Below are 72,089 nucleotides of genomic sequence, written 5' to 3' on the forward strand. Positions count from 1 at the left end.
AAAATAGACCAGACACCGAAGTTATCGCTGCAGATTGCAGGCTGGCTGTGGTGCATCCTGTCTGAACAGACCAATTGGTTAGCACAGGCGCAAATGCACAGTGAAGGAGTTATTGCTTGCTGTAATGATTCCTCTTGTCCATAATGGCCATGAAATCATCTCTTCAGACACAAAATTGTCCGTCTGGGTTCTGTGCAAAAATACTTTTTCTTGAGGTTCTCTGATGGGTCAACAATCTAAGTCAATTTAAGCTTGTATTTTCAAAAGTTAGCATCTTTTTAGTATGAAAGTCATTACTTTTTCCACTCTGTTTCTTTGCTGACCTGCTGTGGAGAGACTTTTCTACTAAATTTGGGAGATAACCATCGCTTTTAAATTTTTGTAAAGCAGTTTTTCTTTTAAAAGATATTTCTTCGGGCATTTTTGCCTTTAATTGATAGGATAGTGAAGTGTGAAAGGGGGAGAGAGAGAGAGGGGGAGAGACATGCAGCAAAGGGCCACAGGCTGGAGTCGAACCCGGGCCGCTGTGGCAACAGCCTTGTACATGGGGCGCCTGCTCTATCCACTAAGCCACCGACGCCCCGTAAAGCAATTTTACACAGAACTAAGACTGTGGATTTTTTCCTCCTCTTTAACATTGGAATAACACATAGCAAGGAAGGGATCCCAGAATGATCTGTATGAACAAGAGAAGTGAGTTCAGCCACCAAGAACTCTTGTATTGATGAATAATGAAAAATCTGAACTTGTCCTCCTTGGAAATTTTCCATTTTGTTCTTGTCATACTCTTTTGGTATCTTTTTATCCCTAATTAAAAGTACTAAAAAAAAAGTACCGTGAAAGTTCCGCACTTTTATATACCTATCCACTTCACACATGAAAGGTCAAAGGTTTACATTTCATGTTATTACGTCTCTTCACAGATGTCTCCCCAGATCATCCCTGTAGTCATAATCTTATGAAACCACATCAGTAACAGCAGTTTGGCATCGGACACCACTATCACTTGACATATTGGCGTACAGCTTTATGTTTTGGTCCTGGCTTCGGTGTGTTATCAGATGACCAGACAGATATTTCCTGCCGGTGATTTCATCTATGAGGACATTAGAGACCCTTTCGTCTGGCCAGGGGCTGAGAGAGGCAGGAAACTGAGGTGTTGGAAAGAGTTACAGTCTGTAGACAGAGATGGAAAACCTGAACTGAAGATGACAACAGTCTCTAAATGACACCCAGAATAATCTGTGTGGACAGGTAGGGGCCTAAACTGGCTCATCCAGGGTCAGGTGATGTTTCGTCCCCAAGGTTGCTGTGTTAAAATAGAAACTTTAGGGAATGTGTTTGTTTCAGTTGCACGCAAGGGTTGAATACCATACAATGCAATCAGGAGAAGCTGCTGGCCCAATCCAGTTTGTGACTTTTTTGCTTTTGATCAGTTTGACTGGTCAATGATCAGCTTTTGTTTTGTAGCCACATTAGTGGTGTGGCTGTATGGATGCCAAGGCAAGTTTGAAAGGCTGAAATATCTCAACAGTTTGAACATTTCATGGTGATGGATTTCCATGAACTTTAGACTGGATATTTTTGGTCCCCTCACAAAGGGTTGACATTTTTTTGTCCTTGTGCCAGCAACAGCATTTTGTCTTTTGGTTGTCCTTCCATTCATATACATCTGTCCAATTCTTGTGAATGTCACATCTTAGGAACACATTGAAGGAATTTCCTCAAATTTCGCACAAATATCCTCTTAGACTTAGGAATGAGCTGATTTTGGTGGTCAAAGGTCACTGTGACCTCCCCAGACACATTTTTGGCCACAACTGAAGAATTTATATGCTAATTGTGAGAAATTTCACACAAATATTCAATAACATTAGTGATAAAGACATTTTACATCCAAAAGGTCAAAGCTTACCTTCACTGTGACATCAAAATGTTCTCTAAAAGCACTTTTCTGGTCATTATTCAACGTCATAATAACTCGGGAACAAAAGGGGAGACATTTGGTCAGACACTGAATTGGTGACACTAATCTTTGGTGCTCTCCTTGACCCTGTGCTGATTGTATTGATCCTTTGTGCTGCTGGATTGAAGAGTTTGAAGCATTGTCTGCTGTCTTGACTGCAAACTAGTCTGGACAGACATGGATGTAAACTACAACTTGACTGGTTGGTGGAGGCATGCGATCGCAAGGCGGTAATTCTATTTTTGGTTTTCAGAGAAAAATCTCTAATTATTGGATAGATTGCTGTTAGGGCCTGGTGATATGTCCTGAAAATTATATCATGATATTTTCCGACTATATCTCGACACACAATACATATCGATATTTTTAAATCTCCTCAAAAACATTTAATTAACGCAAGGACTTGGAGACAAAGTCGAACATTAGAGTATTTTTGACCAAATACATTCTCTATTGCGACAAAGTTGTAGGGATGACTATTGTAGTTGTAGATGAATCATTAATAATGTGGATATAACAACAAAGTGGGTTAAGGCATGCGTTTAAACAAATAGAAAAGTCTGGTAAGTCGATAAATTGACATCACTTTACTGTAATGCAGCCTTTAAAATGTGGGGAAAAATACCATTTTAGCCCTATCACGATACAACGGTATCCAAAATCGAAGATGATATGTAATCTTATATCGAGATAACGATATAACATCATCATTTTGCCCAGCCTTAATTTCTGTGAAATTTGAGAAATACATTTATGTGCTGCTCAGTGTGGATTTTAATATCTTGGTTATTGCTTAACTTTTTATCTAGCACCATCATCACTTTGGTTTATGACTAAATACTTCAAAATTGACGACATTCCCATTAGCCTCAGCTGTACTTTGTGTTAAATGCAAATTAAAAATGTTAGCATGATAACATCCAAACCATGATGTTGTCCATTGTAAATATTTACTGTTCACGTGCTGACTACTGCACAAGGCGCAAGAGAAAGGAGAGAAAGATTTCATTGCATATTTTAGTTGTCTCTCTCGACTAACTGTTGGCTACTTGTTGCATCTGCCCTCGAGAGTTCTTTGTACTGCTCTGTTGATTGAACGGAAACTAACAAGAAACAAGAACTTTTTGTGGTTCTTTACCTTGCACCGTACAGTCCGACAGCATTCATTTCTGGGTTCCACTGCCACCTGGTGGAGATCCTTGTGCACTACCAAGCGGTCAAACTCAACAGCTGCTATAACAAAACAAAAAAAGATCGGTATCGACCGTCTACAGGCCGAAATGGCTCATAGACAATCAGCATTCTGTGTCTGCACCCAAAAAAAAGGAGATTGCGGCATTCCAAGTAAAGTTACAAAAATTAATAGCTGTAAATATTTGGTGAAATTTTGAATTAAAAAAACTCATAATGTGTGTAATAAAACGTAAAATATCCTAATGTTTTTTCTCAATGTCTTTCAGCTCTACACACACCTCAGATTAAATGTTGCTGAGCTCAGTCCTTTGAAATAAACTTCACACATTTCTGTGCTTGAATGTGTTGTCATCATTCCAGCGTATGAAAGCAAAGCAGGGAGATACATTGACATCATATTGACGTCATGAAATGAAACTAGATATCCTCATGTGTCCTAATCATCATCCTTTCCAGTCTTCAAGGCTGCGCTACCGTAAAGTGATTCAAGCTTAGATCATCAAAGAAAATGTGTATCATATCAGTGACCGTAACTCCCCCACACAGTTTAAACCAAATATTTTACGAAGGCAGCAATACTTATTATTACTTAAAATATCAATTTATACTTAAAAACCTATAATGATTTTTGTTTGTGTTGGTGAGTGAGTGGCTACTGCAGTGGCAACTCTGGCTCGCTAACAGCCCTATCGTTAACTAGTACATTAACAGATTCCCTAACAAATACACACACGGCACACACCAGCACACCCATGTGAGACATTTACGTGACCGATGTCCAGTATGCTGTGTGGCTAGGTGCCATTTTGGCGCCTTTGTCTCTATGCTAGGGTGAGCAGCTTTCGTAAGTTGACACCTACTTCTTCATATGACATGTCATGTGGAGGAGGTCTTTTTGCATGTTTGTGGATATCAGTGCTGCTCTGTTAACGCCAGTCTGGCAGCAGAAAGTAACACGAGGCCACAAGGAGCTGATGCAGTGTGTAAATTAAACGGGTCCTCGGGTTGCTGCACTTTTTTTTTTTTTCTCCCTTGGATGGTTTAACTAGTAAAAGTGAAAGTGTTATTGTGCATTGTTTACTATATGGGTATTACCAAAGAGGCAGTGTGGTTGTAGTTTTTGGTGGGGCTGCAGTCTCAGACAGCTGGTTGTAAAAAGGCTGACATCTAACCTTGCTACCGTGCAGCCAGGATCAGGGGGCTTTGGAGCCACACCACCCTCTTTAGATGGATGGGTTAACAGCAGCTCTTGGCCCAGTAGTGTCCTGTGAGGGTCAGTGCCAAGACCACTTCAAATGTGCAAACCATAATCCCCCTCTGACATTAATATTTTCAGATGGAGGCAAGCAGGGAGCATGGTGGGGGGTGGCAATGTAAGCAAGGTCTTTCTGGCTGGCCTTGTTTCATGCTGGCAGTGGTGATAGACACTAAAGCCATTACTCATGGTGCAGGCATGTCCAGAATGTATTCTTAGCCCCTGTCTTCCTATCAGTCACTACAGAAAGGTTGGAGGGTCAAAAAATAAAGAGGTAACCAGTCTACAGGGCTGTCTGCACCACTGCTGTTTACCAGGGAGGGGGTGATATTTTAAACCTGGGAGAGCTCACATATTTACCCCACTGAGCCTGCCTGACTTGCCATTTGGTGTGGCAAAGACGCTGGAGACCACTGACAGAAGAGAGAGGAGGCAAAGAGAAGCTCTGTAGCTACTGTTTGTACAGCAAGTAGCTTGCAGCTTTTACACATAGAAAACAAACCAGAGAAGAAGAGGAAGAGGATCAAAACAGAAGAAGACTGAGGTGAACTGAAGGTTTGAGGATAAAGGCGAGAATAGAGGGGGAACCACTCGGGGGAGGCGAGAGGTAGCCAGGCTGAGCTGACTTCCCCCCCAGAGGAGGAGTTGCAGTTGCCGGCCAGGGCAGGTCCCAGGGCTGGCAGGGCTGGCCCTACTGCTTCTCCACCTCCATTCCTTCCTCCTCTTACTCCTCCTTCTCCTCCCTTTTACCATCAACCAAGCTGCTGTGCAGTGATGAACTTACAGGCAGAGCCCGTGAGCAACACAGGAATGCTTAGAAAATCCTGCCAAATGAACTTCTCTGCCTCAAGTGAGGGAAACTCCAGAGGTTGAGCCTTCCATAAGAGGACCTCCCTTGCAGTGTAGACTGTCACCCCTCTGTCCTCTCATCCGTTTTTTGTTGCACTCACTGGTTGAGTGCACTGAGAGACTGAGGGCGTTTTTTATACACTTTTTTTCTCAGTTTTTGCTTTTGTAAACCGGAACCGTGGCAACCTTTTCAGTAGCACGGTGCAAGGACCAGCTCCACTCACCCAAGATGAGCCGCTGGCTGAAATGCACCTCCATGCACTTTGTAGGTATTCACTGGTAGTGATTCAGTTTGTCACCATTAGCTGTTTTTGTGGTTACTGTTTGTTCTGTTCGTATGCTTTTGTCTGCAAATTGAATTTCCTGAAAGATGTGTTTTAAAATAGTGGTAATGCACTGAAGGGGTTCTTCTTGAGGCGAATTGGGACAGTTACTGTTGGCAGATCAATTTAGTGACTCATTTATCGCTTCTCATCCACTGTCAAAGTGATGTATGTGTGATATAATTATTTTTGATTGTTGAATTTAAGTGCATTGCTGCTGTGAATGTACAAATTGCTTGTGTTTGGATCTCCGTGAAGGTTATAATTTGTGCTTGTGTGTCCTCTGTTCATTTATTATCTCAGTATAAAGCACCACTCTTCACTGTGCTTCCCAGAAGCCTTAAAACTACTCTGTTCCCATGCTTTGCAGCCATCACTCATGGGGGGTGGGAGATTTAGTGAAAGTGCAGCACATTCTTGGCACATTCTGCATTTACTAGTCTATTATTGTACCACAAAAGAACAAATTACATGACCAATATTTCTGTCGTTGTTTTTGTGTCAGAAATGAGTTTGTGCTTCCCTTGCTTATGTCACTGCTGCATTAATTAGTCAGCTTAAAGAACTGGAAACCAAATTACAGGCATAACTCTCTACTTTTAAACTAAGTAGGTAAAATACTTAATGATTTGGTTTGAGAAATACATAACATACTGTATGTCTGACTCATTCTCATCTTTGTCAGAACACAGACTGGAACAAGTATGATGATCGGCTGATGAAGGCGGTGGAACGCAGCGAGGTGGACAAGGTCGCTGCTGTTCTCAGCAAGAAGGGCATCATCCCCACCAAGCTTGATGTGGAAGGACGCTCAGCGTGAGTAAACACACACACACACATCCACGTTCAGTGTGTTGACATATGAATGTTTTTTTCTCGGTTGTTACTATCTGCTGTGCCTCTGGAATATTTCCAGATCTAAAAATGCTGAGCGTCACAAATTCCAAACATTGTTGTGGTCTCCCCTCCACACACTCTGACATGTTTCCCAGATAAAGCATTTATAGATGGGAATTCCTTCACAATTAGGTCTTACTCAGAAATAGTTTACCTCTAGCCTCCAAGTCTCCCTCCATGACCCTAAAAAAAACCCCAAAAAAAACAATCCCGCCCCCTCCAAAATTTCCCGTGGCCATGGTGTTCCCTCTGCAGATATCAGCCTTAAACTTTCACCCAGCCGCCCTGCACATGAGAGGCATTGCAGTCGCATATTATCATGTGTCCATTTTTATATCCAGAAATTTCTCTTTTCGTGTCCATCTGACTGGAGGTCAGTGTGGGAGTCGCTACAAAGAATGTTTGCGGCCACTGAAGGCTTGACCACGCTGGCTGGAGGCTGTTTGTGTAGTTCACACAGGAAATGACTCCCTGCAAAGTCAGATCAGATCCACTGTGCTGCCTATAACACTGAGTAATGCATTTAGGCCCAGCTGCAGGCTATTATCTGGATAGGTTGACATCTTGAAGGACTGTGTTTTAGATGGTAGCTTTTTTCGGTGGGAGCCTCAGGATTTGGGTTGTTTGTGCTTTGCAAAGAGCTGTGTTTACGCCCTTCACAAGGTTTAATTAGAAGAGCAGAATATAAGCCAGGATGAAATGGAAGGTGCAGGAGAAAAGTAGGTCAACCTAACTGAACTATGTTCAAGGAATTCTCAGATGTTGCATCCCGATCAAACAAGACCTCAGATATTTCAGGTGTCACATACAGAGCTTTGTTTGGTCCTATTAAGGATCATAATGGCACAACCTTGGAAACAATGCATTGGGCTGTTTAAAAAAGCCTTGTTTCTTTGCTAAATGTAACCAGATTCCAACAGCAGCATTTTGGGAGGCCTGACGCCCTCGCTTTAATCCCAGATAAATGAAGAAGTCTCTGGTCTCTGGCCTGTGCTTCAAGTTTATTTTGATAAAGGCTTTGTTAAATCATAAAACTATGGAGCACCAGATCCCAGAAGCAAAGGTGCGGAGTATTTTCAGCAGTGTGTGAAATTCTCGTGGCTCCGTCGCACAGACCAACGATTATGTACATGCCTGCGTGTAAATAAACACGCTTTATACAATTATACGCACAACCTGATAAATGCCTGCTCTCATAATAAGGTGCTAGAATTTGTCAGAACTAAATCCAGTGACTGTAGGAGTTGTTGCGCACAAACACAGGCGTGTTCATCATTTAGTGTTCCCCCTGCAGGGCGGGCAGACCTCAACTAGTTAACCATAAAATCAACACATTGAACATTTATGGAAAGAGGTCATGGTTTTGCCAAGTCTGCCCAAAACAAAAGTGAACCACAACTGCAACTCAGCAAGTCTGCTTATAGTTCAGTGGGCCACACACAGACCAACACGTGTCTCCGGCCTTCTGGCCTCTGCATAAGCCAGCACAGGAATGTGAAATGGCGATTCCTTGTAATCATGGTCCTCTGTGGGGAAACTAATTACAAAGTGTTACCCCTGATATATAATTCAGTGTGTCCTGGATTAGCCTCACTGTGTTCAGCTAATTAATTCAGTTCTAACCGTCCTGTCGTGGCTTCCAGCTGGGTAAACAGTTTACATCTCTGCAAAGGCATTAGCTGTATCCCACTGAGGTAAACCCACCCCACCACACCTGCTCATTGTAGTGCGGTGCTGATAGCTCGCTGACGAGGGCTTAGCAGTGAAAGAAGTTCACATGACAGCACGCCACTCGAGACAGTCCCTCGCCAGGCCCTGCAGCATGAAACTGGCTCTAAGTAAAGATACTGCTGCGTGCCCGTTGTTTGTCAGGATTAGCAGAAATGAGTTTTGTGCTCAAGTGTCTTTTTAAGAAAAAGACGAGCAAACTGTGAGTTTCACAGTTGGATATGTGTGATGTTGAGCCTGATCTTATAATGGATTGAGAGCAGAATTTTAAGTTAACTGCAACTAATGCATTCACATGCTGTGGTTTAGAAAAACAACAAAGACAAAAGATCAGTAAACATGGACTTAATGAAAAGGATTATGGGGATTAATGTTTTCATCAGAGCTAACTTAATGAGCTATGGCCACTAGGGGACTGAAGAGCTTTAAAACAGGATGTTGCTAGGTATGCATCTTGTGTCTTGGACGCATTAAAATCCATAAGGATGCAGTTAACTTATTTTCAGGGTTCCTACGCAAGTATGGAAAGTATGGAAAAGTATGGAAATAAATTTGATCAATTTCCAGGTATTAAAAAGTATGGAAAATGAAAAATAAAGTATGGAAAAATATTTATGTTTCCAGACTATTACCACTGTTCTAAAATACTGTTTTCTAAAATAGAAAATTAGGTATTTCCAAAAATAATTTAATCAATCTGGATGGTGTTTTATGCCGGGCCAAGCACAGTATGTGGTAGTAGTTTGTGTGAGAGCAAACATACCGCCCCTTTTACCTGATTGACAAGTGGTATGTCCAGTCCGCTGCCCCATGACCCTCCTCCAGCCCCCCAGGTATCAAGTTTCACTCCCACACTGCACCTTCAACAAGAAGACGAGTTTCACGTGGTTCTCAGTGGGTAGATTCAAGTTTTTGGATGGATGGCTTGACAATACCTTATATAAATACTGTATGGCCAAGGATTCCCAATTCACACACAGAGCTAGATGCAACTTTGTGTGAAATCGTTTGACATCGCCAACATGGGGGAGAAGGCGATTCTGAGCCACATGAAAGGAAAAAAACACCGACGTCTCGTTACTGCATCGCTTGCACCCAGAGTCCCAACCTTTTTGCATCAGCCCAGACATTGAACTTACCTGAGCTTTTATTTGCATGCCATTATGGTACTTGGCTACAATCGCCTATTAAGAATAATTAAATATGATGTGAAATATGATACACTGATATATTTACTCAGATGGTGCATATTCTCTGAAAAAAAAGCTGAGAAGTCTGGAAATTAGGGTATGGAAAAGTATGGAATTTTAAAATTCCAAATCTGTAGGAACCCTGTATTTTTAACACGTCCTATTTGTTCCCTCGATAAGGCTACATTGCTAACGACAAATCCATGATGAAACCTTGCTGTCAAAGAAAAAAAAGCCACCATAACGTTATCGAATCCATGTAAAACAGGTTACTCTAATCTCCCCTCAATGGACTTCAGTCCTGATCTACATGATGATACGTGATGTAGCTGTAGCTAACGTTGGCCCAGCTGCTGGAAACAGATGTCCCAGTGACGAACACCGCTGTAGCTTAGACTCCGAACAGGGGAGTGTTACTATGACGGTTCATCACTTCTGTGTTAACTTTGTTGGAAGCACGTATAATTATAGTCCTGCTGTCTGAAAATCAGCTCCTGGCCTCCGTTAACTGAGCTGTTGCTTTTGTTTAGTATGCTAGTTTAGCATTAGCATAAGTCTCAGATAGCTATATCGCACAGCCACCAAACAACTCTGTGTAAGTTTCAAAACCGTATGCTTCAGAGTTTATCTTCACGACTGCCTCAGTGAGCAGAGCGAGGCACGCTGACACTTTTTTCCAGATTGGAGTGCAGGGAGATGGATTTGTTTTACAGTTTATGCGGCTCTTTCGGGCGGATACCAAGCACTCATGTAACTCAATCTCATAAATATGTAAGGGCCCCACCTAGTGGCGCATTCCGCATCTTACAGCAAATCTACACAACATTTTCTGACAGTTTAAATTACACATCCCATTGTCTTCTTATTGCTTCTAATTTTTAACGGCAATCAATCGACAATCACTGATATCCCCAAATCTAATTTAGTAAACTGTGTGAGAGACTAGAAGGAGAAGCATCAACATCAAACTTAAGTTTAACAGGACAATTAGTCAAAAACAAATTGTTTGGGATAACCATTCAAACGTCCACCTGTGGATTGTGGTGTACTCACTAAATTGAAAACCTGTCAACATCACTGCAATATTAAACATTCAGCATGTCTACAATCCTGGCAACCAGATAAATGTAAGTCCATTATTCTCTCTGGTATTAGCAGTGGTTTGTTTTCCACCAACTCCTGTGAAATACATACAGGTCTTTAGCTCCCTACAGGTCAAGCTTTCTTCACCAATTAGTCGCTGACCTTTATCTGCTGTTTGGTGTTGACGTAGCAACACACAGTAGGTTAATCAAAGGCTATTTTTGAAAGCAGTACCGCAGAATTGAGTGATAAGTCAGTATGGGTTCATCGTGAGTGACCGCTTTTGTAATACACATAGTCACAGAATTAGTGCAGCTTTAAAAGTTAGTCCGGTCACTAAGCAAGGAGGTCACTTTTCTGTTATGATATCATGGATCTCCAAGCTTCTCACTGGCATGTAAATGCATCAGAAGACTTGCAGACTTAATGTGCAGCTATGATTGAGAAAATATGTACATATACATTTCAAGTTGTAGATAGTGATAAAAAAGATGCTGATAGTGTAGTACATAGCTAACACATTTGATAAATACTTGTCAGGAAGGAATTATTTGAAGCTACGGTTGTATTTTGACATACACTGTCTATGTCTCAGCTACCAGCGTATACTCTCTGGTTTACTCTTCCCTGTCCACTCACTAAAAATAGCAGCCATATCCTGTAGAGTGTCAACCTGAAAGCCGCCCAAGGAGCAGGTGTGAAGATGAAATGACATAGCTCAATGTGCCTGTACTCTTAAATCCAGACCCATTAGTCTCCTATAATTCACCTCTAACCATTTTACTGAAGTGTCCAGCTGAGTACAGCTCCTCAGAGTCAGTCCTTTGTGTTTGGTCAGTGTCTGACACGCTGCTATTTGGTTGGTTTCTTTGTTAGTCTAGTCCTGTTATTAACTTTCTATGGAGGACTATTATAGTTGATTTAAGTGTCCTCAAATCAAATCTGTGTGTGTTTGATTTCTTGGAAATAGTCATGATGTTGTGGCAAATACATCATTTTCAGTCTAAAACGTCTTGGTAGCTGTTAGAGCCACTTACTGCCGTGTTGGCATACTTTACCCAAATTCAAGTTTGCAATTATGTTCAATGTTTGTGACTCTATTCAGAAGCATTCCTCCAGTTACCTTCTGGAAAATGCCGTGGCTCATGAACTTGGCAAGTCACATTGCTTCTATCCCCCTGACTTAGCTCTGGTCTGCTTCCTGTCTGCTGTTTGCCCCAGAGAGGTCAGGACCCTCCACTGCTCCCCAGAGAGCCAGCATCTCCTGGCCATCAACACGGCTTTTAATACCCGCAGCAGTGTTGAGGTGACAGCCTAGCTGTCTCCTTGGCAGATACCTCGGGGTTAGTGTATAAACAGGTTCATGTGACTTGATGGGTGACAGACTGAGATTGGTTTACACACAAGTGCTTTACAGACCTTCAGGGCTGGTGGCGGCGGCGGCAGTGCTGCTGTGGGTTAAATCAGAGAAGGGGAGCAGGAATGTTTCCAGTCAAAAGTGATGATTTAAGACATGTTGGCAAACAGTTGCAGTGGGAAACTGCATAACTGAGTGTGAAATGAACAAGGGAATATGGAGACTTTAAGGCAATTACACAAGAATAAAAGTTTGACGAATCAGTTGCATTTTAAGATTCATTTCGTAACTGTTCTGGGGCTTTAAATCGAACCACATGATCCTCATTAGCAGATGGAGTTCGAACAGTTGTCATGAAAACAGATATTCAAATGTCCTTTTTTACATGAGCCTTTTAAGGGCTTCTTGTCCTTGTTGATTTAAAAGTTGAGTTTCAAGTTCAAGAATAAACCAGAAATACTTATGAATAAAATAAATTGAGGTTGGTGACCTCGCTAATAACGTTTGTTACCATGCGCTACAGGCTATTAAGTATCATCACATTATGCAAACAAGACAGTGGACACAGAGGCAAAGCTCTCATGAATATAATCATTGTGTAATAGTGGCTTCACAGAAAAGTTGACTATCAAAACCACTAGTCTGCATTGTTGTAGACGAATCGTTCATCTGTGGTTTTATCATGGTGCAGTTATAAAGCAGTGGCATTGCATCCACAGCTGATAGGCAACTGGGGGACACTGTGTATAGTTATTGTTAACAAGTCATAGTTATGAGTTGAGATGGTCTTCTAACAACTGAAGGTGGATATAACTGGTTGTTGTTGAACATAGATTTGTACAATCATTTTCAATGCTATGCCATGTTAAATAAACAGAATTCAGGCTGTTTTGAGAAGGACACACTCCCACTACACCTAGTAGAAAGCAGTCGCTCCCTGTCAGTGCGCTGGTGCACCACTTAACGTGTAACAGTGAGGGCCAAGAAAACTGTTAAAAGGGAGTGTAATCTGTCAACCAGCGGCAGCTACAGCAATTGTCAGCTGACGTAAATAACGCTGGCCTACAGGACAAAAGCCATCGTAGCTTTCCTATAGGGTTGGGAACCGATACTGGTACAGATTCCTGCACCTGGAAATTAGTACACTGACAGTTAATTGCCTACATGGGCAGTAATGTTCACAATAGGTTTTTATGTAAGCCTTGTTTGTGTTTGTATGGACCACGTGCTCATGGAGATGTAGGATCCAGCGTATCTGCCGGCTACAAAAACTGGTGTGCAGACTCCACCTACCCAGGGCAGCAAATATGATGGCTTGGTAATGGTGCGGACCCAGTATCTCCTTCTCAGACAAGCCTGCTGGGGGTTTAATCTAATCAGATCACTGCTCATGTGTAAACAGCTTCTTAGACTCAGCCGAGGACTCTGCTATGTCACCTAATCCCAGGGAGGTTGGGCCCACTAGTTAACCTCTTACCGGTTGTATTTGAGAACATTTTGATATGAATTGATAATTGTTATCAGGAGAAAAAAAGACAGATATGTCTCCTGCAATTAATCAACTAGATGGCTACTTTTGGGGGCCATCAATGACTTTTTTGACAAGAATTGATTGCAACCATCCGAAACATCCCCCGTGTGCCAAGCATGTAGGAGAACTATGGTGTCTGATGCCAAAGAGCAGATGACCCTATCTAGAACCAGTGTTTGGTTTGTCCATTCTGGGCTACTGTAGAACAACATGGCGCACTCTGTGGAAGAGGGCCTGCGTCATATGTAGATATAGTGGCTCATGTAAGGTAATGAAAACACTACGATTCTTAGATCCAGGTGATTATAAACTAGTACACACATGATTATGAATACCATTTCTGCCAATATACCCCTTTAAATCTTACACACTGGACCTTTAACCTTTGATATCAACATGATATTGTGTGACTTTAAATAGGGTGGTGCTTTCACTGACAAAAAAGAATGGAGGACACAAAAAGTAAAACATGACAACCTTGTGCAACCTTTTCATTTGCTGGAAGTCTTTTTTTTAATCAATTTGATAGTGCTTATGTATACAGCAGTGAAGCTGATAGAGTCAGAAAACATTGTCTGTGTAGCTCTTGGTTGCCTTGGAGTCATGACAGACCCTGAGGTTTCTTGTTATTTGCTCCAAGAATGCTGATCTTGCTGATAGCAAGGAGCCAGGCGTCCGTTTGCAGTCCGTCTCTTGTCCTTAAGTTTCACCCTCACCCCCCTTCTCTTTACACCCTATCACTTTTTCACTTGCCCTCCTCTACTCCGCGCTGCCTGCTCTTTGCCGTCACTCTCCGTCTTATGCCCTGTCTGTTCTTAATTTTCCCTCGATCTCTCTTGTTGTTTTGCAGGTTTCATTTGGCTGCGACGCGAGGACACCTCGACTGTCTCAATCTCATCCTGGGACACCATGTTGATATCACTGCAACTGATGCCACTGGTGAGTTCAGGTTGGATTCAAGTAATGCCCTGGAGCAGTGTGATCATACCCCTATTATATCAACGAGAGTGGATGTAATACCAAAAACACTTTGCAGTATAACACACTGCAATCCAATGCCACAAAAATAAACCTAAAAATAAACCTCACTGTGCACCTTCAAAGTACTGTAGATGTGGTGTCATTTCCACATTACAAATCAAGGTGTGTTTTGGTTCTCATGCCAGACCACATGTCCTGTTTTTAGGAGGGAGAGGAGAATGTGTCAGGCAGAAAATTGGTCTTATTAGTGGTCTGTACAGCAGATTAACAGAGGCAAAGTGTTGCTCACTGCTGCCATCATAAATTGGGGTGTGATATTAGGCTGGATAATGAGCAAGAGACATGGACTGACCTCATCCCTGCCTTCAGAAGCAATGTAGACAAAAGGTTTAGGCAGCAAGGCAAAGATGGAGGCAATGAAATACTCTTGTTGAAGCCATGAAGCAACGTTTTGGTCTAATTTGGCTTGAAAAGAAAACGTTATTATACGATGTGTTTTCTGTAAAGTGTTGCACATTACCATATTTTAAATCTAACTTATTTCAGGGTGCAAATATTTGCAGGTTCTCCTCAAGCATGACCACATAGCCAAGGACAGAAAAAAAATCCAAATATGTCAATTAAAGTGAAGCTCTTCAACATCAGCATTCAGCCAGCATAGAAAGACTTAAAAATAAAGATTATTAAATTAAAAGAAATACTTACTTATTCCACCCTTTCAAATACAATATCCGAAATGTAACAGTGTGGCAGGGCTTCCAAGAAAAACTAAATCAGATTTATTTCCAGTTGAGAATCTGGTGAGGGCGCACATGGACTGTGCAAGGACATTTTCATTCAGAATTGGACAGATAAATGCCCTGCCATAAAAAGAAATGGACCCACTAATTGCCTCCTGATTGACTCATTAGTATCAAAACTCATGGCCCGAGACTTCCGGTTGCACCAGGGTGGAGATGGCTGCGTGAGAACTTTGCTCCTGACCGCACTGCCGCAAACCCCCATATAATACAGGAGATTTACCTTATAGGAGTTCAGTAATATAAACTAATGTTGGGGGGAGACGAACGTGGCCTCAGTATGTCGCTAAGAAGCAAAAAAAAGGAAGCTGATACGGAAAACGCAGGCTGTAGCGACGAGGTGGCTATGCTAGGTGCGGTCTCGTTAGCTTCCATCCGTAACGCCATAAATGAAGCCATGGCTAGTGCTACGTCTGAACTGGAGAACAATATCTCTAAACAGTTAACAGGCGTCCAGATCAACATTCAAGAGGATATCAAAAAACAACTTGGCGAAATGAGATCGGATATTAATCTGAAGATGGAGGAGACCGTGAAGAAAATTGAAGTGGTGTCACAGAGACTGGGGGAAGCAGAGCAACGGGTAGGAGAGGTGGAGACGTTCAGTATTGAAGTGCATGAAACTTTAAACCAGATGCAGAGGACGCAACTCGAACTGAAATCAAAACTAACCGAACTCGAAGGGCATTCCCGTCGCAACAACATAAGGATTTATGGCATAAAAGAAGGAGCCGAGGGCACCTCAATGATTTGCTTCGTGGAGAACCTTATTCAAACTGAACTGGGTGAGGGCACCGGCCCAAACGAACTTGGTATTGAATGTGCACACAGAGCTCTCGGTCCCAAACCAGCTGACAATGCCCCCCCAAGATCAACGATCGTTAAATTCCTGAAATATTCAACCAAAGAGCGGATCATCAGCGCGGCGTGGAAAAAAACCATCACGGTGGACGGGAATAGGGTTTTTTTCGACCATGACTACGCAACAGCTGTAATGGAAAAAAGGATGGAATACCTGCCGATTAAGAAAGTATTGAAAGAGAAGGGAATCAAGTTCCGCACACCGATGACAAAAATGCGTGTTTTCCTAGACTTGGGGACAGTTACATATGATAACGCGGATCAAGCCGGAGATGATCTACGAGCAAAGGGGTTCCCAGTTCCTCCGAGACCCGAGGGCAGATCGAGGGAAATGTCACGGCCCCACTTCAGCTGGGAACAGGTGAAAAGACCCCGGCGCACAGACAGCAGGGAATATCAGCAAAGGATCCGGGACAAGCTCCGCGAGTTTCATCGGGGGACCGACACAGAAGCTGAGGACTGTTAATTCATATCGCCCCATCATAACACCAGCTTTCTTGTACACCCGGTGACGTTTTCACCTCTATTATTTGTTATTGGACAGAGATGGTAGGCTACATCCCTCAGCCCTTTTGAATAGCTTTCACTCCGTTATCTGTTTAACAATACATATTAAAGCGCACGTATGCAATATTTTAAAGTCATAATTAAGGGCAGAGTAAGTTAGTTAAGTACACTATTGAGCACATTTCTTCTCAATGTGTGTAGGTTTTCCATTGAATGCCACTCTGATTATGTCAGTTATATGGTTAATCTGGACCTACATCACCAATTTAGTGTTTATTTTACATGCAGTGCGCCTTAACATAATACAGGAGACTTTTTCAATTTTCATAGGCCAATACTTCTGTATCACTTTAGTTTAAGAATTAGGCAGTTGGTCTGTAGTGTTTGAATGACAGCCACCCACCCAAACAACCTGAGGGGGCCCCGCAACTCAGCGGCTGAAACATCCCCCTATACAAGAGGTTCAGGGATTACCTCTTTCATGGAAGACCTTTTTTGTTTATTGTAACGTTTTACTATCTTGACTGTTCTGTTATTACTGTTCATGTTTCTTATTTGCTGTTCTCAGGGGAAGCGAGTGAGTGTCCAGGAGAATACCGGTTTATAGCTGAGTAACCAAGAATTTAAGGTTATCAGCCTAAATGTCAATGGTTTGTCAACTCCTGTCAAGAGAAGCAAAGCAATATCCAAAATAAAAAGGGAAAAGGCACAAATTATATTTTGGCAAGAAACCCATCTAACAGATCAGGAGCATGAAAAGATAAAGAGTATGGGTTTTAACGTAATTTTGAACCCAAAGTTGGATACAACTAATCAAAAAAGGAAAATCACTCCTACTGAAAGATGAATTAAAAGGAGAATTCAAGACCTGGGTTTGATAGACGTCTGGAGGGATTTCCACCATCAAGATAGGCAGTTTACTTTCTATTCAAATCGTCACAATGCATATTCAAGAATTGATCACCTAATTATGCATAACTCAGAGAGGCACAGGCTAAAGGAATGTGAGATAAACCAGAGAGATATATCAGATCATTCTAGTGTCCACTTGAAGTTACATCTAGATACTAGACCCAAAGTGACAACATGGAGATTAAATGTAAGCATGTTAAACAGCCCTGAGTTTAAAGGGAAAATAAAGAAAGAATTAAAAACATATTTGGAAGACAATGATGACGGTAATGTGAACCCAGTGATGTTGTGGGACGCTGCCAAAGCAGTCCTGCGGGGGAAAATTATATCAGAATCTGCATTCATAAAAAAAATGAAAACTCAAAAACTGTTAAACCTGCAGAAACAACTAAAAGAACTGGAACAACAACATAGTAAAAGTAAAGATCCACAATTACTTCTACAGATGAGACCACTCAAACAAGAAATAGATAAGATTTACTGTGATGAAGTAGAGAAAAATCTCAGGTTTACAAAACAGAGATACTACGAGGCAGGCTCGAAAGCATCCAAGCTGTTAGCCTGGAGGCTGCGAAAACAGCAATCAGAAAATACAGGGATCCTGATTAGGGATCCTGCCACTAAAAAAGTTACATATAAACTAGAGGGAATACAGAAAGCATTTCAGAAATTTTACCAGACCCTGTATACCCAACCCACACCATTCGAACCTGCTAAAGTAGAAGAGTTTCTGAGCCAATTGGATCTGCCCTCCTTTGGGAAATTGCAAAATGAAAAATTAACAAAAGAAATATCAGCTGAAGAAATCGACAAGGCGATCTCCTCCCTGAAGTCTTGTAAGTCTCCAGGGACAGACGGATTTCCAGGGGAATGGTATAAATCACTGAGGGAGCAATTAATACCAATATTACATAAAAGCTTCAATTACACCCTGAGGGAGGGAGTCCCCGCCGTCTTGGAGGGAGGCTACCTTCTCGGTGATTCCAAAAGAGGGCAAGGACCCGAAAGAATGCGGCTCTTACAGACCTATCAGTGTTTTAAATCAAGATTATAAATTATATGCAACTATTTTAACTAAAAGAATGGAGGAAGTGATCCCTTTTTTGATTGACGAAGATCAAACTGGATTTATTAAATGTAGACAAACACAGGACAACATAAGGAGATCCCTCCACACCATTGAACACATAAAAAAGGAAAAAATTGGAGCTATTTTACTTAGTATGGATGCGGAAAAGGCATTTGATTCGGTGGGGTGGGAATTTCTTTATACAGTCATGGAAAAATTTGGCTTCCATGAGAAGTTCATTAAAGGCATCAAAACACTATATACGTCCCCCGTAGCCAGAATTAAGGTAAACGGAGGCCTTTCAGAAACTATCCACCTGCAACGCAGCTGTCGCCAGGGCTGCCCAGCCAGCTTAGTGCTCTTTAACCTTTTCATTGAACCTCTCGCTCAGGTTGTAAGACAGAATCCTGACCTTGAGGGCATCACAATAAACGGTATAGAATACAAAATATGTCTTTATGCGGATGACGTGTTGGTCAGCCTAAAAAACCCAGAGTCAGGAATCCCAAGATTAATGGATTCCCTGCAGGTGTATGGACACCTGTCAGGCTACTCCCTTAACGTTGATAAAACACAAGCCCTGACGTTTAATTTTGTACCATCATTAGAACTTAAAAACAAGTACAGGTTTAACTGGGACTCCACCTCTATTAAATACTTAGGCGTTAAATTAACTAAGGATATACCACAGTTATTCTTTGAAAACTATGTGAGAATAAATTCACATATAAAGGAAGATCTAGACAGATGGGCCTCTCTGCCCCTAGATCTTGGTAACAGAATTATGACAATAAAAACAAATATTTTACCCAGATTACTCTATCTGTTTCAGTCCTTACCCATTTGTGTCCCTGATAGTCAGTTTAGAGAATGGGATAAGATGATATCCCACTTCATCTGGAATGGAAAAGCTCCCAGGGTGAGATACAAAACTTTACAGCTGCCAAAGCAAAGTGGGGGGATGGGCTTACCGAGGCTCAAAGATTACTATTTAGCGGCACAAATATGACCACTGCTGCTCTGGTGCAATAAAGACTACTTCGCAAAATGGAAAGATGTTGAGTTATCACTATCAGACAGGCCTATACAGAGTTTTTTAGGAAGCCCAGTGGTGGCTAAACAACATGATATCCAAAGCCAGTGGGTTAGATTCTCTATAGAAACCTGGTTTGGCTTGGTGAAACAACTTAACATTCAGAAAGAAATTCGAATTTTAATGTGGCCAACCCATGACCCAGATTTCAAACCAGGTATGAATGACGGAGGCTTCACTCAATGGACGAGAAAAGGACTCTCCACATTATGTCTATTCATCAAAAACCAGGAATTTGTAGACTTCAAGACCATATCTGATAAATACGGCCTTGCTCGGCAGGATTTCTGTAGGTACCTCCAACTCCCGCACTACTTTGATAAGAACATTAAAGGACTTATACAGGAAAATATATCAGGTATTACCAAAATGTTTATCAAAGCCTATAATACAAAACTGTCCAGAAAGATCATTGGCGAACTATATAGACATATAGCTGAATTAAGAGGCCATTCAACAAACTATATTAAGGCGAAATGGGAAAAAGAGTTGGGAATCGTAATTACTTCTGAAGACTGGACAAATGTAATTAACGCACAAATCACTACTACGGCCTCACAATTATGGAGAGATTTTTCCTGGAAAAACTATATCCGATTCTTCATAACACCAAAGCAAAAGTCTAAGCAGACAGGACTACAACCCACATGCTGGAGAGGGTGTGGACACAGTATGGCTGATCATACACACATATTTTGGAGCTGTCCCACGCTTAAATCCTTCTGGGAAGGAGTTCAAAGTATTATCAGTGAAGTCTTGCAGTATAATTTTAATTTCACTTGTTTATCATTCTACCTGGGCAATATGGACACAGAATTACCAAAAAAAAGACAGATACCTCCTAAAATTCTTCATGGCTGCCAGCAAAAAAGCCATTACAAGAAGATGGCTCAACACAGAACCTCCCACGGTTAATCAGTGGGAGGCCATAATTAAAGACATCCAAACAATGGAACTACTGACGTTTAGTCTCAGATTACAAAGGGACAAAGGTGATGCCCTCTGGGAAAAATGGAGCACTTATATTACAAGAAGAGGTGATAACCAACCTTAATGCTTTATATATTTTGGTTTTAAGAAAAACAATATTGCAACTATATTGCTGTAATGTATGTGACATACGACCTACTCGCAACCCCACGGTTCTCTCATGTTTCGTTCCTATGAGTGTTCATATGTATGTGTGCAACTGTGTATGATTGTGTATGACTATTTAGACAAATGGGTGTAAGTGAACATGTGCACTCGTGAGATCAGGTGCACAGGCATATGTGTACATATACCTTTTGTTCTTCTCTCCTTTTTTGTTGTTTCTTTTCTGTCTATAAGGGCACTACATGGCTAGAATTTGTATTACTTAGCCGCATCATATTGTACCCATACCTATTTCTGTTCATTACACTGATGCTGCCCATGTTTTGTACAAAAAAACATGAAAAAATAAAGTTTAAAAAAAACCCAAAAAAACTCACGGCCCCTGGTTTTCAAACCAGATGAGCTCAGAGCGATGAACCGATTGATCTCTTGGTGTAATAGCACACGTGCAATAAACCTTGAAGTTTTTAGCATCATCAGAACGAGCAGCAGAGTTTGGCTTGTTCTGGCTGCTTGTCACAGGATAATATTTTAGTTTAAGGCACTGTCATGATGAAGTGATACATACAGTATAGTTATTTTTTGTTTCCCACAGTGCACTTATGAACCTACAGGCAGTGGGCGATTTGAGGAAGGATGCCATCCCTCTTGTTAACCTGCCATCCCTCTCCATTCAAGGGTCCAGACCCTGATGCCGTTCTGTATTTTCTATCGCAGAAAACACACATTTTATATTGTCATATTTACTGGTAATGACACATAATATAGCCAAATCCATCACGTTGTTAACAGCGATGGCCATTTACCTGCAACTTTCAGCTCCCTGGCGACCTCCCTCCAACCTGCTGCCACCTTATTTAGGTTTTTGTACTAAAATGAGGAGGTGTTGTGTGGATATTGCCTCGTTTCAACTTCATGAATCAGCTGTTCTTCGTCCATTGTGGAGCTTTCAAAGCGAGCAACAGGAAAAATAGATGCATAGTATTCGACAAAAGTGCAGCTGAAAACGGCAGCAATGTGTCGCTCGCAGCCAGTTGAAACATTCAGACAGAAAACCGTTAAGTCAAACTGAAGCTCACTCATGTTGCATTCAGTTAGGACGTAGTGTAAGAGCAAATAAAACACGACAAATAAAGTAATCCCTTCAAGTAATCTATATTTAAAGACAGTAACTGTACTCAGAATACCATCAGTTTCTTGGTCTTGCGCATGCAGAGTATTTTTGCCTGGATGTGTGCACGCTTTGTTCCTTCTCTTGTGTACTCTAAAGACACAATATAAGACAGCAAAAGCTGAGTTTTAACCAAGAATGGATGGACTCTAACATGTTGTTCCCATGGGCAGAGTTATGTCTCATCATATGTTTCAAAACAGTGGCAATTATTAAAAGCAGCATTGAGAGGTACCACTACACAAAGCATAAAGCATCTTTTGAGCAAACATAACCACTCAAATCTAAACTGAGGACACAGAATAAAATATTTTACATCAATCAGTCAACAATGAATTTATTATTAATCATATAAGGATCAACTCCAATGAAATAACACCAGTCAGATATCCCCCCACCCTGTTACAATGTACAAATCGCCCACTGCCTACAGGTACTAGTGGTAATTGCGCTTGTTTTTGGCTCTAGAAATACATACAGTGTAACCCTCTATTATGAATATGAATTTTTCTGATTGCTGCGTTTATGGCTTTCAGGTAAAAACGCTCTTCATCTGGCCTCAAGAAATGGACATTCTCTGTGTGTGCAGAAACTCTTGCAGGTAAAGTGCAGTTGTGTTTTTCTTACACTGTTTGTACCATATTGATATTTACCCCTGTGAGAAGACACGCCAAACTATGAGATAAGGTCTTGTATGTTGGTGTGTTGTGTATCTCCACACTGTATGCATGCTCCCCAGTCACCGGCCAGTCAGAGCAGTTTCCCTCTCAGCTCCTTTAAATAATTATTGCCAAACAGCTCTGGCAGCTGAGCCCACTCCGTATCGGTCAACAGTAGGCTCTGTTGAGTCACCGTGCCCCACTGGGGGATTTATGTGTTTACAATCAGGGGGCTATCTCTGCAATATTGTGCTCTCATAGCGTTGTAGCCCTTCCCCCCTCCGCCCCTACTCTCATGGCAGTGATCTAACAGAGGTCGCGGCTGTTGGCAGGGGGTTGTCAGCGGTGTTGACAAGCCTACCCTCCTGCAAACCTGCCGTCCATTCTTGGTGCCGTCATCACACCAGACATAGCAGCTGGACGCCAACACCCACCACCCCCACCGCCTCCACTATCTCCCTCCGTCAGCCCAAACCCTCAAGATATAGGATATCCCCCCTCCATGCTCCACCGTCAGCTCCCGTTGCCGCTCTGACTCCCCACCTCCCCCCACCCCCTCGCTTTGTCATTTGAGCACGCTGCTAATTTTTGGCCCTTGTTGCTAGAGAGAGTTGGGTTTTTATAGTGGGGGGTCAGAGCTCACTGGCAAGCTTACCCAGCAACATCAGGCCCCTGTTAGCATTGAGTCCTCAAGGCTTTCATAGCAGGCCCTCATCACCACAGTGGTACACTCTGCCCAGCTGACTGACTGGGTAGAGATGTCACAGGCATATCAGCACAGCGCCACTTAGCCTAATATGACCCGCCTGCTGCTGCTTCTCATGTTCCACTGCAGACCAGTGGAAATAAATGATTTCTAGACTGTTTTTAATGGAATTACTTAAATCCACGGGGAGTTTGAGGTAAAACACCCCCCCACGTCTTTGTAAAATGTCACCAAATTGATTTTTTTTTTTTCAAATTCAGATTCATTTAATTCTTTTAGCTTTAAATAACTGAAAATACAAGCTCAGTTCATATGGTCAAACAGTTACCGATGTACTTTAGATCTGTGTGTTCTCAGCACAGAATTTCTCTCATCAACTGCTGAATATTCTTCAAATTATTTGCTGTTGATTTTTAGTGCTGATGAGAGTGAGAAATCAGTGATAATAAACAAGTGAATTAATGTTGTACTTCATTATTTTACAGACATATTTTAGAGCAGAGGCATTTCATCACTTTTTAATAATTTGCTTCACTTGATGCTGTTGTTCCAACATTTTTTGATGTTATTTTACAGCACAACTGTCCATTTGGAAATGTGGACCTACAAGGAAGAACAGCTCTACATGATGCTGGTAAGACTCGACTCTGCTGACTCTACTACTGACTGTACTGTTGTATAATACTGTCTCTATTCTAGAACTGACTTGACTGTAATCTAATTCAGCCCTGACTCTACCCAATTTGACTCTCTTCTGTTTAAGATAAATAAAAACCCCTGATAGCTCTTTACTATATTTTGCATTGCTTTAACAGAGCACCCACATGCTCACTGAAATGTTAATATCTTCCACATCTTGATTAACATATTGTTAGTAGTAAGCAAGAAAGCTCTCACGAGGAACTGGGGTAAAGAAACACCACCAACAAAAGACTAATGGCTGACAATTTAATGGAGAAATTGAGACACATACTGAGACTACAAGAAGCACAACTAGAGAGAAAATGGGGAAAAATGGACTCTGTACAAGACTCAAAAAGACGACACTGGACTGAAATAATAATCAGTAGATACACTGATCCTTAAGGCTGTAAAAATGCAGAGTCATCCAAGCAGTTTTTGTTTTGTCAGGACTTTTTCCCCCCAGTTATTTAATTATTTTATTATGCTGTTGGTTTTTATAAAGATTTAAGTGAAAAAAATATATCTACCATATCATATATGTCAGGGCTGCACAATAAACCAAATATTAATGGCGATCACAATATGTGTAGAGTTTGCATGTCTAAGTGTCTGACTTTGGCCACCGGTAGGTTATGTCAAAGTTAGGTGACATTAAATTGCCCGAAGGTGTGTGTGAGCTTGAAAGGTTGTCTGTCACTGTGTCTGTGATAACCTGGTGACCTGTCTAATGTGTACCCTGCCTCTGGCTGAATGTCAGAGATAAGCTCCAGACCCGCTGCGACCCTGAAAAAGATCAGTTACAGTTAATGAATGCATGAATGGTAACTGCGATGCTGATGTTTAAAATGCATCCTCCGTCCATAGAAAACTGTCAATCAAATCAAGCGCTTCACAAACAAACCGCTAGCCTCCACTTTTGAAGAGCTGTCATGCTGCTATGTGTGCACCATGCGGCTGCAGCCTGTGAAAAGCTCTCCTGAATGTTATGACTTCAGACGGGGCCAAGCAAAAAACAGCCATTCATCATCTGTTGTTTGAAAGCATTTAGGATTTAGGGGAGAGAGAGAACAAATTTTATGCAAAGTGTGCATGAGACTGCCTGCACCACAAAGCAACACAACTAACTTGTTAAACCACCTGAAAAATCCACGCAGCCTGCAGTATGGTGATTTGCATAAAGGCTGAGTAGAATGACATCTTAAACGTTACCTCACTGAATCTTGTCCTTAACCAGCGTCAACCCTGAAAGATATGTGTCCATTCTGTAATGGCATATTTATTTTTAGTTAGCCTATATTCTGGGTACAGATTTATTTTTATTTTGCTTCAGGGACATGCACTGAATCCAGGTGAACCTTGTTTTAAGTCTTATTTTGACAGCAGGAAATTAGCACAACATGAAGGGAAAGCAGCGCTCCGTTGATTTAAATGTGGAAGTTCAATAAAAGAATATTGTCCAAAAATCGATGAATAATTGTGTTCTCAATTTTGATCAAAATAATGATGACTATTATTTTGGCTATAATTATGCAGCCCTGATACATGTCAAACAAAAGAGTCCAGTATAATAATGCTGTCTTTATTTTAAGAGGCGCCGCCGGCGGTCGAACTGACTGATGAACGTGTATTTCAGTGATTGCAATTGTTATTTTTTCTCTCCACAGTCATGGCTGGCTGCTCCTCCAGCGTGAAACTTCTCTGTGACAGTGGGGCTTCTGTGAATGCCAGTGATTTTGTGAGAATTGATTATTTTTTTCCCATTTCATGTCACACAGTGTGATGTCTGTCTTGGTCTATTCTTGGACTTTCTTTTCTGTGTGTTCAGCTATAATTATAGAAAATTATATTGATCTGCCTGCTCTATAAAGGCTGTTACCTCTCCAGTCACAGATAATAATTCAATGTGAGATCAGTTAAAGCAGCAAAGAAGAGTATCATCCAATAAATCCTAATTTAGTCCATTTCTGACTTCTCTATGTTCTGGATTACTCTGGCTTTTCTTTTTTCTTTTTTCTTTTTTTTTGGCTCTTAGGTGAGATACAAATTGATTCTTTACATTGGACTGTGTTGTGTTAGAGCTGTTGGATGTTGTGGATAGATGTACATGTGTGAATATCTTTTGATTTTCCTCAGGATGGCAGGACACCTCTGGTGCTGGCGACCCAGATGTGTCATCCACGCATCTGTCAGCTGCTGCTGGAGCGAGGGGCTGACATCACCACCCGGGACAAACAGAGCAAGTAAGAAGAGCGGTCATATAAATATCAAGTTTAATAACTGGAAGTCTGTGTTGACGGATGGCGAAGGATGTTAACTTAAAACAAGTCGTGCCATTTGCATTTCTATAGATTTCATTGCAGTGTCAGTCTTTTTTCCCATTAAGTCATTGGAAAATACAGTTAATCGTGGTTTCCCAGCAGCATTTATAACACAAAGCAAAAACTTACTTTAAAATGTAATAGACAACAACTAGATGTAGTGACAAGAACAGAACAAATCAACTCGTCAAACTCCTCACTAGTAGTTGAACAAAATGCATGATGAATGCACGTTTTGATTGATTTTGATAACCTCATATGCATAGCTAGTTTGTGTGTTTTGTGTCAGTCTATCTTACTCATAAACTGTCTTTGTTGATGCCCTCAGGACAGCGTTGATTCTGGGCTGCGAGTACGGCTGTAAGGACGCAGTGGAGGTGTTGCTGAAGAGTGGCACCGACGTAAAGGCAGTTGACGGCTTGGGTCATGATGCATTTCACTACGCTCGCCTCAGCAAGAACGCGGAGCTTGTTGCGATGGTCAAAAGTTACCTGGACAAAGCCACCAGAGGTGAGAAGGCAAAGCAGACTGAACAGTAAAGAATCCTGTGGCAGTTTGTTTGAAACAAATACAAGAAGAGCATAATCAGCATGGTCATTTATTTATAGCAACAAGGAGAAGGATGGCCTCTGAAATGTAAACATCTGTCTGACACGTGACGGTAGCAGTAGTGCTGTTAATTGTCAAGTGATGTCCAGGATATACTTTGAAAAAACAAACAGTGTTAAAGTCGACTTAAAGCTGAGAATCTTGGACTATCTGTTTAAAAAAAAGACAATCTACATACAATTTTTCAAGGTGAAAGGTTATTTAGATGAAGAACAACATGTGCGGGCTTTTGCTTGCTGTATTTAAGCTGCCTTATAACATTGGTATTATAAGTAACAATGCAGCGAGTCACTGACTCTCATAGGCAACAGCAAAGTGTGGCACATTCTGGCTACACCGAGGAAAACACTGTATCTTTAAAACCATAATACATGCGGGCAAAAATATTTGACACCCTGAGGATGTTTAGATTTTAATCTCAGGTTTTAGATTTCCTGTAGAATTATTGTCAGTGCAGCATAAAATAATTTTATAATTTATTTTCTAATGTCAGTAAGTGTTTTCCAACACTTCTCAAATTTAATATTTCACAGTGTCGTCAGCCATAGTCTAGACTTTCCCTGAACATGTTGTCAAGGAACACTGCCTATGTTTACATGCACAAAATATTCCAGACAATTTTCCTGCTAAGCTGTTTAAATGGCTAATGAAAATGAATATTTCATTAATATTCCCATTTACATGCAGCTGTGCACACTCTGATCAATATGCTCCAGCATGTTGTTCATCACATCAAAATTTAAAAAACATCAAAAAGTAAAACAACTGGAATCACTTGTGCTGTTTGCATCAAAATAGGATTTTTCAAAAGTTTGTTTTTTTAGTATGGTGACAAATTATTATTTGTCACCATGCAAACACAACCTCCCTCTTTCATTCCTTCAACCACCCTCTTGAAATGGTCAGCATTGTGATATTTGTGTATATCCAAAAACCTGCTGATATCCAAATCTTTCATAATGTTTAAAAGTAGGTGTGTTTTTCTTCGGACCATAAATGTGGGAACATGTCCAAAGAATGCTCCTGTTACCAGAATACTACTGGCATATCCCATGTTTCCTAATTGGAAAAATGCCTAATTCAGAATATCTAGAGGTTCAGAGTTAGAGCGGGTCGTCCACCAATCGGAGGGTCAGTGTTTCGAATTCCATCTCCTCCAGTCCGCATGTCGAAGCATCCTTGGGCAAGATGCTGAACCCCAAGTTGCTCCTGATGGCTGTTCCATCGGTGTGTGAGTGTGTGAATGGTAACCGAGTAGCAGGTGGCACCTTGTATGGTAGCCTCGGCCACCAGTGTGAATGTGTGTGTGAATTGCTGAATGTGACATGTAGTGTAAAAGCGCCTCGAGTGGTCAGAAGACTAGACAGGCGCTTCATTTACCATTTTACCATTTAACTTAATATTCCATGTACATGACCCTCATCAAAGTTGAAATATTATCAAGGTAGGAATAATAGCGGAATATTAGTGCACATGTAAATTAGTCACTGTCTGAATGTGCTGTTTTCTCGTTTTGTTCCAGATAAAGAGGCTGCAAAAATAGAACAGTGGAAGCGACAGGTAATCCTGCAGCACTCACTTTACTCACCCACTCCATCCATTAAACCTCACCTATTTTACATTGAGGAGCAGCTGTTATTCTCCACACCTCACAACTTTACATATTTTAGAGCACCTTCATGTGCTCATGGGGCATTGTTAAAAGATGACAAAGGTCAAGCTTGCCTCCATTCCTGTCTGGCATTCAAATCCTAAAACACTCCGAGGCATGTATTGTTTAAGCACCCAAAATTCTGCATTTTCTCCCACTTGTTCAATATTTCAGATCATTTTCTTTGACTTGGTATTAGACCTTTTCATATTGATGAACCTGTAGGAAACTCACAGCAGCTCAGATGTGCATGACTGCCATCTAGTGATCATAAGAGAGAGTTGTTCCATAAGCTTTCACAACCTGTGGTAACGTTATATCTTCAAAACATGGTTGTTAAAAAAGATCCTGTCTTGTCCTCAGCACTCAGTGGAGAGAGCAGAGGCAGCTGAGGTTACCAGAAGGGATCAGATCATACATGTAAGTGCTGTATAACGTCACCCTCCCTGTTCCACACAGTTTATCCAAAGTCTAAACCATTAAGACAGTAATTTCCGTAATTCACTGATGAATTATTAGTTGTTTTTTAGCATCCAGTTTATAAGCTTTATGTGTGTGTTTCAGGACCTGGAGAGGCAGAACGAGCAACTGCAGGAAAATCTCAGGAAGTACCACCAGGATCAGAGAGCGCTGGTAGATAAGGTCAACATGCTACAGCAACAGCTCACACAGGTAAACAGAGCAGACCAGTAGAGTACAGTAAAGCCCTCCAAGCATGCTTGCCTTTCTCTACTCACCTGCTTTTTTCTGTTCATGTGTAGATGTGACGTCCTACCAGAGGTTTGAGCGATAAATATAACGAAATCTAATTATAAAAGCTGAGCTGAGTCAAGCTGTCGTGCCTTAATAACGTAGTCCCAGGTTTTGCTGAGTCGTTAATGTTAATGTGATGTAGGAAATGTGTAATTCTGACCACAGGCGTTTTTTCAGTACTGATTGCTGATGTAAAAAATAATGGCTTACTTTGAAATGCTGCATTCAGGGAGCATAATAGATTTTTCGTTATAAGCTACCAGCACAATATCTAATCACAGGTGAACACAGAAGTTCAATGAAATACATTTCAGTGATGCACTGTCAGTTATTGATCCCTCAGTTGACTGTATATATATATATATATATATATATATGTTTATATATGATCTTTTTTTATCTGCAGGAAAAGATCACCGTGGAAGACACTCAGAAAGAGGTATGAAACAAAATTGATTGCTTGGACACTGTGCGCGTCATTCGCAGTTTTCTCAGTTGTTGTCTTGGTTACATATGTTTATAGGAATATTACACTCTATGCACATTATACTCAACATGGCATTATTGTAGCATTAATGAGTGCAGTGTAGAGACGGTGTTCAGCAACTTTACAACCTCTCAAACCTTAAAAAATAAGACAGATTGTGGAAGGATGTTGGTGGTGCTGTGTCAACACATAACTGTACATGTGGAAGTGAAGGGAAGGGAAAAGGAAAGCAGCACAGTCTGAAATGCCACTTGATTGTGTCTTAATAGCACTTGATAACATCTGAAAAGGTCCACACATTCAGGAAACCAGGCCAAGTGCTGCAGAAATAAAAAACAATAATTTCCTGAAACAAATGTAAAAAAAATAAAGGTTCCATTGTCTGAGTCTGAAAGTAGGGTGTTTAGATTTGTGCTTGTGTATGTTTCATGAATCCCAACTGGTCCAGCCACGAGGTCCAGATTTCTCCTTAGTCACTAGTTTAAGGTCCACACAGTTTAATTTATTCAGCATCATACATGCGTGTGGACATGTTGTCCAGCTAGTTTGCTGTCTCTGACAAGTAGCTGTCCGTTAGTCGCTCACTCTACAGCAGGACACGGCACTTCAAAACAAAAGGTCTGTGCTGGATATATACTGTACTTCAAAATAAAGTATTTTTATAAACTTGACATGTTTGCAAGTCACTTACAGTCCATTTTAAACAGTTGAAAAATCAGATAACAGTTGTTAAAGTCCTTAAGAAAGGGTGCGTGGAAGATATTTCTCTCTGTCTGTCTCTCAAAGATGTATAAATATTGAATAGTACCAGTTCAACCAAAGGGTTTGTATACCTTCTGATAACTGATATAAATAAACTGTTCTTGCCATCACGCAATCAATCATTTTGTTTTTCTGTCCGTTGAATCAGAAGGAGCAGTTGAAGGTGTTACTCAGCACCAAAGACAGAGAGGAAGGAGCTCGAGGGCTGGAGACTGTCAAGGTCCAACTCCGGAGCACTTTGGTCAGTGACTTTATATTCATCTGATCCCTACTTTAAGCCTTTAATCCTCAAGAAAACATTGCATCTGTACAGTGTGGTGCTCTTGTATTATATTATACTGAAAGGTTTTTCTATTACTCTGTCCACCCTTGTCATATCAATGAGACTAAATAATGTAGACTAAATAGCAGAAGCTCCATACATTTGAATCAAACCTCTCTAAAACTGAACATGATGACCTTCACGGAGGATTTATTGAACAGGACTGTTATACCAGTTTTAGCTAAGTGTACCTAATAAATGGTGTGTTGAAAAAAATAGAATATGATTTAACCCTTTGTAATGAGTGTGTGTATCTGTATGTTCACAGGGGGACTACTCTGGGCAGTCTGTTATCAAAGGTAAGCTTCCGTCCATTTCTCGAATCACAAAGAAACATTTGATATCATTATTTCAACCTTCACCAGCAGAGAATGAGGAGGTTTGAATGTTTAACGCTGTTTGTCTTACAGGTAAAGAAAACATTTTGGTCAAACAAGCGCTCAGCCTGGACTCTGATAAGGTACGTTTTTATCTGTAGAACTCACACATTCACAGTTTCACATGACCTGCAGACATCTAAATTACAGTGTTAGCGGTCTCTATCAACAATCTGCATACAAATTAAACTTCTAATAAAGTATTAATATTATAATTGGAGAATTATAACTAAGAACTAATCAGTCTATACCAATAAAATTACCAGTTAGAGTAAAGAAACGTGTGGAACCTATTTGTGAATGTATTACAAAGCAATCAAGTACTCTCAAACAAAATGACTTGCTATTCATAAAAATGACTACTAATAATAACTGAATGTGTTTTTCCTCTTTCTCTTCCGATGCACCAGAACCCTGCCATGTCGCGTTCGCTGTCCAGACCTCCAGAGAAGAGTCCTCCCGCTGTAGGCTGGGACCTCTCTGGTGAACTGGACGCACTCCGACATGAACTTGAGGCTGTCAAGAGAAGACAACAGGCGGCTGAGGATGAAACTGCACGACTTCAATCTGCCCTGAACCGTAAAACCCGAGAGTGCCAAGAGCTGGTTCAGAGCCGAGACACCATCCAGAAGCAGGCGGACCAGCAGGTTCAAGAACTGGAGGACGCCTTGGGCGACGTCCAGAAGAGGATGCTGGACTCTGAGTGTAAGGTCAAACAGCTGCAAGCCCATGTAGTCGCTGTGAAGGAACACTTAGGAGGCCAGGGGACAGAAGAAATGCGCGCCCAGCTCCAGGATATCAAGGCCAAGTATGAAGGAGCTTCGGCTGAAGTGGGTCGCGTTCGTAACCGCCTCAAGCAGAGCGAGAAGGCCTTGGAGGAGTACAAGAGCAGCGAGAGCCAGCTGGCAGCAGAGGCAGACAGGCTGAACCAAGAGCTGGGAGCTCTGACTGCAGAAAGAGATGAGCTAGCAGAACACCTTCTAGAAATGGAAACACACCTGAAGGAGGTCCAGACTAAACATGGCAACACGGTACCTGCTGAGAAGTTTGACAACATGAAAAACCTGCTGACCAACGCAGTTGATGAGAAGGAGCGTCAGATCGCTGAGCTGAGGGAAGACTATGATCGTGTGCTGGAGGAGGTGGCTGAGCTCCATCGAAAGCTGGACGGTCCTTCATCCCAGGGAGGACCGGGGGCGATGTCTGCTGAGGAGCAACAGAAGATACAGGCGGCTCTGGAAGAGCAGAACGCTTCATTGAAAAGGAAGTTGGTTGATGTGACCACCAGAAGCCAGGCTCTAATTCAGGAGGTCGAGGAGAGCGAGGAGGAGAGAGATTTGCTACGAGAGCAGCTGGAGGAGCTCAACAGCAGGATTGAGATGGACTTTGTGCCCATGAAGTTGCATGATGACGCCCGGAGGAACATGGTGACAGCTTTGGAGGAGCTGGAGGACAAACTGGTGGAGGCCAGTGAACGCTATGGAAAAGCAGAAGCGCAAGTCCAACAGCTTCAAACCGAGAGGGCCACACTGCAAGAGAACGTCAGCAGTCTCCAAAGTGCCAGCGAGAGACGCCTGAGTGAAACCGATGCTCTGAGGTCTCAGAACGCCGACCTGATGAAGAAACTTGAAGTTTTGGAGAGGAAATGTGAAGACAGAGATAAAGAGTGTGTGCAGCTGTCCACGCAGAGCCTGACTCTGAAACAGAGCTTGGAGGGAGAGTACGTTCCCAGACAGCAGCACGAGCAAGTGAGGATGGAGTTAAGCTCCACCTTAGAGAGCGTTAAAGCAGAGATGTTGAAGTTGGAGACCAAAGGAAAAGAAAGTGGGGAAGAATTGAAGAATGTGAAAGAAGTAAATGATAAGTTGAAAGAAAAGTTGGAGAGAGTCCTGTTGGAGATGAAAATAGATTATATGAGCGTAGAAGACCACAAAGCAGTTGCAGACAAGTTGAACGCTGCCGTGGTCGAGGCAGAGAACAGAGCGAACGAAGTGTCGGCAAGGTATGTGTCAACTCAGGAGGAAAATGTAAAGCTTACTGAAGAACTGGAGGCTCAGAAGAGAGAACTTGATACCATACAGGAGGCTATTCAGTCCAAGTTTATCCCAGTGACAGCGGCTCAGGAAAAAGAACACTCTTACGGCGCCCAGGTGAAGGAGTTGACGGCCAAGCTGTTGGAAATGGAGGAGAAGTATAACAAGGAAAGGTCTGCTGGAGAGAGCAACAAGCAGGAGAAGGAGAAGCTAAAAGTTGAGATTGAATCTGTTCAACAGAGACTAGACTCTGCTGTCGTTAGCAGTGAAAAGCACAAGAATGTGGAGGAAGAGTACAAGGCTAAATTTGAGGATTTAACTCAGAAGTTTGTTGACTTAGAGCAGCAGCACGAAGAGGTGACGCATCAGAACGCTGATCTTCAAAACCAGAACGCCTTCAGCAACACTCAGATCCAGAATCTCCAGGAGCGTCTGAAATCAGAGTTGACTCGGATAGCAACATACGACACAGAGCTGAAAGCCCTCCATGACGCCATGCAACAAGCCCAGGCTGACTGCAAGAAGGCAAGAGAGGCTCAGCAGGAGGAGGCCCAGAGGGTCTGTGCCTTACAGAAAGAAGTTCAGGAGCTGCGCGGGGATCAGACGTCTCTGCTGCAACAACAGGCCAAGACCAAGGACGCCCTGGAGGCTGAGGTCGCTAAGCTTCGATTGGCTCTCCGCGAAGAAGAAGAGAACGGTGCCCAGAGGGCTGAAGATGTATCTGCGCTGCAATCTGAACTCCTTCAGGCCACGCAGGCTCTCGAGGATGTTCGTGACAAGGAAGACCAAATGAACCAGCTGAAGAAGGAGAAGCAGCAGCTGGAGGAGGAGGCTGCCAACCTGAGCAGCAAGCTGCTGAGCTTAGCGGAAGAGAGCGAAGAGGCCCATCGGGAGGCGATGCAGGCGAGGGAGGGTGAGAGCAGGGCCCGGACAGAGATGGAGGCCGTCCAGGAGAAGGGACACGCCATCGAGAGAGAAATCAGGGAGCTGAAGGAGAGATATGATGAGTCGCTCAGCACCATCTGTGATCTTCAGAGGAGGATTCAGACATCATCTCAGCAGACTGAAGCCAAAGACAAGAAGGTAGTAAACATGTGCCAACTTTGCTGTCAGACATTGGTTTGGTATTTAAACAACTTTTGGTACAGGCAGTATGTGTGTTTGAGAATAGCCTAATATAACAACATGGATTTAAAATGTGATAGTCCGTCATTGAAAAGTTTTTGTTTGGTTTTACTTTTAAGGAAAAAAGAAAGAAAGAAAATCAGATTTGTCTCTTCTTCATTAGATAAAATTCTTCTGTCAGTTTTGTCACATGGTTGATGAAATAATGAAAAATGTTTTAACACTGATATTTGTGTGCCTTTGTGTGTGTGTCAGATCACAGAGTTGCTGACAGATGTCGAGCGATTGAAGCAGGCACTGAATGGTCTGTCCCAGCTAGCATACACGAGCAACGCACCCAACAAGAGACAGACGCAGCACATCGACACACTCCACGCTCAGATCAAGAGCCTACAGCAACAGCTGGCTGTGAGTGGACACACAGAAAATTATGTACATGTGCATATTCTGCTTTATTCTGCGGCAGTAGCTCAGTCCATAGGGACTTGGGTTGGGAACCGGAGGGTCGCGTGTTCGAGTCCCCTTCCGGACCAAATATGGAGCGTGGACTGGTGGCTGGAGAGGTGCCAGTTCACCTCCTGGGCACTGCCGAGGTGCCCTTGAGCAAGGCACCGAACCCCCAACCGCTCGGGGCGCCTCACCAAGGGCAGCCCCCTCACTCTGACATCTCTCCACTTTGTGCATGTGTAGGTCCTGTTTGTGTATGTGTGTGTCTTTCGGACCTGTGTGTAATTGACAAGCAAGAGTGAAAACATTGAATTTCCCCTCAGGGGATTAATAAAGTAAATAAACTTAAACATAACTTAAACTTATATTTAATTTACTGCACAGTAGCTGTCTTTTTGTGAGAGACTGATTGAAAAACAACAACAATACAGTCTTAATTTAAACATACAGTATGTAAATTTCTGCCACTAGGGGTCTCTTAATAATACAAGACGAAGCAATGCTGTCATTGCAGTGAGTTTCTCCCAGTTAGCATTCCTTCAGTGTTCATTGTTTAGGAGGTTTTAATTGGAAGCTGAATTATCCACAGAGGTCTCCTCCTCTCCAAAACAAAAGAACCATGTGATTTAAACCAGTAAAAACACTGAATAAAGCAGTTCCATGTTACAAATCAGTGTTTCGCCTACGCTGTTCGGCACATTATAAAGGGCCTGCTATCCCAGCCTTTGTCAATGTGTGCTCACCTTTTTTCTCTTACAACTGAAGATCTAGACGGTTTTTAAGGGGAGCTGAATTATCCGCAGAGGTCGCCTCCTGATTTAAACCAGTAAAAGCACTTCATAAAGCTGTTTCATGTTAAAACTAAATGTTTCTCCAGTGGTCTTTGGCACGGCAGGGGCTGGAGCTGAGCTGCTGCAATGTTTGCTCAGCTTGTTTCTCTAATAACTGCAGATCCATTGACTAAAGACCTTCATTTGGTTAAAACAAATAGTTGACAAAGATCTAAAAATGTGGCTTAAAACTGGATAAAATATCAACAGCTTCTGGTGGACAACCACAACCCTGATGTATGTGCAAAGGGGATAAGATGCCACTGACAAGCGACAGGGATTAAATGACAGATTTCTCTGGGTTTGAACATTGTTGGAAACATTTGGGATGATGTAAGCACACAAGTCAAAAATAGATAACATTGGTCTTGTTGTTTTTAGAATATTTATGCTGAAAAAATGCAAATTATATCTTTAAATACATCCTGCAAAGTGATATTTGCAATATTTTTTTGTTTTAAAAGTTAATGCAGCAACATGGGGCATTTGGCCTCAAGATCATGAATCTCCATGTTAATCAAAGAGTGCAAGATTAATAAAGGCATCATGTGGGGGGTATTTTGGTTTATGGTTCATCAGGTACTTCATAGAAAAAAAATACAAAAACTACATTAAGTGACTGATTAATAATAGTGATCCCACCATGTTTATCTCCTTCACTCGGGAAGTAGGAGTGAATATAAGAATTTGAACGTGCTAGCAGACATCATGACTTAAAACTACACAAAAACAACGGATAACCAACTTTATTTTTTCAAAAAATGGTGCCGTTCTTATCCTAACATTTAAATTTAGCTGAAAGAGTTATAATAATGAGGACAGAATTCAGTGACTGCACCACTATTTAACACCGGCCATTTGTTGGAAACATTAACCACCGTGTCGTCTCCATGTCTTTCTCTTCTGCTTCTGCAGGATGCTGAGAGGCAACACAGGGAGGTGGTTTCAATATACCGAACCCATCTTCTCAGCGCAGCACAGGTAAGTTCCTCTCACTAATATCTACTGAAGGCGAGAGTCGTCTGATTTTTATTCCCATGAATGGCCTTGATTAAAATAACATAGCATCAGTTATTCAGACAGTTTTCTGACGACCTCACAGGAGCATGTTCAGAACAACAGGGATAAGGAGGTCGAGCTCACAGAGATTCAGTGATTAGATTAGAGAGCAGAGTTCATGAAGGAATAATTGAGCAGATAACGTGACTTGATGATAAATTATTTAATGAAAACACTTTTCATTAAAGGCAGACTCATGCATTGAGTATTTAACATGCACTGCATCAAGCCTTGGACGTTTCCAGCAACACTTTTCTGATTTTTATAATTAAATTTGCTTTTAAAACTTCCCTTCACAAATGTTATTGGCTAGTGGGAGCATTTTGCTTTCCACATGGAACAGAAAGAAATTAGGAGAAATTGAGAGCTTTCACAACAGCTGCAGCACAGCTGTAGTCAGTGAAGGGTGATATGACACACTGGCATCGCAGATTAAAGAATAAACAACCACACCTTTGCAAACATTAAATGATGTATAGAAAAGAGTGAATGTTTATGTTTATAAAAATCACATCTGTTCATTGACATCAGTCAACTTTTAGCACCTTGTCTGCAGGTACGTTATGTGTTTACACTACTGTGAAACATTGTGTGAAGGTGTCCTGATTATTTGAGGCAGCCATTGCCGATGGATTGGAAACACGTAATGGGTAATGGTTGGAAATCCTGTGGGAGCACGCTGCAGATTTATTTATCCAAACAGGAAACCTCAAAAAGGCAAAAAGCAACAAAACATGCACTCAGGTCAAATCATGTAAAAATATGTAGATGTAAGTGCACAGTAGCTGTCAGGAGCTGAAGCACACAATGATCTGTGATGTGAGGAATGGAAAACCGAGCTCGCAGTGACTGTGTTTACTCGCACAAAATATTCTGTTTCTTGCCCTTACTCCGAAAATGACATTATTTATTCTACTCTCACTCATGAAAAAGACCCCAAAATACTTGAACTCTCTCGCTTGAGGCAGTAACTCTCTTCCCAAACCAGAGGGGGCAACCCACCGGTTTGTGGCAGAGCATGGCCTCAAATTTGGAGGCGCTGACTCTCCTCCTGACCGCTTTACACTTGGCTGTGAACCGCCCCAGTGCCTGCTGGAGGTCATGGTGTGATGAAGCCAACAGAACTACATCGTCTGCGAAAAGCAGAGATGCAATTCGGAGGTCCCCAAACTGGACCTCTTCCCCCCTCCGGCTGCGCCTCGAGATCCTGTCCATCTATGTCCCAACCCTCACCTATGGTCATGAGCTCTGGGTGATGACTGAAAGAATGAGGTCACAGATACAAGCGGCTGAAATGACTTTCCTCTGTGGGGTAGCTGGGCTCAGCCTTAGAGACAGGGTAAGGAGCTCGGACATCCAGGAGAGCGGCTGCTCCTTCACATTGAAAGGGGTCAGTTGAGGTGGTTCGGGTATCTGATCCTTGGCGCCTCACATTGGTGGTGTTCCGGGCACGTCCCACTGGTAGGAGGCCCCGGGTCAGACTCAGGACATGCTGGAGGGATTACATATCTCATCTGGCCTGGGAACACCTTGGGGTCCGCCAGGAGGAGCTGGAAGGTGTTGCAGGGGAGAGGGACGTTTGGGGTGCTTTACTTGGCCTGCTGCCCCTGTGACCTGGCCCCAGATAAGCGGTTGAAAATGGATGGATGGACATGATCCATATCAAATTTAGAATATTGTCATATTCGGAATAATATTATATGTGCATATGAGAATTATGGTACAAGTGGATTAATTGAAGCTCATCTCTGCCTGTGTTTCTCTCGTAGGGCCACATGGATGAGGACGTCCAGGCCGCCCTACTACAGATCATCCGCATGAGACAGGAGTTTGTGTGTTAAAGCTTCCTCTGACAAAACAGATGCTACCTGCTGACTCAAATTCACCATTCTCACATCTCCCACGGCTGAGTCCCCTGCTGTGGCCCCTGTGGGTGCCCAGCGTGTGTGTTTGTCAGTCATACAGCATCCTCTCTGCCCTGAAATCCCCCCCTTTTTTTGTAGTGTGGCTGCACTTTGGTTCCCAGATATCTGAGGGCCTTTTCACACCTGAAAGTCCGAACCAGGGTTCATATTTATGTTATATAGTGTACATTTGATCTGGTTAGAGTCGGTTTCAAGTTGCAATTATGCAGCGTACTAAAGACCTATACATGACATACCTACGTTCTTTCGTCATGACCTTCATATGCTGCTCTATCGTCCTTTGGTATCCCCTTCCTCTCATTCTTTGGGAAAATAATTCAGTTTCGAAATTTTTTAAAGTCGTCTCGTCCTCTCCCCTGGGCACTGTGGCTCATTTTGTTATGTTGTGTTGTTCATGGACAAACTGAAACCTGCATAGTCCATTCACTACCACTGACTTCACTTACTACTTATTTCTCCTCTGCTTCTATCGCCAACACCTGTCTGCTCTGAGCGCAGCCACTACACACAAGGTGCTAAACTACTCTTATCACTTGATGACAGCCTGCCAAATGTTTCTGTAATTGGTCTGATTGGCCTTTCAAAAAATGTTTTCACACCAAAAACAAACCAAACCATTGCTCAGTTTGATCCTTGCTGAGACCACCTCTTTTTGCTGATGTTCAGCTGTTTGGTGTGGACCGTGGTCACACCTCTAACTCTGGTTGGGCTCAAACTAAAAAGTCCGAAAGTCGGACCAAACGAGGTAGGTGTGAAAGGGCCCGACATCTCTGTGCTGTGGGTGAAAGTGAGTAACTTTAGATTTTAGATACAAATGTGTTGTTTTCAACTTCAGTGAATGAAAACTCATTTTACTTCAAGCTGTCACTGTATCAATTTCTGCATCAAACTGACCTGTGAAATCATTTTGACTCAATGATCTTCATATATGCAGGAACATTTTTCAGTTTTTCTTACAGTGCAGTCTGTGAAAATGAGATTCCATACATTTATGTTCAGTCTGTTCTAAATGATGCAAATCTGTGCAGCTTTATGCAGCATTAACTCATTATATTCAGTGATCATGGGAGTCATGTTAGATGTAGGTCCCTCTCATAGATCGCTCACCGCTGAAATGCTCAGCTGAAATGTAAAACGGACATGAACACAAAGACCACTTTTCACATTCCCACCTGACCGTCAGCTCTCATACAGTACGTTTTAGTGTTCAACAGCATGTTTGAGGGATAGATACACATTTTTAAAGTGGACCTTAAAGGATGAGTTCACAGTTAAAGGAGTGAATGCTGCAGTAGGTTTAACTGTAATTATTCCTCCTGGTTATTCTGGACACAAAAAGATCGTTTAAAAAATTGTGAACCTGTCCTTTGATACAATACTCACATGCCAACATGTGCATTGAAGGAGTTACTGGTCCCTGTAGACTGACTGGTTGTGAAGAGATCTCTTGCCCTTTGAGATGTGCGTTTTTAAGTTTTTGTGGTGATTTTGTTTCTCACTCTGCATGTGGGATTTTACTACCTTGATTGCTTTTGAAAAAATCTTTGCATAAAATACACCGAGCTTTGTATGCGTCGCCTTGTACTGGGTTCAGCCATGCTGCAAAATCTTGGTTAGGTAGCCAATTTTTGTTGAATCTCCACTTTCCAGATGTCGTATAGGGCAGTGGTTCCCAACTGGTGGGTCGCTGGTCCATTCTGAGTGGACTGCAAGTTACTCATGAGTGTGTCCAGTTTGTAAAAAACGCACTTTATTTTGAAGTACAGTGAATTTCTTGTGCAGAGCTTTCATTTTGAAGTGCTGTTTCCTGCTGTAGAGTTACTGACTAACAGACAGCTACTTAACAGAGATGGCAAACTAGTTCAACAACATGGCCAAACGCAAGTATGATGCTAAAGATAATTAACCATAGGACCCTGAGGTAATGACTAAGGAGAAATCTGGACCCCGTGGCTGTTTTTACATTTTACATGAGAAAAATAACAAATCCTACTGTCCATGTCTTTGCATTTTAAGACTTAAAAGATTTATTTAAGATGTTTTAATACTAATTAAGGCCTTGTTTTTAGATTCGTGAATTTAGTGTCCTATCAGACTTTTTCAAGGATCAGCAGGAACCCTGTATTATAAGATTAGCAGTATGAATTAGTTACATCAAGTGGGCGTTTTTTAAGGTTATGGTCTTTTTTTTTTATAGTATGAGATTCCCTTTTTGTGTGTCCTTGCTGAGCTGCAGGGACAACACTTCAAGAAGAAGGGTGAATTTTGCTGTAAAATCTCTGATTTTTGAAGTTACCCGCGTGATTTTATGAACTGACTGCAGATATTTGTGATGTATGTTTGCACAGACAGAGGACTGTAGATTTGTCCCCCATCTCTTACACCGAAACAGCATTAGTAGGGGATCCTGTCACATCTAGTGTGGACAGAACGACTAATTACAGCATCCATTAACTCTCTTAATGCACATGTGGGCATCTGAGTGTTGTTTATGTGAACCTATCCTTAAGCTTTGTTCATGTCACTTGTAACACTTCAGCTTCTTGATTTAGATGTTTCTCTTTTTCATTTTGTGGCGCAGTCATCATCTCCTGGAGGTCCAAACTTGTGTCAGAATCATCCAAAGACCCACAGAGGGTAAAACAATCATCCAAATCTAAAACTAGTCACCATTTTGGTACATGGTGGATAGTAATGTGACAGATCTGGGAGTCATGTCACTCACAGTCTTGTTACAGAAGTCTGGACACGGTTTGTGCTGGATTTGAGTCATGGAGGAGTGTGGAGTGGAGCTCTCTGTGCTGTGTCCTACAGTTTGCAGTGGGATGTCGTCCTTTTGTTGAAACCAGAGTGTCCTCTAGTGGAGAGACTTGGCAGGCCAGGTTGATAGAAATTGTAATAATCAGTGTGGCCCAGGGGTAGGCAGCTGTTGTTTTTGGTGGCTGTAATATCTGCTGGGAAATTTATTATGAATCCAACAGTGTAGAAAATGAATGTGAAACTAAACAGAGCTTTGTCTGTCTGTTGCTTTGCATCACTACATCTAAACCAAACCCCCTTTAAAGAAGCAAGAAGCTGATTTAATAAGTTTGATTTAATGTTGACTTAAAATAAAACCTAATTTCCGCAGCAGTGAACTCTCCTAGAACAAGGGCTGCGTACCCCTGAGCCAGCTCTTTGTGACTCTTGGTGGTGTCGTGTAGTGGTGTTGTGATTGTTGAGCGAGTCTCTTATGCCTTTACACTGATATATTTTTCATAGCTTTGTACTTCTTTAATTACTGTACTACAGTGTGACAATTCTGATATTCAGCAGGTCTGGAAGTAGAACGGCACAGAACACGTTCAGGGTAACATTTACTGTAGATGTGACAAGAATAGAACTGATTATTTATGTAGATAGACAAACCCCCTAACGATTAGCTATATGAAGCACTCCTGTCTTTAACTTTCAGCTAACACACTTCAACAAGTCAAATTTATCGCTCTCTGTTTTTATATTTTGGCCAAAAACTCTGTTTACACCAACAGATAGTTTAGAAAATACCTCTTTGCATTTTGTTATGCAGATGTTAGGAATTAACACTTCCTGTCTTCTCTCATCCATTAACATAGACTTTAAACTGAATCCAGTTAAATCTCTAAATAAATATACTGTATACCAATCTGTTTAAATTGGTTGATGTCTTGACAATAATATCTGTGTTTGTGAATCAGTAATACAAAATCAATAAAAGTGCCTAACATAGAAAACTACTTCTTTTGTTCTGTGTGTTTTGTCATTACTTAAGTCACACTACAGGTTTGGTCGTGACTGAAATATTCTACAGGTATACTGTGCAGGGTTGTAAAAACACCCATGCAAAGTGAAACCAAAAGCCAAAGCCAGATTTGCTCTCATTTGGCGTTTCGCCTCGCTGTATTTGCATTTATCTTTTTTTTTTTTCTTTTTTTTTTGAGTGTGTTTTGTTTTTATTTTTTGGCACAGTGCTTCTTGGATGCCTGCTGCTTAAGTTCAGCACCAGAGGTCTCATTTATAAACTTTGCACACACACAAAACGAGGCCTGAAAGAGGTGTATGCCACTTCCCACAGAAAAGTTGTGATCTATAAAAACAGACTTGATGGGAGAAACTTTGACCCATGCTTACAAACATTTTAGAGACAGTAAATTGGCGACAGATGGTGAGTTGTGAGCCTGATTGTAGAAATTGTCTAATATGTTTTGCCACACACCATTGTTGGCTTTGGTCTGTGCATACATTTTTTTAATATGGATCCTACGCATTGTTTTATAAGTAAGACCCCTGGTTACTACCTTCTTATAAAGGCCTGAGCTCACCTGAGCACGGCAGAGGTACACACACAAAGAAACTAAGAATATACAGGCAGAGGGCAGAGTCTGTGTGAGTCTATACACTGTTTTTAAAGAAAACTCCTGCATAGCATAACTTTAACAACTCTTGGGTGGATTGCTGTGGATTTTTTTAAACATTCATGATCCCCAGTGGATGAATCCTGCTCACTCTGGTGACCTCTTGACTTTCTTATCTGACCTCAGCAGTGGGTCAAAGTTTTCACTTACTCTATGAAACACCCCAACATCTACTCAATATTGCAATGAAATGAAATTTAAGATCTGACAGCCTTTCATTGAATATAGAAACATTACCTTAATCAACTGTGGACCCACTGTAATCTCTGAACAGGCTCCATGGTAAGCTCATAGTAATGTCCAGGTACAATGGTTGAGATATATTCACGCATTTAGTGACGAGAGTCACAAAATAGATAAGTGTTTTTGTTTTTTGTTGTTTTTTTGGGTTTGTGATGTTCATGCTAAATAGAAAACCTTAAAATAAAAACTTCAAAATATATGTTAAAAAATGATGGATTGGAACAGCTTTGGGGCTCCCTTCACTTTTAATACTGTTTGTTTTGTGCTAGCTAGCAAATGTTAGCATGCTAACATGCTAAACTAATGGTTTAGATGGTGAACACCAGTATGTTAGCATTGTCAGTCTGAATGTTAGCACGCTGATGTTAGCATTTAGCACAAAGCGCTGCTCTACAGTCTCATAAAGCTGTTTATTTGTATTTTATTTACCCCAAGAGAAAATTGTTGAGTGGCAGTTGCAGTACAAAGTAGGAAAGTTTGCAAATATATATATATAACCAAAAATATAATTACCAAAAATATATTGGTAGGTGGTTTGAGGGGGAACGTTATCCCCCATGTTAACAAGACCGAAATGGCGTCCCTCTTGTTAATTTGCCATCCTTCTCCATCCTGGTCTGGGTACAGACATCATTAACAAGAGGAGATTTTTAGCTTTTATTTCTAATTATCAGTATTGTTTTTGTGCTCTGAATATTTAACAAAATACGTCACATTACATTAAGACTGTCACTGTGCCACCATTTTGAGAAAACGGCCTTCAAAACTTGCACTGTGGTGGCCGCAAAGATACATGACGCAGCTCAGTGGGCTCTAAACTGGGAGCGCATGCTGTACTTCAGGGACTGTCCCGGAGTGAAAAAAATACACAGAAAAGCTAGAGGACACTTTCACCTTTAGCCGAAGAGGTACAACGAAACAAGCGTACCCAGCAACACAGGTGCAGAAAGAGAGGGATATGAACGTTGGAAGAACTGCTGTCAGTTTGAAGGAAGAAGTTAGCTACACAGTTAGCAATGGACTTTACACAACAATATTCACAACTTGGGTTTATTTATTTATTTATTTTTAATGAAAACCCTTTTTATTTGTTTTATCGATGGGAGCTTACGGATTAAAGGATGGTAATTAATCAAGAAAAGGACACCTATGTGGGCTTCAGGACTGCTTCAAAGGTAAGGTTAATCTTTTAGCGTGCTGGTAACTTAAATGTGAATTCATTATACTTTAGTGCTCATGTTTTCCGTAATTGAACTTCACGATTGAATTTTGGAGAATCTAACAGAGCTAACGATGTATAGCATGTCCGCATTGACACAAATTTAAAAATTGAATGTTGTATTTTGGTGCGCCATGCTAGCTGCTTACAGCTAACGTTAGCTCACGTTTGGTTTAAAGAGATTTTAATGTTTAATGTAAAATGTAGACTTTGTTTATTTAAAAACAGACGGAAACCCACTGCTCAAACTCTGCCTGGTTATTATAAGCCTAATATTCATAATTGTAGGGAGACACAGAGGGAGGGAGAGTGGTGCTGAGTAGGACCAGAGTGTAGTTTACAGTTGTTAGCTGCTAGCTTGTCATCATGTTTTTACAAGTTCAGAATGTGTTGTCTGAATTTGGTGACTTGCAGAAAATGCATGACCCCCCCATCCACCATAAATTAGTTTATAGATTTTCAAAACTTACCCTTTGATGTTTGAAAGTTAAAAGTTAACTATGAAATCCTGGAGTTGAAAAAAGCCTCATATTTTCACTCTTTTAGTTTGTGTAAACTAGTATAGTAAACTATAGTGGCTAAGCCTAAACTTAAAGCCGCTGAGGAGCTGCATAGACCGGCTCACCTTACATAACCGACTGCTGTTCATTTTTATTTAAATATATCTTTTTATTTGCTTGTTTATTTGACAAGATCAAATGCACAAGACATTGTTTCATAATACAAAGAAGATGCCATGCATAGAGGTTTCTAGCCATCGCAGATTTGCAACCCCTGTCCCTTGTTAGGCTGATAGAATTAAAACAGTAAGTTTAAGATTACTGAGCACAGAGTGATTCAGTACAATAATACAACATATACAGTAAAAGACTAAGTCAAAGAGAAGACCACAATAAGAACAGAGACAAAAACAATAAACAATGACTATGTTATTTAAGTATTAGGGCTGTGTGTGTTTGTCTGTACATCCCCACACATGTATGTTCATGCATTGTGCTTAATGCACTTGTGTGTATGCATTTATCTGTGTCTTCACAGGCTTACTTCAGTTTCAGCCAGTACTTTCTTTACATGTGTGTTGAAAACCCTGAGTTGTGTCAGTTTTTTAATTTCAGATAGTAATGCATTGCACAATTGTATCCCTCTTACTGAAAAGGTTGATTGACCAAATGTTGTTCTGCGTTTTGTGCTCTACACTTTCCACTTGTTAAAACTGTCAAAACGTAATATGTTGTATTTCTGTAGAATTAGGCAGTGGTGCCATCCAGCAGGTCCCCCTTCTTCTTCTTGTCTAATCATAATTTATGTCTCACCACTGTAGGCTGCAGTGAAAACCATGTAAGCATCCATGAAATTGTCCATAAACCGTTCAAAGGAACAATATCTCAACATTACATTCAGCAGTGTACACCTGGCTTGACATGGCCTGGTGTTGCTGTCCAAAAACTATATGTGCTCCTCCATCTAGCAACATCTGTCACTGAATTGATGGTTATCTATATTGACAGATACCCATGACAGTACAGTGACCCCTACAGGACAAATTGGCATCCCACATACATTTTACACCATGGATGGCTCCTATAACCATATTAATTTCCCAATTAAGTTATGTTTTTTTATGATCGAAGTGTATGTGGGACATGATGTGTCCAGGGACTGTTGGAAATTTAAAAATCCAATGATAATTGCTGTTTTTACAGTTTTTGGCTATGGTAATAGGTGTGAATTTGGTGATATTATATTGGCGTCGGTGGCTTAGTGGGTAGAGCAGGCGCCCCATATACAAAGCTGTTGCTGCAGCGGCCCGGGTTCGACTCCAGCCTGTGGCCCTTTGCTGCATGTCACTCCCTCTCTCTCCCCCTTTCACGCTTGTCTGTCCTATCGATTAAAGGCGAAAATGTCTTTAAAAAATGTAGATTTCCTTTAAAAATCTGCGTTTAAGTAAATAAAAAAGTACAATCATTTAAATGTGTGTGCCCCTTCTCTCAGCCAAAATATAAAACTTAAGTCCTGTTCCAGTGCTTAAAGAATTATTTGCGATGCCTCCCCTTTTTGCACCCCCCCCATAAATAATAAACACTCCCTTGTTCCTGTTTTATTATAGCCTTAAAAACATACTTTGTCCATCAGCTTCATACTGTGCACAGTGATGTTCTACATGAACACATTTTCAGCCAAACTCAGAACAGTTGTTTTTATTTCACATGAGAGATTTCTGTATTTGTGTTGTTGTCCTTACTTTTTTAAAGTGTTGGAGACATTGTTGGAAAAATGTGATCGCACAAACTTCTGTGCACCAGACAGGGCTTACCAATTTTTTATAATCAAATTGTTTTACAGTTGTGAGGTTTGTTTTCTTAAGCTGCCAGATGAGCGCCCAACGAAACTGACCAAACGACACCCACACAGTCTGATGACGCACATTAGCTGGGTTTCTTTTCCTGTTTGATTGTTGCTCATTCAGTCATGAATATTTAATATCACACAGAAATACAAAGTATTCAGGGGCTTTAAGTCATACAGTATGTGTGTGTGCTGTTAGCTCCACACACTCTTACTTCCCTTGTGGAAACAGCTCAGCTCATGTGGTTTCACTTTAAGTACAATCAACCCAGGAATGAGAGCGAGTAGCTCTTTGGCACACGGTGCTCACTTTTATCTTTGAGCCCATGTCTCTATTGATTTGTCTGTTGGTCTTTTTTCTCCTCACAAGATTTATTTTTCATTAAAGCTCTTTTCAACGGGATGCTGAGAACAGAGGTCAGGGCTATTTCAGTTATCTCATTTCAGATAAATTCAAGGCATGCACAGTCACTGAGCACAGGGGAATTTTCCATTTAAAAAAGCACAGTGTGGTTGAATTGGCCTGAAAATAATCAAGATTACTAATACTTACAAAAAAATCATTAATACAGGCTTCAAGCAGAACTTGGAGTTTATGAGTAAGACCTAATCCAGCCCTTATCCCATCCTCTGTTCACACACACACAAACACAACATGCATACACACCCTCTAATTGATACAAGACTTGTCCTGGGTTTGATTTCTTTGAGAAAAGCTTGCTGGTTTCAAGTGGCAGCCCTCCCTCCTCTCCACTCCTCCTCCTTCCTCGGTTTTATGATTCTCTTTTTTGCGGTCTGCGCTGAATAAGCTGTTCTCAGCAATTATGGCAAATACAATTCAATCTGTTGGTAGATCTCTCTTTAATCTCATTTCCAGGGTCCTAATCAGTCCCATACATCCACTTGCGGCCATTTGGTTTACCATTGTAACCCCTTTCCCGGCCGCAAAGAATCCCATCTTTATAAAATTCGTCATCCCGAGAAGGATCAGAGACTTTATTTATGTTGGAATAAGCCCCGGCCGTCCACCGCATGCCTCATGAGTGGTAAACTGGCTGAGGAAGCAGGCGGGTGGTTATATACACATCAGATACACGCCCACATCTTTGCTTCCAGTCCTCTGAGCTGTCACGAATGTTTGTTATCTCACACAGCAGTCTGCCACCTCTGCGGCACTCGTTCCCCGGAGGAGCTGCTTCGCATTGTTTTCCGTACAGAAACTCAGAGGCCTCTTCTTGTGTTGTACGGAATTGTGACAACTTATTGTTTTGACTACCCCACACATTAAACTTCTTTTCTCTGCCTTCACTTTTATCACCTGTGCGGTTGTTTTTACACTTCATCTCCTGCATGGCCAGATCAACCTGCCTGGGGGCCTCAGGAAGAAAAGTCACAATTAGGCCCCCCATTACGTCCGAGTTGTGCAGTACTCCACCGATTTAACATTGTTCTCCTGTAACATTCGGACTCATGATGGACTGTCAGTCAAAAAACATCAGTCACCAGAAGAAAATGTTGACATTGCACATTTTTGCAAACTGCATATACGACACATTTGTTTGTTTTTTATCAAGCCAATGCAGCATTCCAGACATGATTGTGCCAACAAAAGCAGGTGTTTTAAGCCAAAACATAGCGTTTTCCTAACCTAAACCAATACCTTTTTTTCCACAAAAATTAGCGCATGGATGTGATTTTTTTTTTTTAATTTAAACCCAGAAATAACAGCTGAAAGTAGGCAACAAACTCCTTCCCCAGTGCCAGTAGATCAGAGCCATGTACACAGCTCTGCAGTGGATGGATATGCCGTTTATTTTTGTAATCTGGTGTGTGACATTTGACAGGCCAAAAAACAAGTTACTAAACAGTAGAAAGCAGCATAGAGACCATTGAAAATGTGAGCGCTGCTTGGACAGAGATGGACAGTGGCGGCCCGTCATTGCATTGTGCCTGAAAATTAGCGCCTCCTCTGGTTATTGTGTCACTGTTGATCGCCGCTTGAGTTGATAAATACTTATACTACTGTGAAGCCATTTGTCCCGGGAGTGAATGCGATTGTAATGTTTCCTTTTGAATACAAAAGCCAGATGTTAGTGAGTGTTAGTGGGTTTTTTATCTAGTGGGAAAGTGGCTCACATCATTTTTGTGCCCAAACATAACCACACGTCAACCAGAGTGTTGTTGAAACGTAAAGAATCCGTAAATTTCAACATATCGGCTACATAATAATGTACAAAAGCTAAATATCCATGGATTTGGTTGGGTTGAAAATCGATGCAGCAGAACCAGAGATTTGATGTTTTTTCCCCTACACACATTCTCCTTATTCAGCAAGATTCAGATGTGCTATGCTGTTAGCGGCTAGTGTAATCTCAAGCTGCTAGCCAAAAGCAGAGAAAAAATCTGTTAAATCTGTTCTTTCCAGAGGTGTGGACTCGAGTCACACGACTTGGACTTTTTTTTTTTTTTTTTTTACAAAATGTGCCACATATCAAGTCATTTCCTTTTATTTCCTTAATCACTTAACATTAATGTAGTTTACTCCCAGCAAATTTACACGTAATTTCCCAACAACATTCGAACAAGTTACAGGGGAGAACCATGAAAAACTAACGTTACGTTACTGAATGCCAGTTGGAAAAAAATTATACAAAGTCAATTTTATTTGTGTACAAAATCTATATAGTGATAAACAAAATATCAAATTGCAGTATGCAAAACGTGCAGGTTGAAAATGACAGATGGAGACCCAACAAACTTCTTTTTAAAATAAGTACAGATTTTCAAATGCAGTAATGGTTTTTGTGAATTTATATTATATTTATATTATTACTCTGTTGTGAAAATTGAATTATATTTGGTGAAGATCACATCATGACTCATTAAGGACTCAAAATTCAAAGGTCAGGTCAGCGGCGTTCCCCCTTTAAGTACAGTAAACACTGTGGATGGCACTTTGATTATAGTTTGCAGCCAGAAACAGACCAGTGCTCTCACACTGCAATACGACCTCACTCAGAGTCTCTGTGTGTCAGTTAGTTTTAATTTCTACAACTTTACTAAAGAAAATGAACCATGTGAGCGCAATAGAAACTGAAAGTTGGTATTGTTTTTCAGTCATGCAAATTTACCCTCCAAAATACGCATGTAATCAAATTACCAAAGATAACATAGATGCAGCTTTACCCAGTTATCCAGCCTCGCTGTCCTGTCATGTATTTTTATTTCCTCCTTCTCCACTGCTTCCTTCCTTCCTGCTGTTTTACCTTTTGTCTGTCATCCTTCCTTCCTGATTAATTCCACAGGTCAGGTCAGTCAAGAGGTCTGTACCGTATTTGTCTTCCTGGTGTAATTGCTAACTATTTCTCTGTCACTAATAGGCCATTACTCAGGCAGTGCCAGCCAGCCAGCTTGTGAGGCTACACCAGGGGCAGCGAACACGAGGCCAGGGGCCCCTCTTTTTTTTTTTTTTCATTAGTCCCTGAGGAATCGGACTACTCCTGGCTCCAGGCCGAGACAGGCGAGGCCCGTTTAATGTTTTTGCAGAGCTCCAAAGCACTTTGTTGCCTCAATAAAGTTCATTTATGGGATAATAAGGCTCTGGAGGACACATGGTGCTGATTTGAGTTGAATGGCTTCAGCATGGCTCACATTCCCAAAAGTGAGCTCTGTCTCTTCCATCTTTTTCTTTTATTCCATCTTGTTTCTTTTTCTTTCTCCGCGTCTCACCTTTCTCTCGCTCCTCACCTCACATTCCCCCCTATGCTCTTTATCCGCCGTCATTTATTCTTCTTCTTCCTAACACTTTGGCAGTGTAACTGTCTGATCCCGGGTTGACCTGGGATTTGCACACCTGGGAATGAGTAGCAGCGAGGGGGCAGGAGGCCCTCTCATTTCCCAGGATTTATTCCAGAGCTTCAGGGGGGAGATAGTGGGGGCAGATGAGGGAAGAGAGGCGATCAGAGGAATGAAAACCCTCAAGCCTCAAACCCTGGCAGGAGCTTTACATGCCAAGACTACGCAGAGCCGAGTGCCCTGGACATTTGCTGTATCAAAGGTGTGGAAGTACACGTATGAGGTACATGCGTTAAAACAGATTCCTGTGCTCTGATGATGGTTTAAACACACAAGCACAGATATATTAGAAACAGAACCTTCACTGCTTTATATCCCTCTGGTTATTGCACATGAGGCTTACGTGAGTGTTGGCCATCTTTCCCTGAAACCCAGTAAGGACATTGTACACCGCTGTATGCTAAATGGTTTCATCTGAGTTCAATGTTTTTCTTTTTCCCCTCATTAGTAGTTGGTTAACCACTAATGCTTAGTGTATCTGCTCAGCTTTTCTTCCTCCCTTCATTGACTTAGCAAGAAACAGATGGCGCCCAAACCGCCACATCTCCCTCTCCCCTCTGACTGTCATCCTTCCCACCACTTCTTTTACAATAATCTCTCGCTCTCAAACGGAAAATCGCCCCAGTTTTGTATGTCTGCTCGTGGCGCAACACATGAGACAGTGTATGTGGTTTAATAGGATAAGGCTTTTGGGGTTGCTTGGTGCTTGGAAACATGGCTGAGGCCACCTCTGGCTGCTTCAATCATCTTAAAGACATTGGGTTAGGCCTGAGGGTGTTAGCTTGAGCTTGTTAGTGCGGTTGGAAAAGGCTGTGTTTGATTCCAAGATGAGGACTGGATGAAAAGCTGTGAGTCTGGAGGACTGACGCTGATTTGATGTTGGCGTTTGGGAGCCGCTCCATTTTCAGTTGTGGTATCCTGGGATGGCATGCTGGCTGAGTAGCCAGTTCAGCCGAAACAGACCGCTGACACGAAGGGTGGCTCAGTGATACAGTGAAGACTAAGTGTTACATATTACGCAGGCTCAGAGTACAGATAGAGAATTGAGCGGTGTGGGTATTTGACTTTCTGCTGCAGTGCTCCATTTGGAAAAAGCTCTTGCAGTATTTGAGTGGATCACTTCAACAACCTTTCAGCATCTTTTACCAGCAGGAAGATCAAGATCATCTGTGGCAGCTGAATATTTGTAAATGCATAGAAACATTAATAACTGTTGAACTATATATCTGTTTCCTCTGCTTCCAGTCTCAATGCTAAGCTAAGCTAATCACCTCCTGGCTCCAGCAGCCACAGCCTATATGTAGATGCCGCCATTTTAAAGAGACCGAGACAGACCTGTAAACAATTACAAGTTATCAGGGGCAGTGTTGCCAACTTGGCAAAGTTCTTGCTAAATTTAACAGCAACTTAATGTCTATAAGGCAACTAGCGACAAATTCAGCAACTTATTCAGACCATCACTGAAAAAACGAGAAATATATTCAAACATATTACATTATAATTCATTCCCACACATGCTGCTCAGAGTAATCGCAGACTGTGGCTCCTCTGCCAGCTGCGCCGAGTCTCTCCCGAGACGCCACTCACCACATTGTTTGAGTTCAGCTGTAGTGAGTTTCTATGGTCATGCTGATGCCTTTGCATGAGAAAGCTCTCATTGCATTCATATGATTTCTTGAAGATTTTTTCTATTAAATCTAATTCAGCAAAGTTGTCAAATGCCACCACTATCTCAAATAAATGCTTTATGATGTCACTGATATGCAGATGAGCGCATGATGCTATCTGGCAACTTTTAGAAATCGTCGAAATCTAACGCTTGGGCAGTCACTTGTGGCGTCAGAAACCAACGAAAAAAGGCGTCTTTTAATGTCGGCATGATATGTGGCCATAGTTTAACGGTGCCTGGCTGTGTCAGGGGGAAAAGCGGCAGGACAAGGACCAAAGCTAAGGCGGCAGAAGTCCAAGTGGGGCAGGCGGGAAAGGTGGTGGATGGGTTCAACAAACACCAACTTTCACCCGAGAGAGCGGTGTTTGCGTCCCGTAAGATTCCAGAGCCAAAACCTGCCCCAGCCTCTTGCCCATATATGGTCAGTTGTGGCTCCAAAAAGCCAAGATGGTGACGGCCGTAATGCTGAACTTAAGACTTCAAAACTGGAGTCCACAAACCAATGGGTGATGTCATGTAGCTACGGCCATTATTTATACAGTCTATGGTTGTCAAGGGCCGTCTGTTTGGGAAGTACTGAGCCTTAGACTGGATAAATGTGAGTTGGATGATACAGCAATACTTGTGTGAGAGTTTGAAAAATGTTGTTTTGATAGTTTTAGATTATCTCAGTTTTTGGATTCTTTGCTTACTGTGGAGGCATGCGTGAAAAACAAAGTTTACTTCACAAATTCAGTGTAACATGGAGTAATTGATATACAAATGGTTGTTGGGTGGTGAAGTATTCCTTTAAGAAATATTATAATTTAAAAATAGTTTCCTCTTTCTGTCAATGCTCAAAGGAAATGACAGTTACGTATCTTTGGATGATTAGACAGATGATTTGTATTTGAAGAATGAACAAACAATGTAGAAGCCCAGCGTTCTTGAACCCACCAACAGTCAGTGATTGTTTTCCATTTAGACCAGGCTGAGACTGATTTAGAGTGTCCAACTCTTTGCCTAATTTGCAGCCTCTGGCCCAGCATGAATTAGTTTTTAGTTTTTCTTTGTAGTGGCTTGATGATGATATAGTGGTTCAGGGGGCTCATTTCTTACACAGAGCTGGGATTTCAGAAGCAAGGAGGTCAAAAGGTCAAACACTCAAAGCCCCTCTCCCGTGTCAGCCGTGGCCTTCAGTTGCTGAGTTATTGTCAGGTTGGATCGTAGATATTAACTCCATTTGACTTCAAATCAACTTTACAGGACGGAGCCGGTGTTTAAGAGCCGAACATGTTATACAAGTCTGTATTGTCACACCATCTCATTAGACACATAAAAGGAAACTCTTTTCTTCGGGCAGGAGTTCACAAGATGTAAACAGGCTGTAAAAACTGAGACATCTGTATTCATTTTTTGCCTTTCTTCCACATTTGGTAATCTTTAGTCAACACAGCTCAGAATCAAGAATTCTTCAGGGTAAATTTAGCCGAATAAATGTTTAAATCATAAAGGTTAAAATGAAGCCATGTTTTGACTGGACTTAATCAAGTTGTGAGCATGTGCGTCAAAATATTAGAAGTCTGCATTGTGCTGACTTTGTCTGCTCTAGTTTATCTTCTGTGCCAAAGTGTGTTGACATGTTTAGGAATTCATTTCAGGTTGTTGTCCTGAATATCTCCATGATAAGTCACCTCATACTTGAAGGCCACCTCCACTACATTTTAGAATATATTAATATATTTACTTCACTGTATTTATTCAACAGCTTTAATCACTTTGCAGATCAAGATTTGATAATTATCTTATAAAACATGATGTTGTGTTTTACTGTAACTCCCTGCACACTGGTGTTTGTCAGTCCTCTCTGTCCCGCATCCAGCTGGTTCAGGACGCCGCTGCTTGGCTCCTCACTGGTACCCGGAGGAGAGACCATATCACACCTGTTTTAGCCTCTTTCCACTGGCTGCCTATAAAGCTCAGAATTGATTTTAAGGTTCTCCCGTTTGTTTACAAAGCTCTTAAAGGTCATGCCTCATCCTACATCACAGACCCCCCCAACCCCTTATTCTACGCCCAGGTCCCTTAGGTCAGCTGACCTGGGGCTCCTGGCTGTCTCACGTTCCAGACTTCAGCTCAGGGGTGATCGTGCCTTTGCTGTGTCTGCCCCCAAACTGTGGAACAGCACCCCCCTTCCAATCAAATCTGCCCCTAAAAAATGCTTTGCCCTGTCCACAGCAGTGCATTGTTTAGCTTCTGTGCAGGCAGACTTGGCTAGTCAAAGATGCCAGCAAAGCAACATGGTACATAAAATGAGCACAGCAAAAACATCAGATATGTTGGACCACCGTGTTTAACTATATATCCTTTAAAAATTACAGTTACAGCTGAAAATAACAACAGAAATAAACAAGCTAACCGATCTCCCATATCTCCGCATCTAAAATCAATAGCCAGATGTCTGCCTGGAAGTGATTGTTGTTGTTGGGGTGCCGTCACAGTGATTCAGGCTATAAAGTGGTTATAATTAATTCCAACTACAACACCAAAATGCTTGGTACCACGTGTTTAAAAGTTGTAAAACTATTCATTCATGATTTATGCCATTATTAGTGACTATATTAGGGTTATGAGGTTATAACAGTGAGTACTTTTGATACTGTCAGTACATTTTGCAGGTAGTACTTGATTGATTGAAGTTTTTATTTTATTTATATTGGTGTTTTCAGGTCAAAGGGAAGGGGGGACAGCAGTTAGTAAGAACCACACAATGGTACAGAACAGGGTTTTTCAAGTGACCGGTAGATAGGTTACATCCCTTTGCGTATACGGTCCATTGATCAAGTCGCAGTCTTAAAGAAAAGGTGATTTTCTCCATACAGTGAATTTCGTTAATAATTGCAATCCAGTTGTCCTTTGAAGGGGGGCTTGCCTATAGCTGCCTCAGTGTGATGACTTTCTTGCTGGCAGCCGAAAGTACTTTGTAAAGGTATTTGTCCTGGGTCATGAGATTGTCTGGGGGTTTGTCCATTGATTGAAGATTTTGAATGAGAAAATTTTATGTGTTAGTATTTTTACACTGGTATTGCTGCTGCCCCCCAAGCATGGTATATCCATTTTTCTAAAGGTATTTTTTGCCTTTATTTGACAGGACAGATTCAATGTGAAAGGGGAAGAGAGTGGGGATGACACGCAGCAAAGGGCCGTGGGCTGGAATCAAATCCGCAGCCGCTGCGGCAAGGAGTCAGGTGAGCTAGTGGGCACCCCCGTGTATCTTTACAGTGCAGTGATACTGAATATTGTTTCTTCTACAAATCTTTTAGGATTCTAAAAATACCTTCAGTACAGCCGTAAGTGTTTTGAACAACCTCCTGGGTAGTAATCTTTCTGAAAATCACTTGCTTAGCTCTGTCATTCAAATGTAATGGTAATACATGAGAGCGACAAACTGGGGTTAGCATCCTCGATGCATCTAAAACACTGTATTTACCTCAGCAGGTATGTTATAAAAAATAACTCAAGGGCCATTGGAGACATGTTGAATGTGGACCCTGATGAGAAGGAAATGGTGAACAGCTTTCTTTTAGCACCTTCCTACCTTACCAGACAAAATCCTTTACAATTTGCCTCCTCTCATTCATCATCACTGGCGACCACTGTAAGTTGAGTGTGGGCCCTCCTGGGGGTCCTTATTATAGGTCTTTGAATGGCTGAAGAGGCTAATTCTGGAACCACAAACTTTCTTGCAGTTTTGGTATTGATGTGAGGGGCTGGAAGTGGAATGTAGCAGAGCTTTTATGGTGGGTGCTCACTCCTGTCTTCGCTGCTGCTTGACTCTGGCAGCCTGTCAGAGATCGTCTTCATGTTTTGAGCAAGGTTTTCCCAGTTAGAGCTGTTCATGTGGATTTTTTTGTCCTTAAAACACTTTTTCTGATCTCCATTGCCTCGTTTGCCAGCATTTAGCTCTGAGTAGAGGACCTGATTTAGGAGGCGTGAGTCAGGCATTCGTACTGTGTCGCCTGTCCATCTCATGTTTAAGGAGGCAATGCTGATGATGTTTGCTTCCTTAAGAACACTGCTGTTAGTGTACTTCTCATCCCAGCTGATATGCAAGACTTTTCGCAAGTATTTCTGGCAGGAGGACTTGAGGACTCCAGTGCCGACTGTTGGTAGTCCAGGTCTCAATGTAAAAGATTTACAATATAAAAGTATAGGCCCTGTAGACCAGTAGCTCAGTCTTTGCAAGAAGGTGAGAGTTTTCAAAGACTCTTCTACTGTGATGCAATGGTGCACCTCGTTGTCAGTGTCTGCCTTTACAGAGAGGTGACTTCCAAGTTCGGGGAACAAGTCCACATTTTAAAGGCCTACACCATCATCTATTATTGTTGGCAGGGGGTGCCGAGGAGTCCACTGCGAGCTGATGGAGAACCTTGGTCTTAGGCCCTGGCAAAAACATCAAGTATGCACTAAAGAGGATTTTCTGTATGAGTGATGATGGTGTTATCATCTGCATATTGCAGCCTCACAGTGGTATGTGAAAGATCTTAGACTCAGCCTTGAAGCAGTTTAAGTTGAGCAGCTTGCCTTCTGTTCTATAGACGATCTGAACACTGGGGGGTTAATCTGTGACCGATTAGGTGAAGAATAGCTCCAATGAAGACCGTAGGGTGGGGGCAATGATGCAGACTTCTTTCACAGCAGTTTCTGTGTTGAAAGGTTCAGTCTTACAGCACAGATCTGGTGATGGAGGGCATCTCAACACTTTCTATTTATTTCCAGTGGAGAGCAGGAGAAGCAGTTGCACAGTGCATGTTGGGACTGTTTCAGTGAGTTTAGAGGAGTGGTTGCGGCGCGTTGGCTGGTCTATATTTGAGTAAAGTAGACTAGATTCAACTTCATACAAATAAGTCTTGGACCAACCTGTCAAACTAAGTGATGTAGTTCTAAAATGAAACAAGTCTCAGCAAAAGCATTGCCTATTTCCTACCTGAAAGGTTTTCAGAAATAGATTTTGGTGGATTTTTTAGATGGAATAACAAAACGTTTATGAGAAGGTGCCATATTGTTTGAAGCAGTGAGCAGGGAACGAGGGACAGCCCAAGTAGCAGCGCGTGCATCCTACCGGGTGCAATCAACAATAGAGTTTATCACCAGTGGGAAGCCTTCCCCTAGCATTGTCACAGGAGCGAGTGGAAATATGTTTTTTGCCATTACAGAGGACTGTTGTGCACATGTTGTCGTGAAGGTGCCTCAGAATCTTTTTAGTAGTACAGCCACACAAAAGATTATCCAGAAGGCCTGACGGTTCACAGAGTGAAATGCTTTGGTAAGGTTGGTGATGAAGGCCATGTTTAGTGGTTGGTTTTGTGCCTTGCATTTCTCTCGGAGCTGTCTGGCTGTGAAGATCAAGCTACTTGTGCTGCTGGCATAACGAAAACCAGACTTTTTCAGACAGTGGGAGGAGTCTCGTTAGCATAATGCATTTATTGTACACACTCATATTAGCACACCTGTTGGAAATTATTATAATAATGAGATGAATAATGATAATGATAAGCATTTATACATAAAGCTACAGGCTCAGGTCTAGTCCACAGGGTATTTATATTTATTATAGTTTTTTCTCTGTGTTTTGGCCTTTAATGCACATGCAAACATCATTAAAACAAACATTTGTAAAACTACTTCCAGGGTGAAGATTTTCAGTGTTGCTATGTAGGCATTGTAAACTGAGTTTTTAGCTTGTAACAACAGTGCGTTTGCAGACTTTTTACATGTCTACGCAGAAATATGCAATCATGTGTTCCACTATATTGAGGAACAGAGGCTTCTTTGGTGTTTTACGGCAGTTGGCATCCTTGGCATTACTGCTTTCCTCTGGTTTCATCCGACCACTGCTATCCTTATCTTCTACAGTCTTCTGATAAGTCTTCCCACTTTCAGAAATATATAAATACCACCTTTCTCCCCTCCACCGTCTCTCCACTCTCAAGCACGCCCTTAATCCTGGCCTCCCTTCGCCCTACCCTCTGTCGTCCTGTCATCATCACCCTTCTTTCTTTCTCATATTTCCTTCAAGAAATAAGAATATGCTCCTCTGCCTCCTTTACTCTACACTGACTACAATAACCTGTTGGATGTTTCGATAATACAGAAAGTGTGCTATTCAAGTTACTGCAACGTATTCTCAATCTGCTAATATTTACTTGCTCATTTCTGCTGTCTAGCTGACTTTTAACCACCCCGACTTTGTTTTGAACTTCATATAAATGCCTTTGTTTTGTCCCACTATCCCAATACTGCTGTCACTGATTGACTATTTCCCTCCACATAATGCTTTTTCCCTCTGATTTTGAAAGTTTGATATCAATTTCCACACTTCCTCTCTTAACTGCCTCTTTTGCCAGCTTGTCTACTTTTTCATTTCCTGGGATTCCTGAGTGTGCTGGTACCCACATGAATGTTATCTCCAGGTTGACTGAAAAAGTGATTGATTTTGTTATTCTAGGATCCTACCAAATGTTTAACTTCTATTTGCAATAAAAAATAATTGAGATTTTATTTTTTTTTTAATTGATACTTGGTGTTCATGTACGTATAAAATATTGCCACACAAAATATTGCGATATTATGCTGTATTGATTATTTTCCCCACCCCTAGTGGATGTAAATGTTTTTATAAGGACGGAGGGAAAAACCTCATTAACAAAAGTACTTGTCAGTGTGAACTAGGCCTTATTCATAGGTTTTAGGGATAAGCCCCGGATCTCCGCTGACCCTAAAACCGCCCCTGCTCGTAATGCCAGTTCCCACGTTGTGCAGTAATGTAATTTAATTGCCACCTTTTTTCTCTTCTTCTCATTAAACACAAGTTTAAACACAGAGAGTTGTCTTCAGATTGTTGGCGTCTTGGCTGTCTGTGATCTCAGCTTCGGTGGGCGATGACTGCCGCTTTGTGTCTTTGATGCAAATTCACAGTGATTGGAAGTTTCCGGCATTCCAGTTTGTAATCTCGTGGGAAGTGCTCCTGTTCACCTGATCAGGGTTATTTGGCTTTGACGAGCTGCAGATGTGTGTATGTGTGTGTGTGGCAGAGAGACAGTAGATGGCGTGTGTGTGTGTGTGTGTGTGTGTGTGTGTGTGTGTGTGTGTGTGTGAATACATTCATGTGAGGTGTGTATGTGTAGAGTGTGAAAGCATGCAGGCATCTCACAGACCTGACTTTCATGGCCTCACTTCAGAGAGAGCTTTTCCCTTGGCAAGATATCTTGCCCTTGGCGAGACCAAAGGGAAATATTTATAAATCATCCGCACAACAAATATTGAATCCGACCTGAGAGGTCAAAGCCATTCAGATGGACACCCTCGCCAGAAATGTGCAAACACACCTCCAAATCCGCCTGCTGACCCACCAGAGCGTCCCTGGAACCACATCTCTGACCCACTTATGTATCAGACACACACATTCACAAACACACACACACTGTTCGGACCTATTAATACCAGCATGCTCCCTCTGGGATTGTGAACTGCTGCTCAGTGGAAGATCAAATGTAAACATCTGGTACCTCAGCGATAAAACTACTTCCAGCAGTCTGTCTTTTCACCACACTGCGCCTGCTTTGTGTTGTTTTTGTTGTTGCTGTCTGACCCATTTTGTTTGATTGTCACTGTATGCTTAATGTGAGTTCTACTTAGGATGAGCAGGAAATTACTTTAACATGTCTGGAATTACTTTATATTCCCCTAAATCTGTTATGTTATGGCAGCCTAGCAATAATTAATATTTTCTCCTTGTTTTCTTATTATAATAGAAATGAGAAGTTATACTTTGTTGAGGTGAGACTGACAGAAGTTCTGAATTAATTTGGATTATCTTTAAGATATCAAACATTAAATGAGGAACCAGGCTTGAAGCCATTTTTGGAGAGTTCACTGAATTACATATACTCACATAAAAAAGTTGGAGTTTAGTAAGGAGGTGGTTTCCTCAAGGTCAACCACATGTTTGCTTTTTAATTAGTTAAGGTTATCTGTACATTTGAAATGAACAGTGTGTGTAGCATTAAGTGGCATCTAGCGGGGAAGACTGCAGAATGCAACCAAGCTTGAACTCCTGGTTAGAATTCCTTCAGTGCTCATTGTTGAGGAAGTTTTTAAGGGGAGCATAATTATCCGCAGAGGTCTCTTGTTCTCCAAAACAAATGGACCCTGTGATGAAAAACGGTGAAAACACTGAATTAAGCAGTTTAATGTTACAAATTATTGTTTCTCTGACGCTGTTTGCCTCATGCAGGTGCTGCTAGCAGCACATGCTAATGTGTGCTCACTCTTTTCTTTGATAACTCAAGGTGCAGATGTTAAGGAGGTTTTTACAGGGAGATGAATTATCCGCAGAGGTCTCTTCCTCTCCAACACAAAGTGATTTAATTTTTACCCCAAAACCATTACTACACTGACTGCTGCACTGAAATCACACAGACAGTAAACTTTAATAGTTATACTTACACTGTGCGCAATAATTTTAACTTATTTAATGTTCACGGCATATGTTGGCACTGCTTGTGTGTGCTAATGCGTGCAGTGTGTGTGTTTAGAGTATGAATGAATGATATCTCCTCCTTTATTATTTATTTCTTACTTTTATAATAGTTTAGTTTTATTCTATGCATTGAATTTAGTTGTATTTATTTACAATGACAATAAATGGAATTGAATTGAATTGAAATCGGTAAAAAGACTGAATAAACACATTAATAGAGGGGCTGCTAACTATGGTTGCCAACCAAAAAACGGGAATGTCTCTATCTAGAGCCAGTGTTTGGTTTGTCCGTTCTGGGCTACTGTAGACAAATGGCGGTACAACATGTCAGGCTCCACAGATGAGGATGCTCCCTATGTATATAAACAGCTCATTCTAATGTAACAAAAACACAGTGATTCTTATTTTCAGGCAACTATACACTGAAGAAAACATACTTATTATGTTCCATTTCTGCCAGTGTATAGCTGTAAATTCTACGCACTGGACCTTAAAGAGACGGAAGAGATTTGATTCTACCTTGTTTTGAAATATGAGGTGTAAAGAGTACAGAAGTTGTTGCTTTGTAGTGTAGAATAGAGATTAGATAGAGAGTCATTAGTTTAACACTGTATGCTGGTGATATATATGAACTCTAATGTCTTACAGACAAGTGTATCTGCAGCTCGACATGGCCGCCGGATACATGTGGGAGGAAGTGTCATGTACTGCTGGGTGGATGGCTGTCTGTGTGGACTTTAACCCGTTGTGCAGTTTTATGCATTCAGTGCAACAGTGTTGAAACAGTGGAGCAGATCTTTTCTGATTAAACTCATGAATATAATATGTGAGTCAACAGAGAGAATCGTTCAACCCTATTACCAACACAAGATCAGAGGAAAGGGCGATCAGCCCACGTGGTGTGAAATGTGGCAAACTACAGTTTCTGCAATGATAGTCTTATTCATGCATTTTTATAATTAGCTTGAGGGTTAGTATCAGTTAAAACCAACAAAATTATATTATGTGTCAATATAATCGTTAAATAGAGGGTTAGAAGGTGATTTTTAAAAAGTTTAATGTGAAAAGATACTGAAAGATACTTAATATGTCAGAAAAAGGTGGTCCAAAAAAAAAGGGTTTGATGTCACAGTGCAGCCATTAAGAAAAAAAAGAAAAAAAGAGGGCATGTACCATATTAAGTATGGACCATGCAGATACAGTAAAATAAAATTAAATTAAATTGAATTAAATTAAAAACTAAAATGAAATATAAAATTGAATTGAATTGAATAAAATAAAATAAAACAATATCTTAAAATAATGTGGGTTTATTGTCTTATTTTGGTGAGTTTATGTACATGTGCTATTGAAGTTTTCTGTACATTTTGTGTTACAGCTGCAGCATCAGTGTCGACCAGCAGAGGACAGCATATCACCATCTGTTCAGGGCGTGTTGTTGGTGAGATCCCCTTTTCAAAGCACCAAAATGAGTGGACTGACTTCACTCACAGTCCACCCCCCGCAGAGAAGATTGTGTTTTGATGTGAGTATGTCAAGATCAGGGGAACCACTTTTTATCAGAGCTGCTGTAGACGCTAAATCCTTTCATTTATTTATTATATTTTTCATACGTTTCATCATTTTTGTGCAACAAACCCAGCCTCTTGCATGAGAGCTGTTTCAAAAGCTGTGGCTGTTTGGCTAATTTTAAAATTCTTTCAGATGGCGGTTGTTTTTGACCTTTATTCGCTTCAGACAAAGATCAGACGGCATCGGGATGACACTGACACGCATGGAGGGTGTACATAACAAGGCCACCTCTGTGACAAATCCACTGCAAAATATGATTTCTGGATACAGGAAGGAAAGGAGAGGGGTTGTGGGTAAAAGAAAAAAGGTAGTAGCTGAACAGAGAAAATGAAACGAGAGCTCTGGCTTGCAGTGCTCTTGTTATTGCAGCCTGTTCTGGCTGTCAGAGGACCTGACTGAACCCTGACCTCTCTGCCAGCAGCATGAGGAAGTGGTTAGACAGACTCATAACAAGACATGGTGCAGCTGAGTACTGAGAAACCGAGGCTGAGGGGAGGGAGTGAAGTGTGTGTTCCCTTTGAGTTTGTCTTTGTTTTTTGGCACAGCACCTCTGGCCACCACCGCGGTTCCTGTGTCTCACTAACTCACAAACGCTCTCGCGTTGTCGAATCGCCTATCATGCCCCGTGTTTGTATGTCGACCTAAACCGCATCTCTTCTTTTCTCAAAGAGCAAGTGGCCTCATTCTGTGTCTCTCTCACGAGACACAACGGCCCTCAATCCCATTAATTCAGCCGCTCTCCACTGACCATGTGGGTGAAGTGCGGATGGATAAACCAGGCTGCTGCTCCATTGGACTCGGGCAGTTTCACGCTCATAAACACAGTCAGGGCTCAGTGCAAGCACACTCATCGTTGAACTCCCGCCCTTCCAGTCCCTTCATGTTGTCGTACCAAATTCTCTCTCTTGCTTTCTGTGTGTGTGTGTGTGTGTGTGTGTGTGTGTTTAATACACACACTGAGCAGTCTGGAGGGGGCATGCCAGATGTCAGTGCTCTGTCTTGGAGCAATTAAACCGGTTGTTATGATGAAAGAATTTATTTGCCATTTGTTTCTTCTGCTCAAGTGTAATTGAGTGATTGAGATCTTAATTAGATTGCCTCTCTTTTTTCACCTCCATTGTTTCGCAGCCTCCTTAATCCCTCATTTGTATTTTAATTCTTAACTGTTGAAGTTATACCTCTGTGTTTAAAGACTTCTGTGCAGAGCTGGAAAGCCGCTAATTACTGTGAAACCACTGCAGTTACTGCAACAACTTTTGAGAGCAGTGATGCTTTTTCGTATTTTCAAATGTCTGGATTTTACTTGGGTACTTTTGTACCATTTAAACCATCTGCTTACTTTCTCAACTCTTATTAAAACAGGTATAATCAATATTTTTATATTTACAATGGATCACATGACTTCATGCCGAAGGGGTCACTTGTAGTGACAACCCCACAGAGAACTATCACCAGACTCTCAGTTCCTCTCAGCACTGTAGAGCATCTCAGTATCTTTCACCTCATTGTTCTGGTTTTCCGGCCTGCGACTTTGCTGCCTTGGTTCAGTTTCACTGCTCTTACAGGAACAATGTGTAAGATTTAGTGGGAGTCAGTGGCATCTGGTGGTGAGGATTGCAGATTGCAACCAGCTGAAACTTCTCCCACGTAGAATTTCCTTTATGTTTGTTGTTCAGGAGGTTAGCCGAATCATCCGCAGAGGTCTCTTCCTCTGCAAAACAAGCGGACCAGGTGAGTTAATCAGGTAAAAACACTGAATAAAGCAGTTAAACATTACAAATTAGTTTCTCCTACATTGTTAGCCCAGCCTCTACTTATGTGTGCTAACCTTTTTTCTTTGATAAGTTCAGATCCAGACATTTTTATATAAAGTACCTGTCAGTAAAGCAGTAAATTATCAGTCAATCAACCAATAATTTATTTATCAAATCAAATCGTGCAGGTACAACTTCAGTGAAATGTGATCCTGTCAGTTCCTTTAATGTGTGCATTGTAGTTTAGTCTCTTTTTGTTTCTTCTTACATCGTCGGCTGCTGCTTTATAATTGTCCAAGTTTCCAGACTGGCTGCTGTGCTCGTGTTTATGGCGTCCCAGATGGTTCTGGTAATCCATGGTTTCTGGGTGTGGAATGATTTAACTGTAGTTTTGAGTACAGTAGCTTCTGTTGTTGTACAAATTAGAGTCACTATAGACTGAGTGAATTTATTGCCATTGACGGCAGTTTCCTTGAATGTGCCCCAGACTCTGATTGGCTCAATCACTCACATCACTAGGGGCATGCGTCGTATTTTGTGTACATATTTTGACCTCAACAAGATGGCTGCATGGTCACTCCTCCTGAACACGGGCAGCTCTGCTCTGCAGCCACCTCTGAATGGGGCATAGCAGTAATGGGAAGGATCTACTACCCTCATGGCATAGGGCGAACAGGAATGGGACAGCACTTAACACTCCCACCATCACACCAGTCCCCATTTACCACAAAGCACACGCCTCCTCCCCATCTCTCCTCAGAGTCCTCTGCTCTGTCAGATCAGCATAAAGAAGAGTCTCTTGGTTCTATGGTGCTGTCCAGGATTTAGCCAAGTTTCGGTGACTCAAAGGCTGTTACAGTTCCTGATATCCTGTTGGAAACTTATGAGGTACAGAGGTCATCAGGTTTAATAACCAACACCTGTGCAATGGCTAGCAGGATGCTAGTTTGGCTGTGCCCATCTTCTCAATCTTTTCCTCAGTGTTTACTGATGCTCACATTTGAAAATCTCAATCTGGCTAGCTTATAGAAGTCGACAGGAGGAGAGTTTACAGACTGGTGAGTTTAGTTCTTCATCCTGATGAGTGAGACGCAACCACCATGCAACACCAACCACAAAAAGCACCACCAACACTGGCAAAATAGACACAAAAGCATCAATTTAGCACAAATTAGGAGAGCTGACGGGGAGTGACCTGGGTTCTCATTTATAAAACAGCGTGTGGGATGCATACTAAAAATGTACATACAGACAAAAGCCAAATTTGGCGTGTGCCAAAAAAATATTCGACAGTTTCTGCAATCAGGATTACACCTCACAATCTGTGTCGCCACTTTCCCATTTCCAAAATGTTTGTCAGCATGGGTCAAAGCTTCTCCCATCAAGTTTGTTTTTATAGATCACAACTTTTACGTGGGAAGTGGCATACGCCTCTTTCAGGTCTCGTTTTGTGCGTATGCAGTGTTTATGAATGAGACCCCTGGTCAGTTTTGGGGAGGAAGAGACCTCTGCAGATAATTTAGCTCCTGGTAAAAACCTCCTGAACAATAAACACTAAAGGAATTCGGACTGGGAGAAGTTTCAGCTGGTTGCAATCTGCAATTCTCACCACTAGATGCCACTAAATCTCACACACAAGGTCTTGAATTTGTTGAAACACTTGCAGTAATTAAATGTTATGTACAGTAGAACACAAAGATTTTCAATTGTGCAAAGAATTGGAAAGATACAACCTCCATCTGTGACAGCAGTATGTTACATTGTGAGGAAGACTTCAGATCATGCTTAAAAACCTGATAAATTTGCTCCCTAGAAAATGATGTCATCCACCTTTCTGTTCGTCAGTTGTCATTAAAAATCAACGAATGGGAGAGTCGAGTGTGGAGGTTTATTCTCAAACTGGAAACAGAGGTTTCATCACCTGTAAAAGGCAGAGACCCCAGACCAGAGAATGAATTAACACTGGAAGCAACAACTGGCTGTTAAACATCAGTCTAAAACAGGTTACAAGACAGTTATTACGTGAATCATTTTTTATCTTTTGTCAAACATCTACATGTTGTTTCTATTCTGTTTCTACACCCTTCCTACACTTTCAAATATTTGCAGAATGCAGTCTCACATAGTAATCATTGTTGTGGGTTTTAGGTGACTGATGATTCATCAGCACAGTGTTGCATCAACCTTGGCAAAGCAGAGGAAATCATGTCTGTAAAGTAAGTCCACAACACCTCAGTTTCCTGTCCCACAACATCTGCTCAAATGATTGTGAAAAATACTCAGCATGGTGCCGTGTGGATTGGAGCATCCTGTACAGTATGTGGAAGTAAACACTGTTTGTGAGACGATGCCGCCCGTCCTGCAATGGCCATCAGGAAGTCTTTTCAGCTCACGATTTAAAATAATGTGATAATGATGCAGTCTTTCCCTCACCATGGCAGCTTATTAGATGCTTAAAATTGTCTCTGTACAAATTTGTTTTCTCGCTCTTGTAGTCTGTAAACAGCTCTCTGTTCCAGAGAGCCTTGCAGAGACTGGCCAAGTTGTTTTGCATTCTTGTTCTTGGCAGCAGTTGGGTAAAAGCTATAAATTATTTATCCATTGGTTGTTAGCAGAAATACTCTGGATGCTAATAAACTCCTGCAATGTTTGATCTCTTCGGTACCTCCGTGCTGAAAATAGTTGATTGTGACTGTACTGTGCCGTACCAGCATTTCAAAGGAGCTCCTTCATTTGCTCTCAACTGATGTGCAGGCAACTGGTGCATGTTTGGTTTGCTGGGAAGTCAATAAAACCTTCAGATATAAGTGATGAATGAGTAAAGCTTTGTGATATTATACATATATGGGTTTGAGCATGTGTTCATAAATACTGATTATAGCAGTTAACAGGTTTTTCAAAGTAGAACCTGCCAACTAATGATTAAACCAATTATGGATAAAAAGACAGAGGGAGGGAGACGATGTTATTTATTTAAATCTGTTCTTACCTGCATGTTGTCTGCTATCTGTTGGCCTGTCCATATATGTGTGGTTATTGATGTTTTAAAGGGTTGAATGAGGTTTAACACTGTTACTGACCTTAATGCTGCCAAGGAAGCAGTATCCTAATGCTGCATTAATATTTGGGTTGCAATACATTGTTGATAATGCCTTGTATTACATTTGTCTAGTTACTATATCAGCTCCATCTGGATGTGAGCAAAGGAACCAGACTAAAAAACAAGTTTATTGTAATGCTAGAAAGTAAGATAGACAAGTCAAGTGCTTTTTCACAGTAAAATCCCATTTAGAGTGAGAATATTAGACATGTCATAAAAGATGGCCTCGTGTACACACATTTATTACTGGAATCTGGTCATCCATCCATCCACCCGTTTTCAACCGAAGCCAGATCATGGGGACAGCAGGCCGAGCAAAGCACCCCAGATATCCCTCTCCCCAGCAACACTTTCCAGCTCCTCCTGGCTCCTCCGAGGCACTCCCAGGCCTTTGCTCAGTCCAGGTGCATGTATGTTATCCTGTGCATGTTGTTTGTTGCTGGGGGGATCCTGAATGCATATTTATGTTTTATTTTTTTTCTATTATGACAAATGAAATAAATCACCTTCAAACTCTGCCGCTCTCCAGCTTGGTCGATCACATCTGAGTTTAGCTGCAGTGGCGTTTTCTCCTAGAAGCCAAGCTCCCCTAGATAAGCTACTTCTGTTAACGTAATAAAGATGTGATGGTTTTCTTTGCCACATAACCAGTAATGGAATGTTACGAAGTACATTTACTTAAGTACTGCACTTGAGTACAATTTTGAGCTACTTTTACTTTAACTTAAGCATTTTCATTTTATGCTATTTTGTTTGTTCTATATAATAACATAACACTTTAAAGGGTGCCACTCTGCATAATGAATACTCTTACATGTTGCTGATAATACTTCTGTACTTTTACTAAAGTAACTTTTTGAATTCAGGGTTTTTACTTGTAACTGAGTACTTTTAGAGTATGGTATTTCTACTTTTACTGAGTAAAAAATCTAAGTAGTGCACTGTCACAGCAATATCTTACCCTGTCGGTGGAATTTAACAAGGTACATTTACTCAAGTACTGTACTTAGTAGAACTTTGAGGTACTTGGACTTTAAATAATTTTGCGTCTTTATACTTTTGCTCCACTACATTTTGGAAGGCAAAATGTAGCCTAACAAATTAGTCGCACATTGACCAGCTGAAAAATCAGAGCGATGTTCACATGATTCATCATTGATTATACTTAAGTAATAAAATATTCTGAAATTAGCCATTCTTTATAATAAGTAGGACTACTTTTACTTTTGTTGTTTGAGTATATTTTGATGCTAACACAGTAAGACTTAGAATGCAGGACTTTGACCACACTCTCTTCATATATCCCTGTGTTTACTTTACTACTTCTGCTGCTTCCCGGTTCTGTTAGGTTTCTGTGAAACCGATGAAACAGCGCCCCCCTCGTTTGTAACGGTCGCTCCATGTCAGTTTGTGTGGTGACAAGAAGTATTGCACTACTAACGGGAGGATCATAATTTCAGTTAAGCTAATTCTGCCGAAGGGGAAAATTAAGTTTGCTTCATTTTATGGCTAAGAACTATACTTATCAACCAGTCAGACGTGTCCACTAATGCCACAGCCAAACGGTTAATGTTTATCTTGAGGAAATAGTGAGAAGACACCGGTCTGCTCCGAGGCTTCCCGGAACGTACGCCATTTAAATGCAGCAACCGGGAAAGTTAGCTTAATGTAGCTAGCTAGTTTCCTCAGTGTTAGCTAGCAGTGATAACAAAGACTTCAGGTATCTAGAATTAACTGTAACCTTAAATAGAATCTGATGGGACGTAAAATGTCGGCCACTACGAAACTGGACATTTGACAGTTGAGTAGAAGTTGAAGCAGGTGGACAGGTGAATACAAGTGTCTGGACCATTTAAGGTTAACCGTTAGCCAACATGTCAAGCTAATCTTCACCTGTTGAGGTCATGAAGTCCAGCAGGAAAATATAAGACGTAGTGGACACATTTCTACCATAAGAGACAATAATTTTCATCTCTAATACAGGTAAGTGTTCTCTCTCCTTGCCCTATGAAGCTTTTGTTTTAGCCTTGTCTTGGTTTTAAGCTGCTAATGAGTAATTTTGTATGTCATGTATAGCTAAGAAAGACTTGCAAGTCATGTCTTTGATACATGCAATGGTATTTACTCAAGCACTGGACTTAGGTACAATATTGAGGTGCTTTTTTCTTTGCTTTAATTGTATTTTCTGCTGTTTTGTAACATATTGAGGCAACGAGGCATATACTGAACTTTTTACTCCACTACATTTCATCGAAATTATATTGATAACTTTAGTTAGGCCTAATGGTTATCTTGTGGATTGAGAAGATGAGACTTTGTTGATCCCCTAGGGGTAAATTCACAAGCCACCCAGAGCCAACAGTGTATGAAGTAGTTCAAGTTTGCCCCATCTTTACCAGCTGCAACATTAAAGTGATGTACACTTGACTTCATCAGTAACTCCAATATTAACATTATTCCCATATAGCCATTCTGTCTAATGACTGGATTCACTCTTTTAAGGTAAGGCTGGACGATATGGAGAAAATCAAACATCACAATATTTTTATCCAAACACTTTGATATTGATGTGGTGATGTAGGGTTGCAACGGTATGAGATTTTAACGGTATGATAACGGTCACAGAAAATATCACGGTATTACAGAATATATGATATTGCCAATCAGCATGACCCATAAAGTGGGTAAGGGCAAATAATAGAAAAGCTGGAGCAGTCTATTAAGTTTTAAAATTACGTCACTTAACTGTAAGACAGCCTTTAGAAGAAGGAAAAGACAACACTTACAATATCCAAAGCCTAAGGATATCTAGTCTCATATCACGATATCAAATAGATATATTACCCAGCCGTAACTTAAGTATAATTTGAGTCTAATACTTTTGATTGAATCACTTTTATTTGTATTGGAGTATTTCTGTACTGTGGTTATGATGGTTTCAGTTTCTCCAATTTGAGAATTTGTTGCTCTTCCCCATCTTACATTATAATAAATGTATGTTATGTGTGTTTTGCGGGGAGGCTATACACTGAGCGTTTGCTTGTGTTGAGGTCAGAGCCTAGACGCCCAGAGCTTGTAATAGACAATCAAACCTTTAACACTTTAATGTTAATGTTAGTGTCACTGTGGGCCAGAATTCAGAAAAAGCAGGTTGCTGCAGGCTCTGGATGGATTGGTCAGTGGAAACCACCTGCTTAGTGAAGCAGGTCTTTAAAATTGCCCACTGACAGTAACACAGCCTGTTGATGAACTCTTTGTGCATACCACATGATTTTAAATGGAAAATAAAATGGAAATGAACAGAGTTTAGCTCAGTCTCTCAACACTCAATCACGTATTAGGGGGAAAAAAAGCAGCATTATATTGGCGGGGAATGCATAGTATTGTCAGCATCTGGTTGATTGTTATTGTAATCATGTCAACACATTAACACTCGCCAACACACACATGCACCCCCCACCACCTGCATCATCCCCCCTCCTCTCAAAATCTAACAAACATTCACGTCCAGCCCAGTCGGATTGGCTTAATACATCCACCAACTCCAGGGGGAAATTACTTGCAAGTTATTTTTTTTTTCAGTTGGGTATTGGCAGACTTCCATGAATAGTGTTTTCCCCTTAAAGATGTATTACTTATGAATCACAGGGAAAAAAAGAGGGGAATTACTGTTATTAGAAAGAGCGAAAGTTATTAGAAAAAGAAAAAGTGAAACATTACCGCGGCGAAGGGGTGCTAAGAGACTTATAAAAACTATGGAGTTTTTTCACCAAGGTCAGAGGTTTTTAACAGCAGAACCTGGACAGTAGCACAGACTGTGCCACCTCCTCTATACTACATGTTAACACCTCGGCAAACACATGACAGAACACAATGAAATTTCTGTGTACGTTCTGTGTTGTGTCACAGTTTCACGAGGTGTGGCCAGGTTTCTGTTTCCTGTGCTGAAAATGATCCAAAGGCACTGAAGGCCTCTGGGGCCCCCAAGAACATTATTACAAGTAGTGGGTATTATGGTGGTAGTAGTAATACGAGTAGTACTTCCTGAAAAGTACATAAACAATGGTATAAGAAAAATACCCATATTTATGAAACAGTTCTCAAGATTATAATCAACCCAATCTTTTCACTTATTTTTCCTTCCATTTATAAACCATGTTACATAAATTGGAGTATAGTTAACTACGGGTGGGCAATAGGTCAACATATATTTCGAGAAAATATAAATTTGTCTACTTTTGGCAGACATTTTTGCTGTAGCTGCTTTTGGATAAAATAGACTTTTTTTGGCAGTACTGGATTTTTATGTGATTTGTTGGGCATATATTTTACTGGGTTGGTCAAAAAACAAATTCATAAAACACACTCATATCTGGTTATTTAATCCTTGTAATTTCTCAATTGCTTAAAAAAACTCAACTCATGTTCCAACTTAAAGCTTTCGACCACATTAACATGCCTTCCTCAGTGGATGGAGTTGCTCAGTTTTCATTGAGATGGTTTTTGTTATCAAGTGACTGACAGCTGTAATAGCTGGGACACAGTTACCATGCGTCACATACTGTAGGCAGGGCTGAGGGGTACTTTTTTACCAGCTTCACAGACTCCCTCATGTTTGTAGCGTGTGGTTGCTGCCAGCTTGACTGTGTATATTGAGTTTTACCAAGTGATAATGCCGTCGGTTATGGATGGTTTGGAAATGTAGGCTATATTAAATGGTACTCAATCAATTATTTGGATCATTTTACCTACAGGATGCATCAATCGA

General features: G+C 41.3%; 1 protein-coding gene across 1 annotated transcript; it reads left to right on the forward strand.

Moving 5' to 3' along the window:
- Nucleotides 1-4,815: 4,815 nt before the first annotated feature.
- uacab (uveal autoantigen with coiled-coil domains and ankyrin repeats b) lies at nt 4,816-41,599 on the forward strand. The gene is given in 20 exon segments (XM_050045307.1): nt 4,816-5,529; nt 6,273-6,403; nt 14,224-14,312; nt 22,399-22,463; nt 23,804-23,861; nt 25,576-25,646; nt 26,045-26,151; nt 26,558-26,739; nt 28,361-28,398; nt 28,853-28,909; nt 29,054-29,161; nt 29,649-29,681; nt 30,640-30,732; nt 31,082-31,112; nt 31,224-31,273; nt 31,601-34,306; nt 34,604-34,756; nt 36,541-36,606; nt 38,454-38,487; nt 38,490-41,599. Coding segments are annotated over 20 exon segments (4,401 nt in total). The 5' UTR covers nt 4,816-5,493; the 3' UTR covers nt 38,783-41,599.
- Nucleotides 41,600-72,089: the final 30,490 nt, after the last annotated feature.

Source organism: Epinephelus moara, chromosome 1 (assembly GCF_006386435.1).
Source record: "Epinephelus moara isolate mb chromosome 1, YSFRI_EMoa_1.0, whole genome shotgun sequence".
NCBI lineage: Eukaryota > Metazoa > Chordata > Actinopteri > Perciformes > Serranidae > Epinephelus > Epinephelus moara.